General features: G+C 41.0%; 1 protein-coding gene across 2 annotated transcripts; it reads right to left on the bottom strand.

Annotated features, from left to right (window-relative positions):
• Window positions 1–16377: 16377 nt before the first annotated feature.
• On the bottom strand, window positions 16378–44681 carry NREP (neuronal regeneration related protein). 2 transcript variants are annotated; one of them, XM_028102787.2, is made up of 5 exons: window positions 44630–44681; window positions 44191–44232; window positions 42841–42905; window positions 22476–22553; window positions 16378–18119 (listed from the first exon to the last, which is right to left on the bottom strand). In XM_028102787.2, the coding sequence occupies exons 3-5, from the start codon at window positions 42841–42843 to the stop codon at window positions 17994–17996; spliced, it is 207 nt and encodes a 68-aa protein (XP_027958588.1). In that variant the 5' UTR covers window positions 42844–42905; window positions 44191–44232; window positions 44630–44681; the 3' UTR covers window positions 16378–17993. The 2 variants fall into 2 exon arrangements, with proteins under 2 accessions (XP_027958588.1, XP_087879551.1); XM_088023425.1 differs by lacking the exon at window positions 44630–44681 and adding an exon at window positions 44445–44608.
• Between the last annotated feature and the right edge of the window lie 27408 nt (window positions 44682–72089).

Consider the following 72089-nt stretch of genomic DNA (forward strand, 5'->3'; position numbering starts at 1 on the left):
AAAATGCTTTCCTTTCTAAACTGAGTTTCTTCATCTAGAAAATGGGGGTGGTATTACCAACCTGAGAGCAGGTTGTGATGAAGATCCTCAGGAGAAACAGCGCCTCTCACAGTTTGGGACCCAGATAGGCGCTGTCCCTACTCTTACTGTTGGTGTTTTTACAGGGCAGTGCTGTTGCCAGTCGGGCTCAGGAAATCCCTTCCGGTTGTCATCACCATAGTAGGGGTTGGGAAAGACGATAGTTCGGAAAGAAGAGTATGAGAAAAGCATGTACTCCTGAGGGACATCTCTCCTTATCCCTAAATGTTCTTTTGTGAGGAAAGGTTTTTTTCTTATTAGTTCACAGCTCTCAACCACCATGAAGAAAATCTTTGAGAAAGCAGTAACCAGAGGCACAATTCTTTTGCTGTCTACCAAATCAGGGAATGGAGTCTCGTGCATACCAAAGACATTTTGTGATTTTTTTAAATTAATTTTTAGTTAATTGATTTAGTGAACTATTTCCTGTGTAACTTGCTCTCTTCAGTTACACAACAGTGTGCTAGATTTTGAAAAATGAAACACAGGACTGTGGGACTGCCTTATTGCTGGTGAGCCCATACCCTGTCGGTGGATGCAGGGATATCCTCTGAAAGGTGGAGATTTCCCTCTGCCAACCATCCAGGGCAGATTATAAATCATGCCTTGATCCTATCTTCAAGGCAGTTCCCTTTCCTTAGGAATGAGATGATGTTGGAAGCCTCAGTTCTAGCTAAAGGAGAACAAGGTCAGTGCTCTTATGCATGGAGAAAAGATGGTTCTTTCCTGGCAGGCTATAGGCAGCTCAGGACCAAGATAGCCTATGGAAGAGCCTGGTGGGAGCCCCTAGGAGAATATTCTAGTAGACTCCTATCTAGAAACTAGTTTTTAATCTTGGTATTTTTTGCAAGATTATTGCCTAACAGCCTATACTTTGAAAACCTTTTGTTAAACGTTACTACATAGTCTCAGCTGGTACTCAGAGGAATTACCGTGTCCATGTGGGAGAATCCTATGTTCCTACTTAGGGAGGAAGCAAGTTATAGGGTGGTAAAAGATGGATGGCTAGTTAGCGAGGAATGTCATTCAGAGCAAGAAAGCTGGCTAAGGGGTACAGGGATCACCAGGTCGTTTAATGGAACATGAAAACATTCCTAAGTGAATTCTCAAACATTTAGTAAGGGTAGTAGAGTAGATAAGAATCTGGTACCACCAGACCTCCAACACTTGGAATGGGATTCCAGACTATTGGTGTGTGTGTTTGTTTATGGTCATTGTTTTCTGAATTGAAAGGAAGGATTACCCAAAAAACTGGAGAGTTTGCCAACACTGGGGGTATATTAGTTTGCTCGGGCTGCCATAACAAAACACTACAGACTGGTTGGCTTAAAGAACAGAAACTTATTTTCTCACAGTTCTGGGGGCTGGAATTCTGGGATCAAGGTGTGGGCAGGACTGGTTTCTCGTGAGGCCTCTCTCCTTGGCTTGCAAATGTCTGCCTTCCCCCTGTGTTCTCATGTGGACTTTTTCTCTGTGCATCGGCGTCTGGTGTCTCCTGCTCTTCTTGTAAGTACTCCGGTCCTGTTGAATGTGGGCCCGCCCTCATGGCCTCACGATTCCTCCTGAAGACCTCATCTCCAAACACAGTCATATTCTGCTGGAGTGCCAGGGCGCTAAGGCCTCCACGTGTGAATTTGGGAGGGACACAAGTCAGAGGTTATGTCAAACTTCAATATCATCCAGGCCCTTAAAAATGAAACAGGGAGATGCAGGTGACATTGGTGTCAGGGTGAGTCTTCCTTCTCTTCATTCTGATCTTCTCTCTTGTCTGCAAAGCGTGGCATCATTAACTGATTGTCTTTCTGGAAACCGTAGGCTGTGTCCTAAATGCTAACTTTCTAGAGTTTTCGGTAGTTCTCCATCCAGGGATGAGTGAAATGGTGTGATGGACAGGACTGCAGGGTTAAACTCAGGAAACAAACGGAGCCCCCCACCCCCCGCCCCATCCTGGGCCCAGCAGTGAGGCCTCGGCTAAGACACAAGCTGTGCTGCGCAAATTTGCTTTCTGTGCTCGACTTCCAGCTCCCCCTGGGCCATCCAGGACTTCATTCGCACACACTCGAGGCAGAGTGCTCCAGCGCTCCCCGAACATTTCTCTGGCAGGTTTCCCCTGCTTCATTCTTCTTGTTAATGGTAGCAGAGAAAATTATACAAGGTATCCAGGATGTTGATTTGCTACTTGCCTCACAGTTTACTTCAAAGTCCCCTCAGAGTTTTCTGAATTTTACTTTCTAGAACAAATATTACTGGTATAAACATCAAGTATGCCTGTGCAATTATTCCTAATGGTTGTGGTAAGCGAGCTCTGGATTTTCAGGTCAGAAGCAGTCTGCCTTTTAGCAATTAGCAATTCATGGCCATGTCGTAATAAGTTCAGTTGGCACAGGCTCATGTCTCCAGTTCACGGAGTCAGCAATGACAACAGCAGCTGCAGAGTGTAAAGATGAGCGCGTCCCCGTTGAGTTCTCTCTTTTAGCTCTTGTCCTCACACTGTCGAACTACGTGGCATTGCCCAGGTTCTCCTCTAGTTGCCTTGACTGAAGATGGCATCAAAGGAGACCTATTTGATTAATCAAACCATAAAGTTAGACAGGAGCACAAGAAATTGTTCAGTTAAATCTTCCAGGAAAGCCTCAATGCAACCAAACCGTCAAAGTTTTCCAGGGCAGAAAGGCAGTGTTTCCTCTGTATTTCGCTGTCAGAAAGGTTGCCTGGGTCAAAGTCACCCCCCTGCCAGTGTCTGAACTTGAATTAACTCTGCATCTTACCATATCTCCTGACTGATACCCAGTCTCAGGAAAAGGCCTGGTATTCCAACATTTTGCAAGAAAATACACAAACTGAACTCTGAGCAGTGACCCTGGGTTACCCTTGAAATCTTGATTCACAGTTATTAGTTGTGGCCAAGTCAGAAGGCACTCAGCCTATGGCTGATCTAAAAATTCTTGCTTAATCAATGACTCATGTGGTCAATCCCTTGAAACCTGGTCATAAATATGAATTTCCAGGGAAACCCTCCGTAATGCTGTTGAAACCCAGTTGTTTTTATGTTAGAAATTTGGCTCTTTGCTTATTTTACGCTATTTGCTTATCACTTTGCTATGCCTTTGCATTGATGATCAGAGCATCCTTTATTGGGTTCCCTTCTTTCTATGTTCTCCCATTCTGCTTTCTTTATGTCTTCGGCCAAGAGCAGTGTTTTTAAGAATACTACCCGCCCAAGTGGCAACTCAGCAATGGTTATCAGTCAGTTCTGGCTCTAGATCCCAGCTTGTGCTATTAGGCAAAATAGGAAGGGAGATTTGCTCAGTGATCTGCTGTCTGCAAAAAAGAAACCAAGACTTAGTGCATGTGGCCAAGGAAGGACTTGGGCTGTACAATATTGAATGTTAAAATCCTGGATTTCTGGGCATAGTATCAAAGTGGAAGTACTTGGGGGAGCCATTGGCAAGGTTGAACTGCATCCCTCACCACTGCCACGCCTAGCCCAGTGCAGACACTTACCACATGGGTGAGGAAATTGAGTCCCAGAGACATGTATGATCATCTGCCCCAGTTCATGTAGTTCACTGCTGGGAAGTTTTATCTATAACTTGGGTCCCCTGACTTCCAGCTCAGCATTTATGACATCATACCCTGTGGCTCTCAAAGTCTTCCTCACCATCCTACCCATCTCAAAGAACCACCCCAACCTCAGAACTATCCAAGTCCGTTCGCTGGAGGCCAAACAAAATAACAAGTCTGAGCACATGAGCTGTGCAGACAAAAATCTTGAGTGTAATCTCCTCTCCACACCCCAGGAATCATCCGCTTCCTCACCAGCCACCAGCCAGCAGTGGTGGTTTTGCACACTCGTTCTACAGAGAACAAAGGGATACAAAAACCATGTCATATCATGGTCTCCTCACATTCCTTCAGAATTTTAGTGTTTCCTAACAGAGGTTCAAACCCCTTGCCTCGGTATTAGAGGCACCCCTTAGCCTGCCCTGAGCCTCCCTGCTTCCTTTCTCCCCAGCTGCTCCTCCCCGTTTGTCCTTGTCACTGCTGTATGCTTGCCCCCTGCTGTCCCATTCCCCTTGGACAAAGTGCCCCTCCTACACTGTTCTTCACCTAATTCTAGCTGAACCTCTAGACCCAAATTCTTTATCCCAGGTTTTGTTCAAGAGGGATCCCTTCCACGTCCTCTCCAAAGTCATCTAAGCACCCCCTGAACCCTGAGGATATGAGGTCTGATATTGTCTTCTGTAGGCGTGTCAGCCAGGCTTCTCCTTCCCCGAGGCCCCCAGGCTTTCTCATGACTCCACAGCACACCTCGTACTCCCCACCCCACCTCCGTGCCTTTGCCCACCCTGTTGTCCTGCTTGGACCTGCTAGAATCCTACCTGTGTATCAAAGTTCAGCTGAAATATTCCCTCCCTTAAACTTTCTCTCATCTTCTGTATTCCAATGCTGCTGTAACAAATTACCACAAACTTAGTGGCAACACAAATTTATTTTTTTTATAATTCTGGAAGTCAGAAATCTGAAATGGCTTGCACAAAGTAACAGATTTGTATCTTTTCCAGAGGCCCTAGAGGAGAATCCATTCCTTTGCCTTTTCCAACTTCTAGAAGTCACTGGCATTCCTTGGCTTGTGGCCCCCTTTCCATTTTCAAAGCCAACAGGATAGCATCTTGAAATATCTCTCTGTTTCTGTCATCACATTGCATTCTCTGCCTGAACTTCCTGTTTCCCTATTATCAATACCCTTGTGAGTACATCAGGCCCACCTGGATATTCCAAGAACCCTCCCCACCCCCAGTATCCTTTACTTAATCACATCTGCAGAGTCCCTTTTACCATGTAAAGTGACATATTCACAGGTTCTGCGGATTCCCCTGATAGACATTTGATATTTTTTATTTCTTTTACCTCATAACATTGTGTTCGAGTATTTGTAATTCAGGGTTCCTCAGAGATTGTCTTGAGCCTACAACGGGATAAATTCTTTGAGAGTGAAGACTGTGTCTTGTCTTTATATTCTTAGTCAGAGCCCCAAGCTCAGCCAGTAAAGCTCTACTACTGAGAAGTGCCTTGCTGGCTTGAAAGGCAGGCCATAGAGAGATTTGCCTTCTTTGCAGCTGACTGACTTGTGTTCCAGAACAGTTGGGCTATACGTGAGGCCCTGGAAACTAGGTGGGGCGAGGCTTCCAGCTTCACATGGTGTGGTATGCCCATGTTACAGCATGTTAGCATATACAGTGGTTTAGTACAATGTGTCTACACATAGCAAACCTAATAAAATATGCCTGAGCCCCCATATTTTCTCTTGGTAGTTGTATAAATTGATGCAGTTTTTCTAGGGAATAGTTTGGCAACAGATTTGAAAATTTTAATTGTGCGTAGCCTTTTTCCTTATGATTTCATTTCTAGGAACAGTCCAACCTTTCTCTCCCACTGTGATGCCCACACATGGACACAAAGATAATTTACACATTATGTTCATTGTAAAAGTATCTATTGTAATGGATAATTGGAAACAATGTGAAAGTCTGTCAGTATGGTACTAGTTATTGAGTTATGGTATAGTAAAAAAACAGAATAGTAAGCAGATATTCAAAACAAGAGAGAGATGCATAAACTAGCATGAAAAATGTTCATGATGTTTTTTAAAAAAAGCAAGTTGTATACAGTACATCTAACACAATTTGGCTTTTGCAAACAAAATCATATGTATAATAATATATATACAACAGAAAGATCTGGAAGATAAAGATATTATCTCTTGGGTCTGTGATTTTGGAACATTTTCACCTTCTTTGAATATTTGAACTTGATTCTACAGTTATGGTTTGCTTTTATAGTTGGAGAGAGTGAAAGAAACCTATTTCTGAAAAACACAGCAGCAGATGCTATGTGAATTCTGGAAATGAGAGAGGTCAGTAATGGGCATTTGGTTAGAGACCAAAACACAAGGCATTTTTTCAGAGGGAACTAAAAGCCGAGAAGGCGGTGACACCTCCTTTAAACTTAACTGAAATCAACTGCTTTACATTGACTTTCTTTTCCACATTGTGACAGTACTCACGTCAAAATGTCTCTCAGTGGTATTAGGGTGTCAGTGGTATTAGGGTTTCAGGGTTCCACTGCTCTCTACACCTGACCCTCTTCAGTACTTCTGCAGCTTGACCAGAAGCTTAAGGAGATCTTCCAGAATTCCCAGGGTGAGGAGGGAGAAAAAATTCCTTTTTGTTACTGAATTGCTAACCGTCCTACACCAGTTTGATCATTCACCGAATCTGAGGTTTTTCTTAGTATCTTGTTTGCTTTGTGGATAATGGTAGATGTTTTTGGTAGGCGATATTTAGAAGTGGATGAGATTAGTTACCTCCCCACAAAGTCACCACCAATGGTTTGTAGAGTCTGAAGTGCCACCTCTCTGTCTAACTCTGTGCCCTTTTCCTCAAGACCCGTCAGGAGCTCTTCCGCTGCATCTCTAGCCCCCTTCTAAGCAGTGTAAATAATTCTCCCACATTTCTTCAGGTACGTACACATTCACCAGCCTGACCTTTCCCATTCCTTGATTACACCCACAGTTGTACACATCTTCAAACAACCCTAGCCCCATATTTGTTTTAAAAAGTCTCTACTGAAACAGTAGGACCTTGTTTCTGGGATTAAATCTGTGCCCTGGCTATCTCTCTAGCTTTCTGTCATTTGTACTTTTATGCCATTTGATTCTTACATAATTTTTGTATATTTACCAGCCTCCCTGCTCCTTTTTTCTCCAAGGAAAGGCTCTACGCAGCTCTTTACTCTTGATGCCCTCCCCCCACTAGTACTATTGCTATCTTTACAAATTATTTGCTGACTTCACCTGGACTTAAATCATATCTTGTCTGGGTCCTACTTCTGACCTCGCTCTGGCTATGTCTGCTCATCCTCCCCACTTCTTGGTTGCATTTCAGCTCAGGATTCCCCTAACACCTGTCTGTCGCTTTTGCTGTAACTTTTAAAAAATTACAATCAATTTTTAACCGGCTCATAATGTTTCCAGTGCCCATTGCTTCATGCATGAAGGGTCAGAGGAATCCCTTGGTCTTGATGATTAGACTAATCATAAAATGATATAAATGATTTATAAACATTAAAAATGTTCACCCTCACTAATACCAAAGAGAAAGTAGAGGCAATGAGGTACTATTTTTCACCTGCGAAATTAGCAGAGATTGGAAACCAGGTATGCACTGCAAAGCTGACGGGGGTCCTAGGGCAGACGTACTATCCTATTGATAAAAGTGTAATTTGGTGCAAACTCTTGGAAAAGCACTTTGGCAAAATATAAAAGGAAACACGACAGATACATAAAGAGCTTTTGGAGCATAAACGTCCACCACGGCATTATTTAGAGTGTGAAAAATAAGAAACAACACAAAGGTCCAGTGTAGGTAATAGGTGAGGTTTGCTATAATGGAATATTTCCAGACACGGGATGTTTTTCTCTTCCTCTTTTTAAAATTAAAATTCCCATTTTGAGAGAATTGTAGATTCACACGCCATCATAAGAAATAATACAGCGGGATCCCATTTATGCTTTCCCCAGTTTTCCCAGTGATACCTTGTAAGGCTGTATCACAATATCACAGTCAAGATATTGGCATAGATACGGTCAAGATGCAGAACATCTCCGTCACTCCAAGGATCCTTTATGTTGAACTTTTATACCCTCCCTCCCACCCAAACCCCCTCTGTAGCCCCCAGCGACCACTAATCTGTTCTCTATTTGTATATGTTTGTCATTTCAAAAAAGTTCTATAAATGAAATCATATGTAAGCTTTTGGAATTGGCGTGTTTTCACTGAGCATAATTCTCTGGAAATTCTTCCAGTTTGTTGCACACATCAATTCGTGTCTTTTTATTGCTGAGTAGTATTCCATGATATGGTGTACACAGTCTGTTTAGACAACCCATTGAAAGACATCTGGGTTGTTTGTAGTTTGGTGCTGTCATGAATCAAGCTGCTATAAACATTCACACATAGGCTTTTCCATGAACATAACTTTTTGCTTCTCTGGGATCAATACCTGGGAATGTAATTGTTGGGTCATATGTCAGTTGCATGTTTAGTTTTTTAAGAAACTCCAAACTGTTTTCTGGAGGGGCCGTATGTATCTTTTCACATTCTCACCAACAAAGTATGAGTGATCCAGCTTTTCCTCATCTTCATCAGCAGTTATCTCTCTGTGTTTTATTTTACTTAATCTGATAGATATCTAGTGATACCTCACTGTGGTTTTCATGTACATTTCCCCAGTGGCTAATGATGTTGGGTATCTGTGTACTCAGCTGCCATCTGTATATTTTCTACGTTGAAATGTCCCTTTATGCCTTGTGCCATTTTCTAATTGGATTGTTTATTGTTGAATTTTTAAAAACTAAGATATAATTAACATATGAAACTCATCCTTTTAAGGTATAAAATTCAGCAGAAGATTGTGTAACCCTCATAGTTTTTATAATTCTGGAACATGTTAATCATCCCAAAAAGAAAGCCCATATCTGTTAGCAGTCAGTCTCCATCCTCTCCTTCCCCAGCCCCTGACAGCTTCTAATCTACTTTCTATTTCTATAGACTTACCTATTCTGGACATTTAATACAAATGAAATCCTACAAGATGTGGCCTTTTGTGACTGGCTTCTCTTTACTCAGTGTTTTCAAGGTGCAGCCTCAGTGTGGCCCGTTATCAGTGCTTCATTCCTTTTTATGGCTGCGTAATATGGCATTGTGTAGATAAACCACATTTTGTTTAGCTCTTTATCAGCTGACAAACATTTAAGTTGTCCTCACTTTTGGCTAATATGAATAATGCCGCTGTGTATGTTCGTATACGAGTTTTTATGTACACCTGTTTTCAATTCTTTGGTTGTATACCTAGGAGTGGAATTGCTGAGTCATATGCTAAATCTCTGTTTAATTTTTTTAAGAAACTGCCAAACTGTTTGCCAAAGCTGCTGCCCCACTTTACATTCCCACCAGCAATGTATGAGTGTGTAGGAAACGTAAAGATTTAAGGCAAAGACTCTGCCATCTTAGACAAGGTAGTTTCTTCTGGGCAGTGAATTACCCTTCCGCTGATCTGCTGATTCTGCCCTCACACTTGGAGACACAAGTGACTGCCCCTTGAGTTCCCTACGCAGGCAGTGAGTAAGGGCTGTCTTTCACAGCCTTCCCAGGGGCTGCGACCACACTTTTTCGGTGTCCCCTCCGAGCTAATCCCCCTCAAGAACTCACATCAAATACTCCCCCGTTATCACATCTGACAACGGAGATCCTAGCTGTTAGTGACAAATCAGAAAGTTCCAGTTACCCCTTTCCCCTAGAAAGCAGTGTCCCTCAGCTCTGCAGGGAACATCTGCTTTTCAGAAACTAGGTTTGAGATTTGAAGGCGTGAGCCAGCAGGGCGCTCATCCCTGCAGAGGCCTGAGGAGCACTGCTGCTCGCTCCCTTCTCCCAGATAGCCAGCCCCTTTGGCACAGGCTGCTCAGGGAAAGAACGGGAGGTGGTCTAGGACCTTTGAAAAAGAAGCAACTGTCTGTCTCCTTCTCGGGGCCATGAGGGCAGCACCTCAGGGAGGAGCATAATGGACACTTGGCTCAGGACTGGGGCTGCCCCACATGTCAGGGGGAGCAGAGCTGCTATTAGACAGTAACCGGGACTCCACGGTCTCAGCTTAGCTGTATCACAGGGCACCCTGATGGCCAGGGCCTCACTTGGTGTGTGTTTTTTGTGGAAACCTCTGCCATCAAGCCTGTCATTTCTAAAAAGAAGCTGGGTCAGCTGCGAACAAGGGTCCTTGCAAGAGGGCTGTAGGGGTGGCGAGAGTTCCAGAAAAGGGGTCACAGGGACACTGGCTAAAGGAACTGAGGCAGTGTGGCCTGGAGGAGAAAAAGGCAAGGGGAGCCGGATGCAAAATCCTGCTGTGTGGAAGAAGGAGCCCGCTCAGTCTGTGCAGCTCTGGGAACTCAGCTAGGACCAAGGGCTGGGTGGAAAGTAAGAGAAGGCGTTGGGCTCAGAAAGGTTCCAACTAATAATTAAAGCTGCCCAACTTGGAAGAATCAGCAAATTAATGCATTCTTACAATTCTCTATTCTATGAGGCTTTCACTTAGCCACATGGGTCTCTCAGTGAAATAGCTAAGCTGTGCATTAATGGCACTGTGTATTGTGTGAGGGAAGAGATTAATTCTGTATTGCTTCCAGTAGCTATGCTCGGGGGTAAGCCTAATGGACACATGAAATAAAAGAAAAGGTGACCCCCTTTTCCTGCCCTCATTCCTGAGCCGCCTGCGGCTCTATGGGCTTCTCCCCAGGGTGCTGGGGTCTCAAGGGCTGTGGAGTGGGGAGCCTGCTGTACAATCCCACTTCTCTCAGTGCCTAGCCCCCTTCTCCTGTGACCATTAACCCAGGCTTTTTGGAGATGTTGGGTAGGGACATAATGACATGTTTTTGAAGAATCTGGAGGAAAAGGATTTTAACGCTAAGAGATTTGACCTTGTAAGGGAATGAAGTAAAGGCTCTAAGAAGAATTGCCAGTCTTCTACAGACTCATCAAATTTGCAGCTCAGGAGGGTTGATGTCTAAGATCTCCCCCCCCCCCGCCGCCCGCCGCCCCGCCTTGTGATTAGTTGGTGCCTTAGTAGACCATCTACTGACAGGCAGTCCGAATCTTTCCTTCATTTCCCCATCCAGATTTATTGGTGCTATGTTTTCTCAGGGTCTTATGCCCTGCAGTGCCATAAGTTCATGGCCAGCAACTTTAAAGGCTTCCATCAGAAGAATGGGAAAACTTCAGCACTGTGGCTGGTTGGCAAGTATTTCTGGCCAAGAGTGAGTTCCTGAAAACAAAGTGTATATAGGTGGTTGTCTAGCTCAGAGGTTTCCAGACTTTTTGGTTCTTATACTCTCTAAAAGAATCTTAAAGTATGTATCATCATGCAATTTTTAAGTTAATAAAGTTTTTCATCATAAGTTTAAATACTTTCAAAGAATGTAATTTGGAACATATAAATGTTAACATTTTAAAATGAAAGTTGAATTTCTTTTGTAAATTAAATCTAAACACTATGGCAGTTGATAATCCATCATTCCATTTTCTTTTAAAAAGAGATTTGAGAGAGAGAGCATGAGTCGGGGGCAGGGGGCAGAGGGAGAGGGAGAAGCAGACTCCCTGCTGAGCAGGGAGCCCAATGTGGGGCTCAATCCCAGGACCCTGGGATCATGACCTGAGCTGAAGGCAGTCGCTTAACTGACTGAGCCACCCAGGTCCTCTATCCATTACCCACTTTTTTAAAAAAACACTTATTTAACTTGCAGAAATATGAAATTTTTTTCCTCCTTCAACTCAAATTTTCATTCCATTCCCCTCCCCCAAATCTTACCCTGATATAGTTTTTGTTTAAAAAGACTTTATTAATTACCCTATTACATTTATCTTTAATAAAAATGTAAATTAAAATTTTTAACTTTTATTTTCTGTGACCATAAAACTAAGCATTAAAAAAATCTGTGTGACTGAATTATCATTAGCAGTACACTGATTAAAACAACACAATATTATACTAATTATTAAATGCAAAAAATGAAATTATATCCTAAGTGCATCTCTTAGTGAGATGAACTTTTTTCAGTTCATGTATCTGTAGAGGAGTATTACTTATTGCTAGAATGAGATGGTCAGCTTCAATTCTGTTTCTATTTTTTGGTTTTTATAGATGTAAGCTGCAGGAATTGAGAGTGTTTTATTATAGCAATGTAATTCAATTATTTGAACTTCTTCTATGTATATGCCAGAATTCATATAATGAGCTAGTATCGAAAAATATTTTTAATCTTTTGTCACCTGACAACTTGATTAGGTTCTTCTTCATTTTTCTTACAAGCGGTGAATCAGAAAGCACGTGACTTGTAAAGAGCTTTGTTCTTGTCATTAGCATAATTCCCTTTCTCAATTTATGGGAAGTATACCAAAAGAGCTCTGCTAAGATTTATCATTGTTTTTATGCTGTGACACTTTCACATAGACTCACTTTTTAAAATTCTGTTCTTCAGAAATCATAGGAGAAACAGATACATTAATTTCATTACAGTTTTGCCAAAACAGTGCCTTGTGATAAAATACTTTGACCTTATTTTTGCTTTAAATGCGTTACTATTACTTTGGAGCTGCAGATTCAGCTCCTTTGTAGAAAATGTCTATCACAAACCTCATTGGCAGAGCCAGTCTTCATTGCCAAACCAAGTAGCCAAATCAGGATACACTTTGTCAGAAAAAACTTTGGCTTCATTTTTCAGTTCACTTAGGTGTTTTGAAGATTATAAAAATCAATGAAGATTAAAAGCATATCTTGTGAAACTGATCACTAAAACAATAAAAAATTAAAATGATATGGATGTAATATAATTAATTCCATGTTTAAGTTATAAAAACAAGATAATCAGTAGACTCTTTTTCATATAAAATAAGAATGACAAACGGCATGGTATATCTCTGGTAAAAATGGTTTATTAAATACTACTGACTGGCTTTGGAGAATAAGAACTAGTGTAAAAATCAGAAATACTACTAATAATATGGAAAGGTCCTAGGCTGCTAATCAGTCTGGCAGCACATAATTTTTTTAGTATTATGAAAAAGATATTAAGCATTAAATAAGAATAAAGAGAATTGACTATAACTGAAACAATTATTTCATGCTCTGGTTTGATACAACAGGTTTTGACAACTGTATTAGCTAATGCACACTAAATCTGAAAATGCACAGGGAAGTTTATCCTTGGGTTTTCTCCATCTTATTTTGTAAAAATTGGTATTCCTTGAAGGCATTCTAATTTCATTTACAATAATCACCATTGCAAACCTGTGTTGCTGTAGCTGCTCTAGGTTGCATTTCTTCCCAGTTAAGCTATATTCTAGGGATGAGTATGGAGAATTGTGTAAAATAATTGTGTACAAGTGCACGAAGAGGCCACTTTTGGTAGTCATTGTCTCTGATTCTCTCTGGGCTTCATTCTCTCAGGACCCTCCCCCTCAAGAGCAAGGCGTTCTTTGACAAGAGTAAGGAGGTAGAAGAGGAAAAGGTATTCAATAAAAATTGTCATTTCTATCATTCTACTTTACCATGTGTATCTGAATTCTAAAAAGCCATATATGAGTCCAAACACTTTATTTCTGTGTTTTCTAACATAGCACTTTGAACATGTGTTTAAGAAGGGAAAGCCAAAAGTTCTGTGGATTTCTGATTAAAGGAACCTTCAAAGGGCCATAAAGCTTCCATTAAAGGAAATTTTCCTTTTGTTTGCCACATCTGGGAGTTTGGGATCATATTAAGGGCATATATCTTTGTTGTTATAATGTGGGGCAGGGACTAATATGAATACAGATTCATTCTCAGTAGATCCATTTGGGGAAAGAGTAGGATATGTATAGGGAATCTGGAAATTAGTTCACTTAAAACTACCCATGAGCATGTACTCCTTGGAAAGACCTCACGTGTCCTGAGGCACACATACCCTAGTTTGGAAATCAGGAGTTTATCAGACCCCTACCTAGCCTAGCCTGACCCCGTGCAAGATTTTTTACCATAGGGGTCTCAGTCCCTGAGGGAGGGCCACTGAAGAGTTTAAAAGAGGGTCTGGGGATGCAGATGGGACTGCAGCAGCCCCTGTTTGGGGAGCAGTGATGAGAAGTCTGTTCCCAGTCTGGTGTTCACAGACCTGCATGCACTCCAGATGCTGAACAAAAGATCTCAGAAGGTCCCCTGGCCCTTTGTGAGTGAATAAGCACGTTACCATTGCCTGAACCCGGAGGATGAGTTCTGCAAACCCACAAGCCAACGGAGGCAGGCAGGGTACAAGACAATCAGAGGTTATGAGTACTGGATCGTGGAGAGGTAGGGGTGGTTCCTCACCAAAGGTGCAGGCCCCACTCAGCTCCAAACCCTCTATTGCCGTGTCGTCCAGTTTTCCAGGGAAGACAAAAACCCACATTTTCACATGAAATCTACCCATTTGTAAATGTTGGCAATTAAATCAAGATTTTTATAAAACACCTAGCAGGCAAAACAAGTCTACAAGGCCTATCTGAGCCATGGTTGCTGGTCAGCAATCTCTGCCCAAAGGCCACAGGGTGTTATTTTTTGCCTCCAAAGAGAACAAAGCGGCTCCTAATCAGAGTTTGTGTCTCCCACCTGGACTCCAGCGAGCACTCCCAAGTTCTTACCTCTGCCTCAGCAGTTATTAACCCCGTAAGTCCATGGCTTAGCAAGTCATAGCTGGGTCCCGCAAGTTTAAAATGCAGTGACTATTTCAAGCTTCATGGAAGCTGAGGGAGTTGTCATCAGCGAACCGAAGTCCACTGAGTTGAATAGAACTTTACACAATATTTATTCTAGCTTTCCTGTTTTTACAGTTCCTGATACATTCTCTTAAATTTTCCTTCCGGGGCTGACAGCACTTGTCTTAATAAATGGAGGGTGTGCAACCCCAATATTACAGTTCCTGGATGCTCTCCGTACACACCTTCAATCTGGAAAGCCGGACCTTCACTCTGGAACTCTAAAGACTGTAAAAACCTCTTCAGTGAAAGAAGTAAGCTATGATTCTATTTCAGCCCTTCTCACTTTCAGCCCCTGGCTTACAATTACCCTGAGTGCTTTAACTTCAGATGGTGTGCTGGTTTTAAAATGTGGCCATAAATTCTTCAATATTCTTCCCTTTAGGAGGTAGAGCTTATTAATTCCCTCCCCGTGAGTGTGGGCTATATTTAGTGACTTGCTTCTAATGAATAGAATATGATGGATGATAGTGACTTCTGAGAATAGGTCACAGGCATTGTGGCTCGCTCCCAGCTCTCAAATTACTTGCTCTGAGGGAAGCCAGAGGTCATGAGGCACTTAAGTAGCCTTGTGGTGAGGCCCATGAGTGGAGGAACGGAGTTCTCCCGCCAATAGCAGATTCTTCAGCCCTGGTCAGGCCTTCAGATGATTGCAGCTTGCTGACTTCTTGACAGCAAGCTCATGAGATCTGAGCCGGAAGCACCAGCTAACTTGCTCCTGAATAGAATAGAATAGAATAGAATCTGTGAGATAAGAAGTGTATTGTTTCAGGATGCATGGTGTGGCTGTAATGTGTTCTGTGGCAACAGATAACTAACACAGATGGGCATAAAGCAACCTAGACCATACCACCTCCATGGCCTGGCCTCATCACTTCTTGGTTTCCCATTTAGCAATGGCAGGAAGACAAGATGCATCCCCTCCCAGCTGTGAAAACATACAGGGGGTGGGAGGCTGTTGGGTGAGGAAAATGGCAATCGTTTGTGAGGTAAAAGGTAATCAAGTTTAAGGAGCACTTCTCTTAACATTCGGAGATATTAACCTCTGGATGGGATTACCAAAAAAGGTAGTGGTAACTCCATTTTAAGAATTTTCTTTCAGATTGAACAAATTCTGAGTATGTGGTAGGCAGTTGGGATTTAGCTCTGCTCTAAGGCTCCTTTCTCTTAATAAAAAAGTTGAGGGTAAATAGGAAACTTAGCCAAAATCTGAGATGTGCATGAATTTCAAAAGTAACTCCCCAGCATAAATGTCTCTCCTGACACACGTGTGTCAAGACTCAAGCTTTCTCAGAGAGCATCTGACCCCGACTTTCCAGAAGCTGAGTGCCCAGTTTGGAGCCGTGCCCTCTTTTGCTCCTGTCCCTCCTCTCTGGCCTTTATCTCAGAGGCCTGTGCCTTACCCTCTGTTCACGTGAAACTGAAGTATCTGGACCCAGCCAGCCACTTCAGCAACTTGTGCTAAGCCGGGTGAAGTTTCACATCATCGTGGAGGAGGAGGGAGCAGCTGCATTTCTCACGCACAGGGAGAGGATGAACCCCCCCTGAATCTCTGGGTTGCGGGGTCACAGGAGACCTCCAGAAGGTTCTGGTGATGCCATCTCATCATGTGCTAGATCCCAGGTAGCTGGGTACATATGAATTAATGACTTAAAATCCTGTCTCAAATGTTTATCTTCCTCCAAGTGGAAGACTTTTGTCTGTGTATAAGCGCAAATATTCCGTGAGGAAGTGAGTCTGGTATCCTCTGGCGAAAGAATGCCACAGCCTAGCCCCTAATCACGCAGAACCTTCAGAAGGGAACACACGTGAAAGGCAGAGCTGATAGATGCCCTTCAGTCTACGCTGGGGGCTCTGAGAACACACAAATTACCATGAATCAGTGAAAGCATTCAAAAGTAGCCTCTCCAATGACGAGCCAAGCCAGTTACCTTACAGCTTGCATATTTATTGAACAAATACTACTAAAATAGCTAAAATACACTGGGTACTTGTTGTGAGTGCATCAGTAAAGATCACATTGTTACAAAAGCCTGCATTTTCAGCAGTGCACAACTGCAACTCTACATAAATGCCACAGATGCAGAATACTGTTTTCTTGCTCTATTTACACAGCTGATACACCTACTCTAACAAAGGAGGGAGCAGGAGAATGCACAAGAAACTCAGGCCGATGGGGCAGCAAGAAGAGAACGAAGAAGTGCAGTGCATGCATCATCGGTGTTAACAGTCAGAAGCGGAACAGAGCAGAACACAGCCTGCCCCGTCAAAGGAAGAGCTAAAAGACAGTTATATAAAAATTAAGGTGGGCTTTCAGACTGGCTAACACAACAACAATCCGTGAGTAGATGGTATTGTCTGGTTTTATTTTTGTTTATCCATTTCATTGGGAGCAAGGACAAAAATGTAAAATCTACCCCTTGCTTATCAAAACTGCCAAAAAAGAGTGCTCTGCCTTTTATTTTTTTAATTTTATAAAGACATTTTTTCCTACTTAATTTTTGGGAAAGGTGTAAGTTTCAGATTCCAACTCAGATGCCAGTGTTTCTGGATTTTGTTTTTTCCATAGGGCCTTTATTTGAAACGTTTGCCCTTTTTTCCCCCAAATATCCTTTCAAACAAAAAGAACCAAAAGAGACACCTAAAAACGCCTGTCAAATTATTGCTTTTCTTTCTCTAAGCTAGGCAGGCGAGGCTACCGGAAAGAAGAGATTTGGTAAGTAAATTACAGTTTTGTGATTGCTCCCGCTCCAGGGACTGCACGTCCGTGAGCGCCAGCCGGCGAGACGTGAGTCTCTCACTCTGGTAGCATTCACTCAGCCTACAACGCTGAAGAAGAAAGCCACACTGAAGACACGAGGAAAACAAGTCAATCCAGTCTAGAGAACAACATTCAGGGAAACAGAGTACCAACACCTTCTTAGAACATGGAAATAAAATAGAACTCCATCAGAGCTACCTCGCCAAGGAGCATGTTGAAAGTCCAAAATAGCACCATTCATCAGTGTCTCAGGTCCTGTGGCAGCATCTCGGTCACTTACCACAAGGAAACAATGAGTTTCAAACTACTTCTATACATCAAAAGAGTACATGGATAAAATATAGATATACAGACAATCGATGAACATAAACTACTAGGCTTGTTACATCTAAATGAAAAAAAAAATGGGGACTCTCAGCCTCTGCGAGAAGCAGTCGGGAGCTGTGTGAGTGAAAAGGCAGGAGTGAACCGGTTGTGTGAGAGCAGAGGGAGTTTGAGTTGTGGAAGACATCGTTGTCGAGAACCAGGCCTGAAGGCCCACCTGTAAGGGTTGTAAACGTGGATTCACAGTGTGAAATTCTGAGCGGTTTCACTTGAGTCAGAATGATTAAAAACTGGTTTGATGATACCTATTTGTCCACTGTAAATTCTCTAAAGCAAGGCTCAGAGTCCCATAGTTTCTTCTTATACTTGATGATTTACACAGAAAAAAATCCCATATATGATACCATGACCTCATCAATACCCATACACCATATGTAATACAAATGGAGGTGTGATGATTAAAAAGGGTGGAGGTAACCGATGCCTGGGGAGTGGAGTTCACTGCTGCCAGGTGGAGTCAGGGAGGCGGCCTCAATCTGCTCTTCCTTCTTGCGGTTCACTTCCTTTGGGACAGGAAGTCTTCCCTGAAAAGCAGGTGGACGGAGACACACACACACACACACACACACACACACACACACACACAGGACACTTAGTCATGCTTCTGAAACCATTTGAAATCTTTTGCTTCTCCCTCCCACCTTTTATCCTTGAACTCCAGATGTTTTGCAAACAGAGTTTACATATTAAACACAGTTCACCCGAATGTAAATATTAGGTCTGTGGGGGCATGAAGTAATTAAACACTCGCTGCCTTGACTTCAGGAGAATCAAGTGCTTCTCTAATGGCTGTGCCCAGCCATGTGGGAGGCAGCATTCCCCAGAGTCAGGTTTCTGAGGACAGTTTCTAGTAGGAGACAGGGCCCAACATGAGGCTGGGTAAGAGGTGCTTGTAAGAGTGTTAATACATTTTCTTTAAAGCATTCAGGGGCTGTGGTGGAGGTGGGTAATTGCCAGTTTTCCAATATATAGTAAAAATATTAAAAAAAAAAAAAAGGAGGTCACAGCTTGTACAAAAAGGTCACTTATGTATGGTTTATTCTCTGAACAACCGGCCCAGTCCACGTGGGCCTGATAAGCAGAACCACGAGTGGGCACCAAAGGTGGGAGTGCGTGCGAGGAAGAGGAGGGCAGTGGGACACTCAGGCCAGGGGACAGTGAGGCCCACCTCGTTTGGCCTGGGGCTAGTCTAAGTCTGTCCTCACACGCCTGAGGTGCGTGAGGTGCTTGTGTTTCCGTCTAGAATAATACAACCGCAGTGCGACTGGTGCTCCATCCGGCACCCATGGGGAGAAGCTCTCCATCACAACCAGAGAGCGAGAGGAAGGGACGAGTAGCCCATCTGCTCAAGGGATGATAAGTCTTAACTTTTAACTTTACCACAAACACCCTGTATATCCCAACCAGACATGAAAACAGGGATTTGACAATAGTCTGTCTTTCAGCCAAACCATTAATTGCTGGAGTTTTCTCAGACACATTATCCAATACGGTTTTAAAAGATTTTTTTTTTCCTTTTTGCTCAGATCACATGTTTCAAGAGGACATTTACAATAAGCTGTTTTGACTGGTTGAATACTTGGGTTAAAATAATAATCTTGCTTTGAGATCTGTAAATTACTGCATTGGAATTTCTTTTTAAGAATTCAACTTTCAAACAACTTGAAACAATGTTTGCAGCAGCCCCAGGATGAACTAAATGTAACAGATAATTCAGCTTTAATAAGTCTTACTTGCTGTACATATTTTAAAAAAAATACCTGGTATGCCTAAATTTTGTGTTTAAAAATCTCAGACTTTGAGAGCATACATTTTCAGGATGTACAGAAAGTCCACTCTGTGTGTACTTTCATGTTCCAGTCTTAGACTGTGATTTAGAAGTTGTTTTGGTATCACTAAATAGGAATAGAACCAAATCAGAAAACTGAATTAAAATGTACTCACACATACTTAAAGATCTAAATAAATTTCTAGCATCTGCCCATCATATTGGGCAGTGTTTTTCAGTTGTGCAAATAGTTTTAATCTTGAAATTTTGGCATATAATCCCAAGATTTAAAAAAAGAAATGCACTGTAATCCTGGTGCTTTTAAACTGTCTGTCCTCCCTCTCCTCTCAGCCAGTCACCCCGGTTCAAGATATGACAAACTGCGGTTTGGGACAAAGGAAGAACTCAGTGGCTGCTAATTATCACAGGCCAGGAAGGAAAATCAAAGCTTCCTAAGTATGATTTCATTCAACTAGAACTATACTCTGCCCTTAAAGCTGCTCACTTCAGTTCATACTTACTCTGTTCAGAAGTGAATATATAGTCAGTCTCTGTATAAGTCTCCATGGAAAATACACAACAAAAACAAATGAAGATTGGGTGGGATTCTGGGTAATTTGGGGAGCGGTATTTCCAGGAAAAAAAATGTGAAGGAGATTATTTCAGACTTGAATTTACCATTTTTACTACTTTTTCTGTTTTGAGACCACCCCCCTCCCAGAACGTTCATGTCTTCATTTATTATTCATGTTCTGAGTGCCTACTGTGGCTTGAATACTCAGATTTTAAAGCTACAGAGATGAAAACAGAGACAAAAATAGTCCCTGTCCATCCTGCCCTTTATTTTCTGTATGCGAGATTCCCGAGTAACTGGACAATGGCAAAGCAATGGTGGTAAGCCATGCGGACTGGCGTGCTACTAAAGCGCCCCGAGGGGCCACAACCCGACACGCCAAAAAAAGTTCTGCACATCCTCCCTTTGGAGGCTGGAATTTACTAGATTTCAGTCTTTACTTCCTATCCCTCATTTTTTGAAAAAAGAATAAAGTCTGCCCCTCACTGAAAGAATTGTAGGCTTCTATAGCAATGGGAGGAGGTTTCTGAAGAGAGGACACAATGTAGTCTTATTTCTCCAGAAGTTGGGCCTTGTAAGAATTCAGGTAAAAATAATCCTATCTTCCTCCATCATCCCGCACCTAATGGCTCCCAGAGGACTGAGGATCTTGAGCATTCTAGAAGTCTGGAGGAGCAGGAACAGATGTGTCCAGTGGTTCCCACAGACTGGTTCTCCTGGATGCTTCTATAATTAATCTACCTCAGGTTGGATGGCCCTCTCTGCTGAGAACTGTTCGTGTATGAATCCCCCAGCTTCTCAATAATGTGCCCCGGACAACGTAAGTCAAGATTATTTTTCTTGACTATGCAAAGATACGCTTTTCCATAAGGAAACTGCTGGGAAGGACAAATATATTATGCTTAGAGGATAATTCACATATGCAGAGAGGAAAGAAATTAACAGAAGACCTGAATCTCAGGATCCATTGTGCCATCCCTGTGGAGCATGCCTCAGTGGAGGCAAGGCCTTGGTCCTAGGTTGGGCTTCTAAGAAAAAGGGAGGCACTGTTGACCTCACTGAAGAACTTGCCTAGTCTTGCCACTCTGGTTGATGTCACCAGTATCAAAGAGAGGACTTCTGGATGGCTGAATGGGGCAGAAATAATGAAAACACTATACTCTCCCTTACCTCTTCCATTATCATGTCTTACCCTCAGCTGCTCAGATGAATTATGCCCTGAGCTTCCCAGTAAAGGATGTCTAGAGTTATGCTATTGCTGCTGGTGGGGGTGCTGCTGGAGTGATGGTGTGAAGGTGTGGTGGTGAGGTGAGGTGGTGGGGGGGGTGGGTAGTGATGGGGCAGGGTGTGTGTCCTAGGGCGGCGGTTGGGTGCCGGTATGGTAGGGTAGTGGTGGGGTGGAGGAGGATTGGGGTGGGGTGGGGTGGTGGGGTGGTTAGAGGTGAAGGAGGGTGGTGGGGCGTGGTGGGGTGGTGGGGATTGGTAGTGGGGTGATGGGGGTGTGCATGTGTTTTAAGTAAAGCTCCAGTACACTAGCTCACTTCCACCCCACCTCTACAAGACAGTGCATGGCAGGGCCAGAATCCTTTTGTTCACCTACTTTCCTAACACTGGTTTCAACCTGGACCTTCAGAAATTCTCTGGAAGATTAAAAGTGATTTAGAATTGTTTTCTCTTAGTGCAAACTGCCAGTTGATAAATGCTGTCAGTAAAAGATAGGGAACTGCTGAAACCATTTAGTGTAAGTAAGAGTTTCTCAAACATTAAAATGTCAATAAGAGCTGGGAAAGCCTCACCATGTGTCAATTACACTTATGAAACTTCTGAATGGATATTTTATTTTCAGTGCACTTTATTTTTCTTTCTTAATTGCAAAATCAACAGGTCACTGGTAAAAAGTACAGTCCTCTCTCCTGAAGGTCAAATTGGTATTTACCTTAACAGGCAAGTCCAAAGGTATCTACCTTAAAAACTGGTAAGTGTTGGTGTTGTTGGAAATGGTGATAAAATCCAAAATGTAAATTTGACAAATTTTTTTAATGCAGAGAATTATCACACCTAAGATGTCAGAACAAAGAAAGCATGTTTGTAGAAAATACTTTTAGGCCTAAAAATTAGAAGAAATAAAAATAATAGCTTATGTTCTGTTTCTTGGGTAGTTTGATCAGACATTCAGGCACTATTACCAGACAAAAGTGTCATCATTTACTTTAATCATCATTCTTGAGTTTATCTACCCAAGAATGGAACAAAGTAGAAACCTGTAAAATGTACATTTGATAGATTCTCAATGAAAATCTGCTTTTGGACTTGTCAAGAAAGGAAGATAACGTGAACTTTAAGAGTCATAGCACTTTAGGATATATATATATATATATTTCTAGTGTATCTTATTTCCAAAGTCATAACAGTATCATGTTAATAGGTTCTTGCTGTAGACTAAATGGATATTAAAATAAAAAAGAAATAACTGATTCTTTTTTTAGTTGCCTCTAAATTGAAAAACATTTTTAACAAAATGGTAGCTAAGGATCTTACCTTAGGAAGCCTTCCCTCCATTTCCTTATTTGGAAATGGTTCTTGACTGACCCAGACAGAGAGCTCTGGGTAATAAACCTACAGAGACATAAAAGAACACACTTTCAGATTAAAAACAGCATCCACTCTGAAACCACATGGGATCAACTTCATGAGTTCCATCCTCAATGTCACTTCTTTCCTGATTACAATTTAGAGCACTGGAAAAGCCCTAAACCTCTTTCAGACTGTTAGAGTGCATCCAAATGTACACTGCACCCAGGAGAGTTCTGGCTACCAGTGTCTTCTAAGACTAAGTCCAGTAGAGCAAAGATGTCAATCAGTGTTCTCGTCAGCACGCTAAGTGGCAGCCTCCTGACATGACTGGCTGAGCAAACTAAGGCACTGGGGAGGCCTGACTTTCAAAGCAACCTATAGTAAGTATACTTAAAACTCCATGTTTATGAGATAAATGTGCCACACGCCCATAAAACTGTTAGGGGGTTATCCCAATAATGGATTAAATGGCTCAACGTTATGCAGAAAGCATAAGGAGGACAGGAACAAGCAGCCTGCATTCTCCCCAGGTCCATGGGGCCACTGGCAACACTCTGCCCAGTGCCTGAAAGTAGCAAAGTGTCAGAGAGAGGCAGGGAGACAGGCAGCATTGCCATGAATGATTCAGAGAATACCAGCTGATGAATCTGGGGATGGGGGCATGTGGAACAAGGTAGAGAGCCTGAGTGGAATTGAATAATTCTTCTTTAAATATACAAAGGGTTATTAGCATAAGAAGTTTGCTGACCAGCTGTTCTCCATCTCCAGGAAAGACAGGAGTAGGGGGTTAGGAATTAAATTACAGCATGGATTTAGGTCAGCTATAAGGAAGGACTTGGCATAAGAATTGTTAAATTACTGAAGGAATTTAGAGAGGAAAACTGTGAAATCTCCTTTAAGAAATTTAGAAACAGAATCTAACAACCATCTGCCAGAGTTAATTCACATCTGATACAGCCCTGCTTGAAGGGAGGGGAGGAAATTAGATAAGATTCCCTCCAGATCTGATTCACTAAATGCTCTAAATAAGCCTCACATTCAACAAATAATATGAAGAATCACCATCTCATTAATAGGTTAACAAACAGGCTTAATGTTGTTTTTGTTTTTGGAAGCCATAGATGTGGTAGCCTAGTCCCTGGGCTAACTGCAATGTCTTCACTGTCCTGGTCAATCCACTTGGGCAGCGGGCCTGAGCTAGGAAATGTGGATGGCTGTGTGGATTCTTTGGGATAGTCTAACAGTAACTATCTTGGCTTTACTCCAGTAACATTATGACACATCCCAGGTTACAAAGCAGTTTTGCATACATAACCCTAATATATCCTGACAATAAACTTAGGTCTTATCATTTCAGAGATAAGAAAACAGAAACTCAGAAAGGTCACCCACTTGTCCAAAGCCACACAGTGAGTATAGGATAGGACTTGAACTCAAACCAGATTTCCAGATTCCCAACTTCCCACTATACTGATGCCCTCAAATCACCCCAGAATGCAAATTGCCTACCACCTCTCTCAAAATTACACTAGTCCACAGACACCACACACATTTCTATCTTACATATTTGAGAGCTCATCCTGCAAGAATGGAAGTCTGACTTCAGACTGGGTCTGCTTTCTGGGCCAAGTGGTTCCCCCAACCTGAACCTCCTTCAGCTTTCCCCTTCTCTGCCCAGATCCTTCTGGGAGAATTCCATCATCTGCCTTGTTTGGGACAAACAAGTCACCCCTGACATTCCCTTTAACTGGGAATGGGTGAAGAAAACAAAATTGCCATCTAAAATATACAAGCTTTATTTAAGGCTTAAAACGAAGTCACAGCATACCAAATCCTACTTTGTGGTTAATTTTAAGGAGATCCCATTTGGGATCAACTATAGATTCACTTAATATAAATAGATATAAAATTCACCTAATATAAATACATTTCTACATTACTACCTTTAAGAGTAGGCTTTAAGTGCAAATTTTAAATATTATACCTATTAGCAAGAAATAAAGTTCTATTGTAAACAGAAATGATAAAAATACATGTAAAAACTTAAGCACATGGATGCAATGAAAAGTAACATCAAGTAAACGTATGTCTGTGTTCTTGAGCTTTTCTGCGAGAGTCTATTTTAACAAAATGACACTGCTTTAGCATTTAACTTCCAGGTTCAAAGCATCACTACAAAACCCTCCCAAGTCCAATGTGCAGGGGAAAATAGCTAGCCTCAGAAATCATTATACTTATCACTCTTACAATTTGTTTTTCCAAGAACTTTTTTTTTTTAAGAAAAAGTCAATGATTTTTTTTTTTTTTTTGCCGAAGAACTCAGGAACATGGGTATCTGATAGCAAAACCCACAACTAAAGAAACCTCTTCCCCTAACCCAAATTTTTCTTTTGAAACAATAATTTATCTACAAATTGACCAAGGGCACTTCTAATTAGGCATTTTTTAGTGTTTGAATCATCAAGTAATCATTGTCTACTTTAGGAAAAATAAATGTCATTTTGGCCTTGTGGTAAATTCTTCCAGTCTCCTTCAGAATCAGAACTTGAAGCCAAAAATGGCAGGGATAGAGGCATCTCAGTTACACTCTTAAAACTTGGCTTGGTTGGTCTCTAAGAACTCAAAATATCCCTGGATATAGCATCTAAAGGGGATGTTTAAACTTTTGGTTTTTTTGGATTTGGGAAAAGTTGGCAGATTATTGGACATATATACTACCTCCATTACAGCTTTGTTCTTTCTTTTACCTGTGGTGTTTTGAAACTCTAAAATGAAGGACTTGAGAGAAAAGATCTATGACAACCATTACCCTTGCTCTCAAATACCTCAGAATACCTTTGTCCGTGCATGCATTCGCCACAAGTTTGGGAGGCACCTGCAGTGTGCCGGACACTGCTAGGTTCTAGGGATTATGAGAAATGCTGTCCCTGCCTTCTAGGAGCACAAAAGATCATTTTATAAAAGTGTGTTTTGTGGGCTAAATTGTACATTCCCCACATACAAAATTCATGTGTCAGAATCTTAATCCCCAGTTACAATGTGTATATATTTGGAGATAGGGTCTTTAAAGAGGTAATTAAGTTAAAATGAGGTATTTAGGGGAGGCCCTAACCCAGTATGACTGGTGTCTTTATAAGGAGGAAAGGAAGACCCAGACACACAGAGAGGAAGCCCACGTGAGGACACGGGGAGAAGCGGACCATCGACAAGCCAAGGAGAGAGCCTCAGAGGAAACCAGCCTGCTGACACCTTGACTTCAGAGTTCCAGACTCCTGAATTGTGGGAAAACAAAGTTCTGTTGTTTAAGCCACCTAATCAGTGGTACTTTGTGGTGACAGCCCTAGCAAGTTAATAGTGTGCTTTAAGTGCAATTAAAGAAAAAAGAAATATATGGGTTATGTCAAAGAGAGTAGCTCTTGGAACGTGTATCAACAGACTAAAAAAACCCAAAGCCAACATTCAGCAAACCAACCAGCAGCGCTGTCAAGAGAGGAAATGGGGGTGGCGGTGAGCAAACCTGACCTGGGAGGGCATGTGATGGCTACCAGCTGCAAGCCAAGGAAGACAGTGGCCTGAGGGATGGAATGTAATGAGCTCCATGTGGGAAAGCATCCCACGGCCAAGAGGTCTCACTGCAACTCTCAGCGGCCATCTGAGCTGCAGCACAAATGCAGGCCCATAGGCTGCCTTACCCTGTATTTTACCTGAGTTCGGAATATCAGGAGCTGCCAATGGCCCTAGGATTGGGGTTTTTGAGTACTGATCATATATGGGTCAGAAAACAGGGAGAAGTTGATTTATCTCCCTAAAGTCCATCTGTTCTTGCTCAGACCCTAAACTTGTTCATTCATTTTGGTACTAGTCAACTGATGCTCCAAAGGTGGACACATGGCTTAAACTTACTCCAATTCATTCCGTTTTCTGGATTCAAGTTTGTGTTTTCCATGAAGACCAACTAAATTAACTGTTTCTTCTTTAAACTTCATTGAGTTCTCTCTTGGTGGTGGTGATGTGCATCTCAGAAATGTAAGCGTTTCAGATAATACACATGGCACTACCTCAAAACTACTGTTCTATTACACAAGCAAACCAAAGTTTGCCTTAATCTTCACAATAGAAGATTGTATTATTTTAGCAAGAAGATACATATTATTTTAAAAACTGTCTTCCATATATAAAATAATTGTTTTGCTCTTGCTCAAGTAAAATCCTCAGAACCCCCTGGAATCCTGTTCTTCCAGAAGTTAGAAATCACAGAAACAAGCTATATCCCCAACAATGAAGAAAACATGAGTGTTTGAGAAAATACAGAGGGAAGGAAACTGTTCGTGTTTTAAATTGGAGAAGATGCAAAGGTTTTGCTTGAATTCTGGGAAAGGCTAAGGGTTGATGCTTGTCACTGAATATATTAGTTAATGCATTTTTTTCCAGTGCTGCATTATCTCACTGACAGCTAAGCTTAAAAACAACAGAACTGACAAAACGAACCACACTAGCTTAAGCACACCAATCATGATAGGTATGTATTTAGATATCCATGAGCAGCTCTTAGGTAAAACCAATTTTCTGCTTTTACTAAATATATTTAAACCTACTACATATTTGAATAAAGGTTTATGGTAAAAATATGCTATTTCTTTCTGATTCTTTTCCATGTATGTGATGGTTGGGTATTCAAGTTTCAATGGCCTGTCATCCAAGTTGAGAATGAAATGCTCATGCTTTCCCCTTTTTAAAATCTCTTTCTTCGTTTCTTTCTTGGCTTGTTTTATTCTCTGGATAATGCACTATGAAAAATAACTTCATTTTTCTTAAGTCCATAAGATGATTAGCTTGCCAGTAATTATTACTTGGTATCCAAATTAGAAAAATAAAATGTGGGGGAAGTCAGAGGCCACTCCTGGAAGGTCCTAAAACCATGCAAACTAGATTATCACTTAAATTCTTTTTGTAACCCTCTCCTAAGCTCTTCATTTAAAAACTTGCAGAATGTTTTCCAATAGTATGGTCCACGCACAGAATCAAACGAATTGACATTTCCAGTCACTTTTATGCTGCATGTAAAATTTGAATTGTACCTGTTTATTACCCGTTTCTACCTGTATTTTTCTCTGGAAAGCAGAGTGTCAGTTGGTGCCTAAGTTGGCAAACACTCTGGTTTGGGAACTGAATGAAATGAATTTGTATGTTTCTCTGTTCATTTACTGTCTTTATCAAGAGCTCTTTGAAGGGACTGTTAAAGGAGAATGATCCCCAAAGGCAGGGCCATGGCTGTCTTCAGAGCCCAAACTCATCACATATGTATACACTGCTTACTTAATTGGCTAACATACCTTCTTAGAAACCTGCCATGAAGAGGCTGCATGGCTTGGTTGTTAACGACCATAATTATAAGATTATTTTCTATCCTTGGTGGAGTTGTGTGTGCTTAAGGAATACACACACATGGCCCTTTTATGACTTAACAAGGACAGGTACCCACCCCCTGCAATTAGGAAAACAGAGCAGGGCAGCAGGTGTCCAACCTGCGTAATTAATTCTTCGAACAGCAAAGGAACATATTTTCATAATCTCTCTGCCAATTAAACAGTGTGTGTGTGTGTCTGTGTGTGTCGGCATGTGTACATGTTCTATTCTGCCTAATTGGCTGGGAGGTCATGAAAGCTGGTACTGTATTACAAGGAGAATTTATATGCATATACATGGACTTCATTTCTGCAAATACCCTTTGAAGTGGTGCTATTAAGAATCTCCCTCTAAAGCTACTCTGCTCCCAGGTGTTGCTGGCCATGTGAGAGGGCAGAATGTAAACTGAAACCATAAATGAGTTACAAGGATCATTTTCTCTGAACAGCATTACATCAAAGATTAGATGGTGCCAAAAGATGATGCACTGGGCTCTCTCTCTAGAGACCCAGTCTTAGCAATCTGCCTGACCCTGCGAGTGCTGTTTAGAGTCGGAGCACACCGCTGAGGAAATGCACTGCAACCAGAAGACAAAAAATAAAATAAAATAAAAATACAGAACACTGGGCCATTCAGATAATGGAAGTAAGCTCTGCCCATTCTGGAAAGCAGAGTAAGTGTCAGTTGGTGCCTAAGTTGGCAAACATTCTGGTTTGGGAACTAAATGAAACATGCAGCCACCTAAATACATATGCACGCACGCACGCACGCACACAGGAACCGGCTGCGGTAACAATGGGTAATTACAGAGAACCGATTACCAACCCCTGACCATCGCACTCAGCTGTAAATGCCCTTTCAGGGCGCTGCTCTATTACAACACCTGCTGACACTCTCAGTTTTTCCATGGCCTGACAAGTTCTTAACCTGCAGAAATGGGGGTAAGGAGACAACCGTGGTTCAAGGGGGAAGATGATGGTTGATCTCACAAACTGCTTAAGCCCACTGGCATTCGCTTTGCTTTGGGTGCACAGGTCCACTGTGGGCACAGAAAACGTCCACCTTTTATTAACACGCAGCACAATAGGTTACTGCCAACATTACCTGTCAGGCGGGCAAAAGATGTGTAATTCTTTGTGAGTTGAGGTGTCTGAAACAAGCTGTGTCGACTTTAATAGAATCCTTTAAATTCACTCTGCTCATGGTGAAGCCATCTTGAGAGGCCGCTGATGAATATGTGGGAACCTGACAGCTGTGGAATTTTATTTCTAGATTTCAAGGAGGCAGAGAAAGGAAAAGGAAATCTCGCTGGCAACAAAACGAAAGTGTTTACATGTGAAATCAATCGTCAGCACAAAGAGCTTTCCCAGTCATTCTGTTCCACAATATAATATGCTGCTTGTTTGGCTGCTGAGTCTTTAAAAATTTGATTTCTAAGAATAATAGCAAAGTCTTTCAAGAGCAGCAACGAATCAAGTCAGGAGCAAGCCACAAAAGGTTAACATCATTATCCAGCCTTGCTTTTTCACCACTGAGACTGTTGGGTGATGTGTCAGGGCTTTGGTGGTGTCTGGTTCAAGGCAGGGTGCAGCGGCAGCTGGTGAACACGGTTGGCTGCGAACACGTGCGTGGCACAAACTCCTCCCCCCACCCCAGCCTTGTTTCTTTCCAACAGGAACAGGCTCAGCACAAAGCAATCCACCTAAAGACTCCATAAATCCAAAAAAGGGAGTTACTGATCGAGGAATTCTCAGATTTCTGCCAAGGCACCCTCCCCTGGGCTGGAGGTCAGCCTGGTACAGTAATCAGAGCCAAATTGCGGACTGGACTCAAGGAATGAAGTTGAACACTTCAAATCTTGACTTCTAATGGATTTTTCTTTTCGGCGATGAAGACAAAACAAAGTACAAACAGCTGATAACAGACCAAAGTAAACCAGAAGGAAAAGTACAAGCACAAAGCTTGGAAACAAATCTCAGAAGGGATATCTAAGAAGAGATTTTCCAAGCAAAGGGAAAAACAGCTTTTTAAAGCTCTGGTTTGAGATTAAGCAGTTTGTGAATGAACAATAAGAAAGTAAAGGCCACAAAACAAGATATTTGCTCTTTTCAGCAGGAAAAAAGAAATGCTGGCCTTTGTTAACTAGCTACACACACACACACACACACACACACACACACACAGCCCCTCAGGCATTTAAGCACAGCATAAAAGAAATGCTGGCCTTTGTTAACTAGCTACACACACACACACACAGACACACACACACACACACAGCCCCTCAGGCATTTAAGCACAGCATAAGCTTTTCCTTGCCCCCATGACCTCAACAAATATGTTAATAAAATCTTTTACCTCCCTGGAGTGGAACCAGAGTAAATATTTACTTAACACATTGAGTTTCTAAGTCTGGACCACCTTATTCCCTTATAGAAATTGGTTTTCACTTGTAATTAAGAAATTAGAAACACTACATCTAGCAATGTTTCTTCTACTTTTAAGGTGAAAGAAAAGCAGGGAAGTAGGAAGGGGGGGGAGAAGGAGACAGAGAAAGAAGAAAACTCTATTGTGCCCTGTACCACAGACTGCACTTGTGAATTTCTGAGCAAAAGTCTGTGCCACAAACGAGGGTAATGCTGCCATCTTGCTTTCCAATACCAGACATCGGGAGTTAGCCCTGCTTCTTCCAAGCACATTCCAAGGTTATTAGGAAACATCTAGACTTGCTTTTATTAGCTGGTTTAAATAATTTTGGGTATGCTAGGCTTCACCTTCAAATAACTGTAAGATGTAAGTCTGATTTCTACTCACCAAGAATGCCTTTTTTTCTTTCCTCTTGTCCTAAAGAATGTGCTACTCATTAAAATCTTAGGAAAATTTTCACCAACAACATAGAAGAAAAAGTCCTCAAATATCCATTTCTTTTGTTAAAGCCATCAATCAAAGGGCAGTAAAGTATTTTGGGTTTTTTTGTTTGTTTGTTTTTTAATCTAGACATAAGGATTTTGGATTTTTCTTGGTCTGGGTGGAGGACGAGATAGCCAGTTGCTTTTGAGGAGTTTGTGGACATATCAAAGCATTCCTCTGACCGACATGTTCAAGACTGAGCTTTCCAGAAAATGTGCATTTTGTCGCAAAGTGCTCATTCCCAAAGAAATTGGTCACTCTCTCCATCCATGTGCCCTCTCCTGCTGGCAGCTGCAAACCCCCCAGCACTGAGTAAAAGTCATTTCACGGCTGCACCGTGTCCCACGCTGCCTTGGTCGTTTAAAGACTGCTATCTCTTCAACAACAAACAGCATCATAACAGATCACCAGATTTGGAGGGAAAGCCATTTCTATTGTGAGAGGATGTAATTAAAATTGGTTTAAATCAGATGCTAGCTGATTATCCTACAAGAAGTTTGGCTTAAAAAAAAAAAAAGACAAATATAGCCAGATCTGTACCCACAAGCTGTAAGCGCTCAGGTCACACAGAGGCCGCTGAGAGGCTTACGTATGAAAACTGGCAAAAAACTAAAAGGAACAGAGTAAGATTAGGATGGATGTGCCAGTTAGCTCTGTTTGAGGGCAGAGAGGGTTTGCTCTCAGTAGCCATGTGTCGCTGCAGTCCCTGTGGAAAGCCTGCTGTTAGAGCAGCAACTCTGGCTTGGTTATGTTAAGATTTTGGATCTGATTAAACCCAAGCTACACTGGTCATCACAGCTTTGTCTTTTTTTGCATTTTCCCTGGAAGGAAATATTTAGAACAAAACAAGTATCTAGCAATCACTGCAGCTAATTACAAAGGGCATTTGCTGAGAAACCAAATTGTTTGAATATGACCCCCAAATGAACTCTTAAAACAACTTCTCAGATGGCCTAGCAATGCACAAAATCAGAATAGCTTTCCTTCATCAAATGTATTTGGAATCATGTTCACTGTAACTTTTCAACATTCCCATTTAAAAACAAACTGCTTAAAGGAAATTAAAAGTTTATCTTTGTCAATGATCTTCAAATATACAAACTGTATATAGTTGACCCTTTAACAACATCGAGGTTAGGAGCCCTGAGGCCCTGCGCAGGCAAAAATCTGTGTATTATGACTCCCCCTAAACCTACCTATTAATAGCCTAGTGTTGACCGGAAGACTTACCAGTAACAGAGTCAGTTAACACATATTCCATATGTCATATATATTATATACTGTATTCTCATATAAAGTAAGCTAGAGAAAAGGAAATATTACTAAGAAAATCATAAAAAAATACACTGACAGTACTGTATTTAAAAAAAAAAAATCTGCATATAAGTGTACCAGTGCAGTTCAAATCTGTGTTGTTCAAGGGTCAGTTCTACTACATAAAAATATAAAGTGATCCTAATTGAGGAAGAAAATAAACACATATTAGCCCAGAGAGACAGTGTATAAACTACCAAGAATGGTAATTCAGGAAGAAAAACAAATTTAACCTGACTCCATTTGGAAACTTTTAATTAATGTAGAAATGCAGATAGTTCTAAGACAGAAAAATGGAAAAACAGAGATGGGCTAACAAGCCAATTATTAGTTATTACCATCATGAAGGTACTAAACAATAAATAACAAGGTATGTAGCATTTGATCCTCAGATTACATGTGGAGTACTGTATTCAATCACAGTGAAAGGGCGTTCCTCTGGCTTTCTCTAAGCAATGTAAGAGTAGCTGATCAATTTAGTAAAAATCCACATTAATAATCAGATGAATTGTTTCTATGATGCCAAAGAACAAGTTTAATTGAATTTCTGATTGAATTGATTGTGACAGTGTAGACAGTTAAGCTTCATATAATAAAATTAAACTTTAAAAAGCAGTCCTCATAAAAAAGAAAAAATATGCTTAATAAAGATGAAAAGATGTGGAGACTTGGCTCCCAGACCTTGATAACAAGATCAGAACAATTTAAGATTCTATTATCAAGAAGTGAGCCAAACATCCAAGGGCCAGGGGCATTTCATGATGTATAATTAGACCCAAGTCTCTACAGGGCAGCATGAAACGGAGACTCAGTTATAGTCCACAGCATCTAGGCTTCAGAAACAGGCAAACCCAGGTAATTAAGGATCACAGTTATACACAGGAGAAGAACTCAGAGAAGATGTGGGCAGAATTTCCGATGCTGGAGTAACTGAACTGGTTGGGCATATAATCTCAATTATCCAGCCAATTAATCAAACAGTATGTACTACATACCTACTTTCTGTGAGGTCTTGAATATTTGGTAGGTAGCTTTCAATCCTATAGAATGAACATCTTATCAAGAGTACATCCCATTAATTTGGGCTGAAAGTGCCAAAGTAACAAACACATTTTTTTCAAAAAAGTTTTTTTTAGAACGAAGTCACCAAATCCTGGGATGTCTATCCAGGAAAGAAGTGGGCTTATAATTAGGTCATCTTTTCAAACTTGAATTCTTTGAACCATGTAACAACTGGAAGTCCCTGACAGCACATGTTTCAAAGCGTGGGTCCATTCCCTGCACACTCTTCATCCTTTCAGCCGGTACTCACTGAGTCCCCACAGTGCAGGAGGCACTAGGCTAAGTATTCAACCATGTGCTGCCAAACCCACACAACACACTGATACACTAAGATTCAGCAACCGCCTGGCAAAACAAGAACAGACTTCCAGATTGTGGTCCCAAGAAGCCTTCTGGGTAACTTTCACTACGATCACTTAATGAAGGGCATGAAACAATACTTCTTGGAAAAGTACTTAATAACAATCCCTTACTTGGGTCATGTTTATTACTATCTTAGTAAGTTTGATCCATCTAACTACTCACTCTAGCTTTTCCTTGACAGTTCTGAATATTGGCTGCCAAAGATGCACTCTTCTCCTAATCTCTCCTCTTTCCTGTCCAAGGACAGGCTCTATATCTGACACTGACTTTGTCCAACAAAAGCGTCCTCAAAATGCCTAGACCCACTTTAAACACAACTTTTGTAGATTTCTCCCTGTTCAGCCACCGGACTGCAGTACTTTTCCCTGCTGGAATTGTATCAAACACAATTCAGACAGGAAGGCTGTTACCTGCTCCAGTAATCAAAGGACAGTGGTGTGTGATGGTGATCTGAGTACCGGTTGGAGTGGAGAAGGGAGAGGAGCTAGAGCCGGACAACTACACCAAACTTCTGTGCACATTATGAATCTCCCTCTTGTTCTAATCACTTATTGGCTCATATTATTACTGGCAACCACTACTCAGCTATTCTCCCTTTCTTTCCGATTAGTGGCTCTGGTTCCCAATTTCAGCTTCAACGGGGCAAATAGACCTGCCTTTCACTGGCCACATTCTCTTCTGGATCTTCTCTTTCCTTTTTCAGACACAAGCCACATTTTATTTTAGTCTATGAAAGTATGGATGAATGTTGAACGAGCACGGTCTAAAATTGAGGGTTTAAGAACATCTCCAGCTAGATAATCCTAACACTTTTTAGGGCACTATGCTTAGAATGGAAACCACTCTCAGGTAGTAACAGGCAATGATTTTATTTATGAAGATTTCATCACCTTGGGACACCAGAGCTGGTGATGCTCTGCCATCATGACTGCCTTAGGCTGCTGACGCACCAAGCATGGAACTGCTGGGAAAACAGCATCCCTGACCCCACACGGAACGGCGCCACATGGCCTGTTTTGGAGGACATGTGTGACTCTACCCCAGAATGAGATTTCTCCTTTAGCAGACCATTCCAAGTGAACTTTTTGGACTCTCTTAGGACCTCTTCTGTTGAAAGATGTGTACGAGAAGGGAGCTGTTTCTATAGTGGGCTTACGTTTCATTTCACTATCCCCCTACCTCCCCGGACACTGAGTCTTCCTTAATGATCAGGGAAGGGGGGCTTTTCAGCAGTCAATTCAGAATCTGTCCATGCTCATCTCATTTCCTGGGCCATAAGTTTTATAACCTGAGCTGTCACAGTTCTGCAAAGTATTGGGCTGTTACTAGCTATAAATCTCAAGGTGAGTCACCTGCTTCTGCCCAGAAATAACCGATCTCCATGTATCCACGACTACTGACTCATTCATTTATTCCATAGACATTTACTGATCACTAAGGATGTGCCAGTTCCTGGATAGGTACTGAAGCAGCGATCAGACTGGTTCAGAGATGTCGTGGGATCTGTTCTAAGGTCCCATTAGAACATGTCAATGAAGGTTAGGGCTTCCTTCCACTTTGTGGAAAGAGAATGCCAATCAACTTCACTAGCTGTTCTAGAGTTCCCTCTCAGTGATGAAACTTTTCCGTATCTGAATTCACCATCCTGACTGTAGAGGAAAAGAAAAAAAACAAAACCAAGGCATCACAGCCTCAGCTGCTACCAAAAAGAGGGATGATGCTCTTTTACTAGGGGTCAGTGTTCTTGTTTCGAGTTTACAGTCTTGGAGGGTAGAAAAACAGATTGGCAAAAATAAGCCAGCCAACGAGTAGAATGTTGTAAGTGTGATGCTTGTATAGAGGAGCATGAGATTATTCCTGCTGGATGTGCAGGGCTGAGTTTTGTAGAGGAGCTGTCATCTAAACTCAGACTCGAAAAATGGCTTGATTTTTGTCAGAAGGAGCATTCTTTCTAGGACTGAGTAAGCAAAGACACAAGAGGGACTCCTGAGGTATGTTTAGAGTAACAAGTAGCTGGTCCCTCTAGGAAAATATATTCCAGCATTGTTAGAAATAAAAGATGCATTTACATAGTTCTTGGCATGGCTGCCCAGCCACAGAAATTAAACTTATGAAGGTCTAAACACAGAAATTATAGAATAAATTACTTAAAAGTATGAGGTGAGGGTAGGCATAAAAAATTCAAGGAACCATGCTTACCTATGTTACTTTTACCAAGAGAATCGGGTAAGTCCAGCCTCATCTGATGGGACTAAAAGAGCTAGTGAAATCATTTCACATTGAAAATCTCGAAGCTGGGGCCCCTGGGTGGCTCAGTCAGTTGGGCATCTGCCTTCGGCTCAGATCATGATCCCAGGGTCCTGGGATTAAGTCCCACATTGGGTTCCCTGCTCAGCAGGGGAGCCTGCTTCTCCCTCTCCCTCTGCCTGCTGCTTCCCCTGCTTGTGCTGTCAAGAAAGTTTTAAAATCTTAAAAAAAAAAAAAAAGACAAAAAGAAAAGCTCGAAGCTGATGTATTCTAAGCTAGGAGTCTGTGCTATATCCAGAAAAAATTCCAGAAAAATCCGTCTCAGTCTTGGCTTTCCCCAACTTTTGTGTATCATGTGATGAGATTCCCTTCAAATGGTCACTAAACTATTGACTAACTTAGTAACAGCCTGCAGACCTCAAATTATAAACAATTTTATGATGATGATGTCAGTGTTGGCTTGAATTTTGATTAAGTGTGTCTGGCAAATTGGGAAGAAGTGGAAAGAGAGAACCAACTGGGTCCCTGTGGTTGCAGCTGATGAGCACATGGCTACACCCAGTTCGCCCCACAGAAGGAAGTGTGGTGCCTCCTTCCAGCCAACTGGCACGGCAGCAACGCCCTCTCTGGCCATGCAGGCAATGACGCAGCTTCTGGAATTTGCTAGGGGACAGGCTGCCACCTTCTCGAGAGAAAGTGGCCCCTGCTCCCTTCTTCCTTCCCAATTCTGTGTAGCTAAGGCCCTTCCTCCTCTCCACCACTCCACCCCAGCCCAAGGACAACAAGGGGCAGCAACACAATAAGCTCACACCTAACCAGAAATACATGTAAGTCTGTGATGTTTTCTGTTGGGCAGTCAGAAGACGAAGAACCTGACAGGTTGGAACCTGAGTGCTAGCCTTGGGTCATCTCTAAGATGCCAACTTGGTGGCTTCCTCTGGCTTAGCACATCACGTCCTGACTTCTAGGTCTAGTTTGTGAGGTCTGTTCTTGACAGCACAGGGGCCCTAAATAGGAAGGACAGTCCCTACTGTATAAAAATGCATTATGCTGGGCGCTTGGGTGGCTCAGTTGGTTGAGCAACTGCCTTCGGCTCGGGTCATGGTCCTGGAGTCCCGGGATCGAGTCCCGCATCGGGCTCCCTGCTCAGCGGGGAGTCTGCTTCTCCCTCTGACCCTCTTCCCTCTCGTGCTCTCTATCTCTCATTCTCTCTCTCTAATAAATAAATAAAATCTTTTAAAAAAATGCATTATGCTTACTCTTGCAAGCATACCTTTCTAATGTATTCCCTTTATCTAGAATTCACTTTTCTCTCACCTAAATCTATCCAAATATTTTTAATTCTTCATTCACTTAATAATTATTAAGGACTAGTGTTAAGCCCTAGGGATAAAAAGTTTAAGAAGGCATGGTACCTGCTCTTAAGGAGCAAACAGTCCACTTCTAGGTTTCAAATTTAATGCCAACTCCAATCACTTACTATTAAACTCTATACTGAGGATTTTGAAATCATATTCAGGCTGAATAATAATGAGTATCAAGCTTGATTAGCAATGTCTGCCACAGGTGCAGCAGGAGGTGGTGGTGGCATGCATATTTGCCATCTCGGGGTCTAGCTTAATTTCTGCCTCCTTAAAAAAAATTTTACCCTATCATCCCCATTCCCAAGTGTTCAATAATAGCATTCTTCTGCATCTTACAATTTAGAACTAGATTATACTGCATGACATTAAATTTGTCACACACGTTAGTCTTCCTTCCACAACTAAAATATAAGTTGACTGAGGGCAGAGGCCAAGTGTGCATCTTCTGTAATGCAAAAGAACTAAGCACAAATAAAATGCTCAAAAAATACTTGTTCAGTTGGCATGGGAATAGAGGCACAATCCTACCATTAACTCTTCTCATTCTCTTCAGTACATTCAGGCATGGTACCTTTGTGTTCTCAGGGTCATCTTCATAGTATCAGAGAATCAGATTATACAAGAAGTTAAGTGAGGGCTTTAAAGATCCAGTACTGGGGTCAGAGCTCCTCCTGGATCCCAGAGGGGATTCTTATGGCTACAGGAAACGTTGCTGTGAGCTTTGAGCACGACAGCTGGATCAAACCTAGCGTATCACCAGGTTGATTAGAGTGTGGTTCTAAAAGCCAGTCAATGTGAGCAATTGCAGGCCACACTCTTTTGGCAAGTGGCTTTATGGCCTAACCACAACTTCTGTCTCTTGTTAATAAATAATGGAAAATAATTTACTATGAAAACTAAAATTACATTCACTTCAACTTCCTAGCTCCTAGAAGAAGGTAAGGATACAAATTACTTCCAGATCACCAAAACTAAACATGATCCCGTCATTAAGGATGAATTTTTTAAAAGTCCAAGCCAATATTTATTGAGCTTTTAACATGTATTTAAAACTCTATTAAGCACTGCATATGAAGTTAACCCTCTGGGAGCCTATAATTTTTTGGTCAACGGAAGAAATGAATCTGATCCAACCAACAAATAATTCAGGAGAATATAATCTATGTTACACCCAGGTTAATACCATCTCATTGCTACTAATAACTGAATTGATATTTAGAATTTAGTTGAGAGCCATGTTAATGCTTAAATCCCAAACCATTAGAGCTGCTAACACTTGTCATGCACTAGCAGATCAATTTCAGCGTCACTGCTATTTTTTAAACCACTGAGACAGAAATCCTTGAAGCTGTCCCTACCTGCAAAATATGTCTAGAAATATCCATTTCGGATAAATTTAGACCCAATAAATGGTATTTTTAGCAACCATAATTTCTACAGATGTGGGCTAAGATTTCCAATTCAAAGCAAAGGAGTTTAAAATTGGAATGTTTTAATATGTCTTGATCAACCAAGATGACATAGCCAAGTACATTCAGTACATTTTCCTCTGATATATTCAAATTGGATTTGCTGATAAGATTTCCTTATCCCTAGTCTTTTCCTGTATAACAAAGGAACTACACAGATCATTCAGGCAAATCCTTCCCACTCCTCTGTCACTCCAGCCACATTTTGAATAACCAAGATGAATCAGGAAATCAAGTTTTTTGTTTTAAGCACAATTATTCCAATAACTATGTCAATGCTCCATTTCACTTTGGCTGTGAGAATAAGACCTTAAAAGACTTTTCAGCCAGGAATACCACTACGAAAAAATATGTGCCAGACCAAGGAAGCCAGTATCTCTCCCCAAGGCTCCCCAGTCAGTCCAAAGTGGATGAATGCTTAATGTATAACACTCATCACCTAGAGGTTCCTCATCTAATTTTGTGAAGTATTCATATTTTATTTTTTTTGAAGTATTCACACTTCAGAAGTGTATCTTTCTACTTTAGAAGTATTCATTTTAAGATTTAAAATAAAGTGGATTCTTTAATATACTTATGATGATCTCCTTTACATACGAGTTTTTAAGAATTCTATCAGGTTAAAATAGAGTGACATTCTGAGTAACTGTTTATTCCAAGATTTCTGCTCAAATGCCTTCTCCTGTCTGAATTATCTATATAACTCAAGAGGAAGATGGACTGGGGTTAAAGCTGGATAGACAATCCCTACTGTCCTAATTCCCCAAACACTCCCCAATTTCCCCCTCATAGTGTGCTGGAAGGTCCTGTGTAAGATAGCACCATATAAAATTACCCTCCTAGCTACTCTTCAGCATCTCCCTAATCAACTGAGCAACCTGTAATGTAAATTTACATTCCAAAGCCCAATGGCACAGCTACCCATAGGACCTCATCCCTCCGATCTTTGTCTTTCTCTTTAAACAAGAAAACCTTATGTTAATGGAGAGATTATTCAAAGAGTCTCCTTGTAAGCCCATGAATGCCACTTCACAGACTGTACAAAAAGCAGAACCCTATGAACGGTACAATAGAGTCAACTCATCTTTTTGAAAAGCTCAGCATCAGCCTTTGAGAGAACTTGAATTGTTCCAATTCCTAGATCTGTGTTAAAACATAATGAGTCCATGTGTATGCCACTGGGAGTCCATGCACACACATACGCAAAGGCAGGTTTACTGCACAGAGGGTAGTCATGTTGAATATCAGGACTTAACCCTGACATTGGATTAAATAGTTCATTTTTTCAAACTATTCAATAAGATCATCTGCTCATTCTGAAGTATTTTCTTCTCATTGACGTATCTGAAGTGTCTTTAAAATAAAACACCTAAACACCGAAAACTCACATAAAATGTATCTTAGAAATTCAAATTTAGCAAAAAGCCAAATCTAAATTAAAGACCTATAGACAATCTCTACAGACTCAAAATATCTTGTTAATTGCAAAAATAAATAAAAAATGGGCAACTGGAAAAATGCACATTTACTACATAACCTAAAAAGTTTGGGAATGAATGATTGAAAAGAACACTCTGGTCAACTAAGACACAGCAAACTATACTCAAAATTACACCTTTTTAACAGTACTGAGTTGTACAACACAATACATTGTAATCTATAAATACTGTGCCATCCCCCGCCCCCTGGAATTGTGCTCAGAGAGTCCCCTACACAGAATACAATGTGATTAGTGCCTGGGAGAGTTAACAAAGTGGTTGTATTTTTTTTGATAATGCAAAGGCACTCTAGGATTCTTGAGTTTCTTCAAATTACTGTTGTGAAACAATCATTTGGGGGTATGTAAAATGTCTAGATACTGAATCGCTCTGTTTTGAATTCTGAGGTCTACCAGTAATTTCTTACCGTGGAGTGAGCTGATTATAAATCTGTATTTGGCATAAGCCCTTAACTAAACCAGCTAAATACACTGAAATTAGATCCTCTTTAGTATTTAAAATTATGTAAATGGAAATACACATTTAACAGAAAAGGTATGTTCATATATTTTCCAGAGGTGGCCAGGTGTTGGATCTACTGCTTCCCTAGCCAAAGTTTCTATTGTATGTTGGCTGAGTCTTTAAGTAAGCCAGTTACAGAGATCAGCAAAGTAATTCCAGTTTTAATCAAAGGAAGGAAAATAACTTCATTTTGCCAAAAAGGAGAAAAGGAGGTGCCACTAATAACAGTTTTTTAAAGAATAAAATGGAAACTTCTTTTTAACATTAATATACGCAAAGACTTCTAAGAGCTCAGGCCTCCCGGAATAAGCAAATTGCTAGAAAGTTACTTGGAATCACCCACAGACAATAACTGTCGGTGGTTTCATTTCAGGCAATGGGCTTGTGCCAAAAGGGACTGACATCTTGATGAAAGGATCACCAAAAAGTTGTGAGAATTTTTCCATGAGTAAAAATCCTTCCAAGAGCAACAAACTGTGATTTCTCATTCTGCCACCAAACATAAAGGACAACTGTAAGAAATTAACAACATGTAATAATAATTCAGGTTTGCTCTTCTGCATTCAAATCGTTCCAACTTTCATTCTTGGCTTTGGCACATACGCTGGCCTTTCACGAAGCTCATTCCACTCACTAATACAGAAAGATGATATTTACTCTTGAAGCCTGACCTATAGGGCTAGTTCTGGCAGGGCTAGCGGTCAAATTTATGTTTAACCAAACTGGTCACCTGACATATTACAACATACATGAACTTTCATGGTCTACCTATGGTGACACAGAGGGTAAGATTCTAGATAAAGAGCTACAAGACAAGCTGATGGGGCGAGTCTCAGTGAAAAGAAAAATAAACAAAAATACTTTGTGGCAGTTCATTTTATTACCATCCTAGCACTCTATGACAATGACTGATTAGGAATTTAATATGAAGTTAGGAACCGTGTGCACAAAACCCACTGACCAGTTTAATTTTCTGTTCATCCCTTCTGCCCTTCCACCTTAAGTTCCTTAATTTGGCCACTATGCTCTAAGTCCGAGCAAGAGCTATTTTACTTGAGGCTTTGACACCCACCTGTTGAACTGACAGGTGAGGCATACACAAAAAATAAAGAGCTTACTTGCTAATAGGATTCAAACTGAACTCATTTAATTGCTCTGATTCATTCTTCTCTTTGGGAAGCTTATACTTGGGTTGTTCTCAAAGAAAACATCAAGTATATCAGATTCAATTTTGATTCATTAAATTCCACCCTCGTTTTAAAAAAAAAACGCCTAAAACTAAATTTGGAAATCACACATTCTAAGTGGCAAAGAGGTGTTTTAGAGAGTATAAACATCTGCAGTGAGACATGCTGTACTTAACTGAAAAGTTGCAGGACATTTCTATTATTTTTTGCAGTCCAACCTTATTTCCAAGGAGGACATTTTTTCACAGGAGGTCAGTATACTTAATCAGCTGCTTCTAATGCGGACTTCATCTCTTTTGCTCTTTAATCAGTCATCAAACACGAAACTGCCCTCTCTGTGGATCATAATACTTGTCTGAAATAGTCACACTTTCCTTTAGAGGTAGCATGCTTGACTTCTAAAACTGAGCAGATGCCTCTCAGAAGTGAAGTCATATATCTGCAAAAAGTATCAATGCTAATACCATTTGAGATACAAGAAACAGAGTATATTAATATCAAAGTCCGTGCTCTCCATATGGATTGCTCTGAAGGAGAGCAGAGACTACGGCTGTTTGGTTAGCGGGATACAGACTCCTACTCCGTGGGTAAGTTCTGGCTACCTCTAAACTAGGACCCACTGCGTTGTCTAACACCTACTGCTGCCCCCTCTTCCGTGCATGTCACGACACATCACTCTTCTTAAGGAACAGAACGGTTTCCGTTGTTCAAGTTAAATAAGTCTTCGCTTCTGAAAGAGGAATTTCAGTTTTCTATTCAAAAGGATTGCAAATCAAAAGCTCTAATTCACCACATCCACTTCATATAAATTGCTGCACGGCAAAGCTCCCACATGGCAAAGCTCCCACATGGCAAAGCTCCCACATGCCGGAAAGAGAGACCCTTTTAAAGGTCAAATGGGGTAGGAACAATAAGGGGTGGAGGAAGGAGGAAGGCGGGTGTTTGATATTTACATGAAATAAAGACTGACAAGAACCTACTGAGAAACTCCTCTGATGACCCATTCTTACCATTTTGAGAATCGTTAACAGTCTTGGCCTTGCACCCTCCCTCTCTTCAGTCCAGGGAGACCAACCTGCAAAATATGTTTAAATACAGTAGACAAATCGCCTCACCACAGGTCAGCAAATGAAAAATGCCTGTTTAGAGGTTACAGACAACCATTTTCTGTGGTTAAGATAAGTCACATGCAAATTATTGTAACCACTGGGGCCTCAGAGAGAGCTTTCCAAGGGTCTGTAGGCTTAAACTGGGGACAAAGGAATCCCTGGTTCCCAGCTTTGCAGGGTCCTGGGCTATTCTTAGTGTTTGGTTCATCTTTTAAATTGAAGGAGTTCAAAAGGTTTAGCAACTTAAAAGTAGAACCAAGCGATAAAAATAGATTGTTTTCTGGCTGCTCTTTGTTCCCAGACATACTACTGGCAGTATATTTGCAATCAAGACAGCAGAATAGGAATCAGCCTTCCACCGTGTAGTGTAATGCCTCAGAGTGGATATTTTTGGAAATGGCACTGCATTACATAACCTTCCGTGTTAAAAAAAAAAAAAACTACACTGGGGGTAAAAAAGTCAGGAATATACACCATTATGCCCTTCTCTCTATACCAAACACACACTAATGTATATGCTGCGGTGATTTTCCTCTCAGCCTTTATGTCAGAACACGGTTCTTTTGTTAACATAAGTTATGACAAAAATTAAGATGAATGGAGAAACTAAAAGTTCTCCAAGAGGGTATCATAAGCTCTTAGAGTTTTCCTATAATGTTATTATAGATACACACAAATGCAAATCAGATTATTATCATCACGGAGCAGAAAGAAGTCATTTATTTTTAAGCCCTCCCTCCCCCAAAGTTCAACTGCTTTATAAGAAAATGCAGAAAAAGTGTTGCAGGATCGAATGCCTGAGAAGACCCTTGGCGGCGGCGGCAGCGCGGAGAGAGTAATGAAGTGTGCGGATGGAGGGACACAAATTCATTTAATAAAGGGGGTGGGGGTGCATGCACCAAAGTGCATCTAATGCAAAGAAACAAAACAGTTCCTAACAATGCTTTATGAGCAAGAAGAACAAAAATTAACCACACCAACAAGCAAAAAACCCCACCCCTTCCCAAAAGAATTCTCCCTCTTAACTTGTGCATTAAAAAAAAAAAAAAGCCCAAGTTAAATTCCAGCCTTAATGCAGCAGGACCAAAATACCAGAATTTCTTCAAGATACACGCTTCAGCTCTTTCAAATTTAGAGGGAAGAAGCATGAACTCTGCAGGGTTGAAGGGTCCAGCTAAGAGCAATGGCAAGAAATCGACACAAAAGAGAAAGCAGCGCTCCCGGCCGGGGATGGGAATAGCATATACTTACAGACAAAAGCCCCGCTCCCTGTTCACTCTCTCCTCTCTACACCTGAAACACAAATGTGGATGAAAAAGGGCATCATGCTAGAAAGACAGCTGGGGGGGGGGGAGGGGAGGGGAGGGGAGGGGAGGGGAGGGGAGGGGGGAGGGGAAAGGGGTGGAGGGAGAGGAGAGAGGAGGGGGAAGGGAAACAAAACCCAAACCGGCTTCACTTCCAAGAAGTGCCGCCGTGGAAAAAGAAGGAGGGGAAGGTCTCCCTGCCTCGCGCTCTCTCCAAGAGTGTGTGTCTCTTTCTCTAAGAGTCTCAGTCTCTCCCTCTCCTCTCTCTCCTTCTCTCCGCTGCCAGTGTGCTAGTGAACAATGAGCTAATTCTGATGGGGCTGGCGCAGCGCCAGCGCCCCAGCCTTGCTGCCACTGTGCGGCCGCGGCGGAGCCAGACTGCTTACTCGGCAGGAATCGGCGGCTCGGGGGCCCCCACCGGCGAGCGGCCAGCGCGCGCGCCCCGGCACCCCGCACCCCGGTTGCCCCGCGCCGCCCCCACTGCGCCCGCCGGGCCCCTGGGAGACAAAGGGGCCCCCGCAGACCGGCGCGCCGCCCTGGCCCCGCCCCGGAGCACGGCGCGCACACACACACACACCCCGGCCCGGCCTCTCCCGCCCCCGGCGGGCTTCTCCGCCTCGACGTGCGGTTGCTTTTCAGACAAATAAGGAGGCGGAGGAGGCGGTTTGGGGGCGCGCCAGGCGTGAAGGCGGCCAGGGCGCTGCACAGCCCGGCAGGCCGCCAGGCCGCGGGGAGAGGCGGCGCGGCCCGTACTGTAATAATAAACCTGCAGCAGAGGGCATCTGAGGGAAAGAGGACGGTGACGGGCGGCAGCCGCCTTCCCTTTTATGTGCCTGTCCCGAGCGAAGCAGAAAATGGTGTCTGCCGGCGGCGCGGAGCCGCACACCGCCACACAAAGAGCCGCGCTGCACGCGTTTGCGCACGGCCCGCGTCGGCCCACAGCCCCGCGGGGTCCGCGAGCCCGCCCAAGGCCGCAGGAAGCCCGGGGTCGTGAGCGCCCCGAAGGCCCAGCCCGGAGGCCCCATGGCTGCGCGCGCACACTCGAGCACACGCTTGTGCACAAACCAGCACGCACGCGTGCACACAGCTACACGCGCACGGACAGGGGAGAGCTGCGACCCGGTGTGATCAGCCCGAGACACTCCCCTCTTGCTCCCTGTTCCTTGAAGGATTTAGCCTGTTACCCCTGCTCTTTGCCCTACTTTTTAAAATCAGAGATTGCTTTTTTTTTTTTAAAGTGCTCTTCTGATTTTTTTAAATTGTTCTTATTTAAAATCTGACTATCTTCATAGTAGTGTTACAGCCCAAAATTTTGCTACAACTTGGTTTTGTTGCCAACAAAACAGAATATCATTTTATGGTAAATGTCAGATGTTAGAAGGGAAGATTCTTTCCTAATTAAATTGCTTTGCCAAGAAGAAAGATATAAAAGATCATAACCTCTTCTAACTGTATATGCACCTTTTACTTCTAATCACTGAAAGCGGTGTTTTCACATCACAACAGTCAGAAAAGATGAGGGGGTGTGGAGGAGGGAGAATTTACAAAAACATGTTTAAGGATGGTCTTATTTTTTAGACTTAAGGTTTTTCGGGTACAGAAATAGCACACCTTAAAAAGCATTATTTTACACTCTTAATTCTGAAGAATAAATTATCTATACATTTGTTGCCAGGACCATAGATCTTTCACACTACAAAAGCCACCGCATTAGCAAATCCTTACTAAACTGCCAGTGGGTGTGACGTTTAAGAGGGCAGCTAAGGGTTTCCCTGAATTAATCTAAAACATCACATCTCCCCCCACCCCAAAAAAACTTTAACCTAGAGTTATTACTAGGAACAAAGGGAAGACACAAAACTCATCAAACCTCCTAAATGCCTTCAGGGCCAGTGTTCACCTGCCAGGGAGATGGTCTGGGGAGTTGGGTGGTGGGAGAGGGAGAAACCTGGTGGCTGCTTCTGTAGGTGTGAAGCCCCAGCCGGCTGGTCAAGGGCACCTTAACATTGAGATCTTTGACCTCAGAGTCAAGCTCAAAAAGTAATCCAAGAAGGCACTACACTGCCACATCAACCAAAAATCTGTCCCAGGAAGGTATGTTCAAAAGTTACTTCTATAAGAAAACATACACACATACACACATACACACACACACACACACACACACACACACACACACACACACACTGACTTTAGTATTTATGCAAAACTTACCCTAAGATGTCCTTTAAAAACACAGGGAAATTTGGGATTTATTATATGTTAATTTTTCTCTACTGAAGCCACAAACATACGGGTGACATAGGTTTTTTGTTTTGTTTTTTTTTTTAGTAAATAAGAACACTGGGTCAGAATCATAGTCTATTTACTGTGTTCCAGAAAACGGTTACAATCTATCGAAGAAACATTCTTGAGTCCTTCTGGGTAGAGGCGACTATGCTAATCACTAGGGACATAAAGGAACTCACACCACACGGCCTCACTCAGGAAATGTAGCAGGAGCTGTCTCACGGTGCTCCTGGCTCTCCCACCCTGACCCCTCCCATCTGTCCTGCAGGCTGTATGGTTGACCCACTCTCCTGAAATACCTTTCTAATCACGGTACCCCCAGCTCCATTATAGGATAAAGACCATACTTTAGCCTTCCATTCAGATCTCACCACATTGCAACCACAATCCAACTTTCTAGCTTTATCATCCAATTCTTTCCCAGTCATAGAATAGTAGTCCTTTGATTCAGTCTGATTGATTACTTAGGGCATATATTTATCTCTAGACCATTCAGGAAGCAAAGTCACACAAACACTGACTTAAAACAGGGTGTCTCGACCTCAGTGCTATTGACTTCTGGTGTTGAATAATTTTTTGATGGGGCCAAGGTGTGAGGTGGAGGAATGGAGATGTCCTGTTCCTTGTAGGATGTTTAGTGTGGCATCTCTGGCGTCTACCAACTGGGTGGCAATAGCAAACCCTGGTTGTGACAACCAAATATGTGTCCAGACATTGTCACATGTTCTTTGAAGGGGAAGCCTTGCCTCTAGTTGAGAACCATTGTCTTAAACTATCAGGTCCATTTGTTGAGATGGGAGAGGGGGCCTCACCTGAGTCATGTGGACTGTGTGCAGGAGGGACAAAGACCTGAACAAAAGCAAGGTTTTCTTAGGAGAGATGAAAAAGAAGTGGGCAATGTCCATATCTTCATGGAACCTACAGTCTGGGGTGAGGGGGTAGAGAAACCCCCAAAGCCAAAGCTATGGTGAGGTGATAAGTACAATTATGGACAGAGCTCTGCACAGGGTGCACTGTTGAGCACACAGGCTCCTTCCTAAATCAGCCTGGGGTTCAAAGAAAGTTTCCTAAAGGAGGTAATGCTTAAGCTGAATTTGTCAAGAATGAAGAAAAGCCAGCAAACTGAAGAAGGGAAAAAGGGACATTTGTGGTAGAGGCAGGGATAAATCATGAGCTAAGGAATTAGCTCGGTGACTGGTGACAGGCAGGGGATACCAGAACACAAGAATCCTGGGTCAGAAACTAACCCTTGTGTTCTGCCCCTTACGGGGATGCCGAAGAACAGTCCATTCCAGGATGTGGTCACAATGAGGCTAGACTTTAGATACAGGATTTCCCTTCAACCTCCCTTAGGTATTTCATTCTCAAATGTATCTTCATATATTCAAATGCATCTCAAATATGTATTCTTGCAATTGTGTTTATTTTCAGTCTGTGTCATTCATGGCTTGGGGTAACAAGTTCCATGAGTTGAGTTCTGGGCAAAAGGCTGTATGTAAAAGTGGTCAGAGCCAGCTCTATGTGACCCTGGAGAACTTATTTAACCTTCTACACTGTTCAACTGGGGTTTACACCAGAGGACCAGAGTGCTGTGTTATGCGAAGCTGCAGACTACCTTTGGTCTTTAGTTGCGGTTACACATGTGCAAACAATAGGTATTATAGGTAGCTTTATACAATGAAACTTATACAATGTGTCTTCTCTGAGCCTCATCTCCTGTCCCTTTCTGCTCAGTCTCAGTGCTGCACAGTTCCCCCAGTGAGTGACTCTGTGGCATGAGTCTTAGACCTTTTCACTTGCTGTTCCTGCTGCCAGAATGCCCCTTACCCTTTCTTCAATGTGTTTCTTGCTCCTTCTTCATAAGTTTAGGTTATGTATCACTTCTTTTAGGAAACTTGCTTTGAAACTCTGGCCCAATTTAGAAAGGAGTCTTTGTGCTCAGAGGTTCTACTGTCCTTATCACACCTTGGCTTTATTTTTCTGTCTTTACCATCAGACTGTAAATTCCATGAAGTAACAGATTGTAGTAGACATTTTTGGTTACTTGCCTAATACCCACTGTCTCTTTCCTCCTCCTCTTTCTTAATGAAACCCTGATTTACCCTAGTGTTCATCCTTCCCTCCATACAGTCCCTAAGTTCCAGGGAAGGTGATCTCAGAGAATAGATCCTGATGGTTTTAGCCCATCAGTGTATTAAATTGTTTGGAGCTGATAATGGGCTAAAGATAAGCATGTGACCTAAGTTCAACCAATCATACTGAGAGGAAAGAATTACATCGCATGCTTGAGCGAAGAAATTTAAATTCTATGCTTAAAGCAATATACAACTACTGAAGATATTTAATCTGAAAGTGACATGAGCAGATTTTTTTTCCCTAGAAAGATTATTCTTCAAGCAATTCAGAGGATGTTTTGGGTAGGGAGAAGGGGAAGAATTGAGGAAGTGAAATCAATTAGGAGACTATTATAGTAATCCAGATGAGTAATCATGAATGGCCCATGGGAAAGGAGAAGAGGGAAGGAGGTACAATTGCAGGGTTCCTTAGGGGCTTCATAGAGTACTAGAGATTAGCTGGAGAATAGAGTCTAGGATGATCCCAGATTTCTGGTTTTGTGACTACTTAGATAATCATGCTCCTTCCTAGAACAGAAAATATGAGAAGAGTGGATTTGGGAGGAGAAGGGAGTGACAATGAGTTCAGTTTTATACCTGTTGAGTGTAGAACCCACATAGTCAATGTTCCAACAGCAGCCTTGAGTAAGTTTCTTATCACCATCTCCCTGTTCCTCGTGCTTCCTTCCCAAGATGGGCTGACTCCTGTTCCCTCCAAAATTCATATGTTGTAGTGCTAACCCCCAGTACCTCAGAATGTGACTGTATGTGGAGATAGGTTCTTTAAATAGATAATTAAGGTATAATGAAGTCATGAGGGTGGGTCTTAATCCAGTGACCTGTGTCCCTGTAAGAAGGGGAGATTTGGACACAGTCACACACAGGGAAGCCCCCATGAAGACAGCCATCCATCAGTTTCTTTCTCTCAAAAGAAACCAACCCTGCTGGCACCTTGGTCTGTAGGACTGTGACCAAATAAATTCCTGTTGCTTAAGCCACACAGTCTGTAGTACTTTGTTATGGCAGCCCAAGCAAGCTAATGTACCTTCCTTGCACCAAACATCCAGAAGGGCAGAAGATTTATAATATATGTTTGTTATGTGTTTTGGGATACTGTGAAATGGAAAGTCCAAGAAAGATCTTGAAGCTAAAGAAGTAATATGTTCTCCAAGGACAAGGCTTTGTCCAAATCTAGAAAGTCCCATTAAATATGTATATGAAAGTTTGCAGTTGTGGAGGCTCATCTGAAATTCAGGGTGTGGGGTTCTCAGAACAGCATTCCAAAACACATATGGAAACCTATTTAGAATTTTGACCCTGTCTACTTACCAGTTTCCAGCTGTATTTACACAGCTGGTGAAGGCAGCACAGATGGGGATTCTCCACTTCACCACTTAGAAGCCCACACTGAGAATAAGTTCAGAAAATGCCTTCATATTAGAAAATTCAGTAAGTCTCAGGAAGGAACACAAAACATCAAGAACTAAGCCACTGACATGGGGGATACTGGCTATGAAAGGAGGAAAAATAGGTGTAAATTTAGCAAAATGTGAAATATGAATGTAAAAGTGAATTCAGGATGACTTATAACCTATGTCACTCTATAAAACATAATGAACATAGCATTTAAAAGATAAAGGACAAATGTAAGAGGTGAGGAACTTTTGAAAATCATGGTGCCCTCAATCTTGTGTTTTGTCCAACATCTGGAAATAATTGGAAATCCCTGAAAAAGTCAAGTTAGCCCTCCTAGAGGCAAAGAACAAGCTAGCTGTTGCAGAGACAAAGAGATAAATGGAAGGAATGCCTCAAAGGAAGATTTATCCAGATTATCCTACGCAAAAGAGACCATATGAAACACATTTAAAAATTAGCCTTCTGCTTGCCTTAGAAGTTATCTGAATGGTGATGCAAAACTTTAAAAATAATACTAGTGGTTAATGCTGTTCCAAAACAAAGTAAAAGGAAATTATTTTAAAACCCCAGTGTGTGTGCACCCATGTATGTGTGTATGTGTGTGTTAGCTAATTACCCTTAACAAAGAATGTTTTTTTCATGGGAAATTCTGAATTTTAAAATTGGTTAATCAACAAGTATTCTCCATAACACTAGAGAAATGCAGAATTAATGCTCTAAGAAACTCACAAACTATATACAATTACATGATGTGGAGTTAGTGCTTGTCTTATCATTCAAGAGGTGGTGTAACAAAAAATGTCCCTAGATTTAAATATCCCCCGATACTGTGCTGTGTTTACAACACTCTATACATACTAACTCTAATTTTGAAATTAACTCAAGCACCTTGAGAGCTGAGCAAAGTTCCATCCCATTACAGTAGGATCTGCCATCCTCGGACTCTAGGATTCAAGAGAGCCTGAGATACCCAGGGATCTAGTTTGGGGCACCTTCCCCACCTGACCACTCAGTAGTGATGAAAGGAGGGGCTGACCAAAGAAAGAAACAGCGGATTGGAAGACAAAGACTTTTTGCCTTCAGAATGAGTTTCTTCTTTTCAAAAGTTGGGGTAATGTACCTCTTCTTGTGGAGATACTCAAGAAGGTAAGCCCTGGCCAGAAGCTTCAGATATCAGATTCCCCTGGAATTCATATAAATACAGATGTAAAGAATAATGAATGTGTTTGAGCTCAACTAATAATAACAGCACACATGTCTGTTGTACTTTTTACATACACACACATTTATTCATTTATGATTGGGGAAACAAGTAGAAAAAACAAAGGGAGCCACTTAGGATCACAGCTCAGTTAGTAACACCAATTAGACTGTCTAAATCATGGCTACACTGCACTACTTTTTGCCGAAAGACCTCTGCTGCCCCGAAACTAGCATTTGAAATAAGCATTGCCCAAGTGCAGGCAGTTAGCTCATAGAGTCCTTGCATCAATTCTGTGACATCTTCACCTCACAGATGAAAAACTGAGGCAGAGAGAGGTTACGCCCTCCAGGCACCAAGCACAATGTCAATAGTAGAGCTGGGCCTTGAACCCAGAAATATGACTCCAGAATCCACTCTTCACCATCATGTTCTCGTAGCCCCCTGCTGTGCACTGAGCCTAGAAATATATCCAGATCCAGTGGACACTGGTTAGTCCTTCCCTCGTTGACTCCACCTAATTCTTGGCTGTACTCTCTAGCTTCTTTGACTTTCTCACAGACTCATCTTCCTTCTACACCATCAATTCTGATAGTTTACGGAAATGAGATGGTTCTTCAGGTAGAACAGTTGTTTAAAACGGCACCCAAACTGTCCCTAAAACAGCCTGTGATCCTCTGAGGTGATCAATTTCTTTTACAAATGGGTTTGAACGACACCATGTACCAGTTACTCTACCAAATACTGGTAATGATGACATACCGTCAGATAACACCAGCAAAAACCCCAGATTCTCTTCCCCCGCTCCACACATGCTCGTTTACACACATACCTATCACCACCATTCCTTTTGAAAGCACACAAATTTCATAACTTCAGATTCACCTTGGCTTTGGCCTTGTATGTGACCCTTTCGTTCTAAATTAAACACCTTGCTGGAGTTGGAAAAGGTGTCCTAATAGTTTCTTCAAAATAGTGTAAAGTTTTATTTTTGTTGATCCTTAAAGGCATCGTGATAAAATAGTGAGAATTTGACTTTCTGATTAGGAAGGTCCATGAGACTTCCCTGAGAATTCTGAGAATGTGCACTTTAAGAAGCTGAAGTCGGGACAGTTCTAAGAAAAATGGCCAGGTTTTCATTTGCGTGGACTTGCTTCATTTTGCACCAAAATGTCAGTGCCTTAAAGCATCCAGCTACAATCCCTCCACTATGCTCTGACGAGTGAAAGGGTAAAAGGCCCCATCTACTCACTAGAGAGAGAAATCTTCCCTTGTAATTCCCACATACTGAATCCACCCAGGAGAGACATCTGGGAACCTCTCTTCTTGGGCCTTTCTCCCCCATCGTCTACTAGGGCCTTCTTAGCCTCTGCCTCTCCCTCTCTTCCTCCTTTCATCCCCCTGGAGTTCTGTCGTTTCCTCCTCACAACCTCAAATTCAAATTACCAGTCCACTGATTTCTCCCCCATGGAGTTGTGTGCCCTTCCAGTTCAGATGATAGACAGGGACCAAAGGCCCAGGAAAGGGGTGGGTAAGTGCTTTTTCCTGGAAGAGTATGACAAGGGGAGAACATTTCTTTCTGTCATAAATCCTCTGGGTGGCAATTCTTCACTGGTTGCTAAGTTCAGAAACTTTTTCATTCCTTCTGCCAACAAATCTACAGTTTTGCAGTCTTACATGTCCTGAATTCGTTTTGTCCACTTTTCATAAATTGCAATTTACTTTAACATCTCCCCTACCCTAGGGATTTAAGGATACACATGAACAAAGCCTCAACTGGCGATATATAAACACATCCTTAGGCATCCAAGCAGTCAAGAATTTTGATGCTTCAACTTGAGTTAGGCTAACCTGAGATGAGATGGAACTGTATTTTTGCAACATATATGAAAAGGAAGATTTTATGAGACAAACAAATGAGATAAACAAGATTTAAGCTTTTAAAAGCCTAGCTTTATGTTTTAGAGTCTAGCTTCTGCACATTTTCAGTAATTTTCACAAAATGTGCTGTAAATTACAAAAAAAAAAAAAAAAAGAACTTATTTATTTACATAGTCCCTGAAGGACCCAAGCTTAGGAGTAGTTCACTGGCAACTCTCCTGGTGACTTTGCAATGTAAAAAGTAGCAGAAATCTCTGTCTTCAACCCAGATGTATCTCCTTTGACTAAGTGTCCCGGGCACATACCTGCCTGTGTGTCCCACAGGCATGATAAACTCATGTTACCCCAAAGTGAAGCTATCATTTTCTTGGAAGTCTGGGAATATCTCCTGTTCTCTGTTTATACAAATGGTCACACTTCCATGTGCTCACTCACATCAGGTGGAAACCCTCCTCAACTCACTCTTCTGATCATCTCTGGTTGGTGTTAATCCTATATCTTAAACAACATCCTTAAAGCCTCAAGTCAAACGTTACCTCTTTTGTGAAGCTTCCCTGATGACCTGTTACTCCTTGTGGCACCATTCATTTTACTAAGTATTTGTTGAGCATCTGCTTATTATGCACAGAAGAAAAAGCTAAGCACTGAAAATAGAACAGTGAACAAGACAGACACTGGCACTGTCCTGATGGAACTTAATTCTACAATCACAATTCGCAATACAAATAAATTAGCAAGGCATTTTAAGATAAAGAAAAAAAAATGTTTTAAATGATGTGGCAAAGAATGGCTTGGGGGTAGGGGAAAGGGTATTCAGGGAAAGCCTCTTTGAGCTGACACTTGAGATAAGACCTGCAAAATGAGATGGAGCCAGCAGTTGAAAAATATGGGGGGTAAGTGTTCTATCAGAGGGGAGGAAAGCAAGTGCTAAGATACTGTGGCATGAATCTATGGGGTGTTGAAGGCATAAGAAGACACATCTCTGGATGCAAGAGAAACAAAAGCAAAGGTGAACTATTGGGACTTCATCAAGATAAAAAGCTTCTGTACAGCAAAGGAAACAATCAACAAAATTAAAGGCACAGGAGAAGTAAAGGAATAGAAGATATTTACAAATGACATGTCTGATAAAGGGTTACTACCCAAAATCTATAAAGAGCTTGTCAAACTCAGCACCCAAAAACCAAATAATCCAGTTAAGAAATGGGCGTAAGACATGAATAGACATTTTTCCAAAGAAGACATAGAGACGGCTAACAGACACATGAAAAGATGCTCAACATCACATCAGGGAAATGCAAATCAAACTACAATGAGATATCACCTCACACCTGTCAGAATGGCTAAAATTAACAATACAGGAAATGACAAATGTTAGTGAGAATGTGGAGAAAGGAGAACCCTCCTACACTGTTGGTGGGAATGTAAACTTGTGCAGCCACTCTGGAAAACAGTACAGAGGTTCCTCAAAAAGTTAAAAATAGAACTACCCTATGATCCAACAATTGCATTATGAGGCATTTACCCGAAGGATACAAAAATACTGATTTGAAGGGACACATTCACCCCGATGTTTATAGCAGCATTATCTACAAAAGCCAAATTATGGAAAGAGCCAAGATGTCCATCGACTGATGAACGGATAAAGAAGATGTGGTGTGTACACACACACACACACACACACACACACACACACACACACACACACACAGGAATATTATTCAGGCATCAAAAAGAATGAAAGCTTGCCATTTGCAACAATGTGGCTGGAGCTAGAGTGTATTATGTTAAATGTAATGTCAGTTAGAGAAAGACAAATACCATATGATTTCACTCATATGTGGCAATTAAGAAACAAAACAGATGAACATAGGGGAAGGGATAAAAAAAAAAGGAGAGGCAAACCATAAGAGACTCTTAACTATAAAGAACAAACTGAGGGGAGTTTGTTGGAGGGGAGGTGGGCAAGGGGATAGGCTAAATGGGTGGTGGGTATTAAGGAGGGTGCTTGTTGTGATGAGCACTGGGTGTTACATGAAGTGATGAATCACTAAATTCTACTCCTGAAACCAATATCACACTACGTTAACTAACTAGAACTTAAATAAAAACTTAAACAAAAAAAAGAAAAAGAAAAAGATAAAAAAAAGAAGGCATAAAAAGAGTGAGTGAGATAATATGGCTGGAGAGTAATGAGCAACAGAAGAGAGTAATGAGGATGAGATCAGAAACACAGGAATTCTAGTTTCGCACATGTCCCATTGTATTTTAAGCCTTTCATTGTGTTTGTCATATCACCAGACTTTGGGGACCATTACTTTTGATTTTCAGACCCCTGATGTTTGACACAGCACCTGGCACTAAATGGGTAAAACATCTCTTTAATGTATAAATATGAAAGAATACATGTTTTTCTTCAAAATAGTGTTTAAAGTGGCTAGTCTGTTCAAGATAGTGAAGTTTTACTAAATGTTTAATAAATCATCAATAATCAATTGAAGTTTTACTAAATGTTTAATAAATCATCAATAATCAATTTCTAAGATGCACAGAATCTGTGGAGAGTTTTATAAGGAAACTGTGGTTTCTCTCTTTAGTTTATAAAGGCAGCTCTTAACTTTAGAATTTATATGAGGCTTTAAAATGATTTTTTTAATCCTTAACCGCACCAAAACTCAAGTTTGATTTGGTGTCTGAGTTGAAACAGAGTTGATGCTAAAGATAATGAATTATTCCCAATCCCCCTCCCTGAGCAAGCAAGAGAAACAAGTGCTACAGCTTGACTTGAATGAGTTCTTTCAAAGTATTTTCCAGAGTTCATGCACAGAACCATTTTTGTCCTAGGAAAGGAATTTCAACAGAGAAAATTTTGGTTTCACCTGAAGAACAAAAAGTCTTCAAACTTGAATCTCTCATCCATGTTAATGGGTGAAAAAAATGGAAGAAATGGAAGAAAAAAAAAGAATTTTTTTCTTTTCCTATAGCTGTTAGGAGAATAGCACCAATACTTCATTTAGAAACAGGGAAATGATGCAGACTGCATTTAAGCGGTAGGTAAAGATACATGAGGGGTGGCTGCAAGTCATGAGGAGCAGCTACAAAGCTGTGTTCTTAGGGGCACTCTGTTAAGCACATGCACCTGCATAATCTCACTTAAACTTGACAAAATTCTTTGAGTTAGACATTCTTTAGCTCATTTGAACAGATTTTAATACATTTTAACAGATATGGGATTACTGAGTAAATAATTTGCCTGAGCTCACACATGCTTACACACATTTACTAAATGACAGAGACGGGATTTGAAAGCAGGACTGACTGACCAGAAGCTTCATACTCTTACACATATATGTTTTATACACACACACACACACACACACACAATTGAATACATACGTTCTTTATATATGTCTATCTGTCAATGGAAAATTTAAAGGCAGGGTTTTATTGTGCCATCAAAATTTATTTCCCTATCCTGCTAACGTAAACCAAAAATTACACCAAAGTCCCTAAGAACATGATGCATGACTTCAGTTTTAGTTAAATAACTGAAGCAAAAGAACTGTGATTACAGAATGATTTAAAAATGTCTACCTGCAGGGCGCCTGGGTGGCTCAGTCCTTAAGTGTCTGCCTTTGGCTCAGGTCATGATCTCTGGGTCCTGGGATCGAACCCCACATCAGGCTCCCTGCTCAGCGGGAAGCCTGCTTCTCCCTCTCCCACTCCCCCTGCTTGTGTTTCCTCTCTCGCTGTGTCTCTCTCTGTCAAATAAAATCTTTAAAAAAATAAAAAATAAATAAAAAAATAAAAATGTCTATCTGCTGTTATGATAGCTTAGTTATGAATGGCACCGTAAAATGCCATCATCAGGAAAAGTTTCAGAGGAAGTAGAATTATAAGATATTCCAAGATCTATAAGACAAGGAGGTTGGACTAGAACATTCTCCAAATCCTTTCTGGTTCTAATGTTGTAAAAATCCTATGACTTTAAAGCTTGGAATGGAATTATTGTGTGAAAATTGACAAATTGACTCTCCTGCTTAAATGCATTTCTTTAGTTGCCCTCAAACTATGATGACTTGGAAAATTATCATCTTGAGCACACTTTGTTTGGTCACAGGTCTCTCTTTTGCACTCCTGACAAACAATCAGAGGTGATGGATAGAGGGAGAGCCTACTTAGTCTGGTCCCACATCAAGGAAAGGTGAAAAGCCTCAGTATTATGCAATCAAGTCATCTCTTCCAGCTTCTCACCAAACATGGGAACACAGATGCCTCTGGTTCTCTATGGGAACTGTAATCGCAGCCTTTGACCAGGGGGCAGTACGTTTCCCCTAAAGAACATAACTGGAATCCCCTTAGATTCAGCACCTGAAAGATGTTATTTTCCTGAAAGGTTCGTTTCATGAATTTTCCTTGCTACATATTATTAATCTAGAAATTTAACATAAATGATGCTGAATTTCATAGCATGACAGTCTAGATTAGGTAATGTTACCTTGTTACTAATGGTAACTGCTGCTTAGTTTCTCTTAAATAGCAGAATGATGATATTCAAATGATCTATTTTAGGTTCCATGTTCATCTGTATTCAACTAAAGTCAACAGAGTATTGATAACTCCAGAATTTTATTATATATAATCACACTTTAACTATTATATTCATACATCATCTATATGTCCTCAGTTGCAGGTTACAACAGACAGTAAGGTAGGCAAATTACAGTGCACATAACTTTCACTTGATTCTCTGAGCCTTTATTTATTTTAAAAACAATTTAGAGAGCTACCATATGCCCAGCACTGTACTACGTTCTTGGATTAAAGATTAATCCTTTGTTCAAGGAAGGTGCAGCCTAGTAGGGGAGACAGAATTATAAACATACATACAGACTCTAGTAAATATCTAATTCTCTAAAACAAATGTAATAAATGGTATTTGGAGGTTATTCATTAGTCCTTGAGTGATGCAAAAAACAAGTAACGATACATTATTTTTATTTCATTCAAATCAAGAAGTGGGAACTGATATATCAGTCAAAAGCTCTTTGCTCAAGAAATTAGGAAATGACTAGTTATTCCAATAAGAATATTTGTTGGGGAAGTGAGATTTGTTGGGGAAGGGTGAGAATCTGTTTTTTTTTTCAGTTGTCCAACTAAGATCAGTAAGAATTTGCCTCTGGGTAGATTGTGATCAAAGTTCTCATGCCAAGATGTCTCTTTCCTTCTGTACCAAGAAGACCCAGAACCAAAGATAAGGGTTCAAATGATCTAACATTCTTCCTCTACCATAATGGGATATTTCTTTGTTCAAAAATATGTTGCTTTCTACAGAGTGCTTAATATTCTTTTCTGTTTTTCTAAAAACGCTGGTGAGTCCAAATTTGGCTTCTGTCATCACAGAGCCTTGCATGGCACAACTTCCAAGTGCTTAGGGCAATCCTGAAGATGAGCTTAGACCAAAAGACACAGAATCACACTCCTGGACCAGGCAGGTCCTTCACCCCAGGTTGTAAGGAAAAGGTGATGGAAAGCCCCTTGTGTTTTTTTTCTACCCTATTCTTCCGGGAGTTTATAAGCACCTGAAAAATTCTTGATTCAATATATATTCCCAGAATTTAGACTGAAGCCTCAAGATGAAGAGCTCTAAAAACATCACTCAACTAACCACTATTCAGTTAGTTTTCCTTATGTTCCATGTCCAGTATTGTGCTAGAGCTGTGGATGAGAGAGAGAGAGAGAGAGAGAGAGAGAGAGAGAGAGAGAGAGGAAAAGAATAAACCGACAGACAGATTGTCTTCCAAAAATGTCTCTGTCCTATCCCCACCATCTCTGAATATATGACCTTACATGGTAAAAGGGACTTGGCAAATGTAATTAAAGTTATAGACCCTAAAAGAGGAAGATTATCCTGGATTTCTCAGTTGTGCCCACCCAATCACATGGGCCTGTAAAAGCAGAGAATCTCTTCCAGCTGCAGCAAAAAGAGCAGCCACAGAAGGGGACATTCTGAGAGATTCAAAATGTGACAAGTCAATGCACTGTGGTGGGCTTGAAGCTGGAGGGGCAATAAGACAGGAGTGCAGGGGGCCTCAAGGAACTGAGAGAAGCTCCTGGCTAACAACCAGCAAGGAAACAAGGACCTCAACTCTATGATCTCAAAGAAGTGAATCTGTCAACCACCTGAACAGCTGGAAGATGGATTCACCCCCAGAGCTTCCAGAAAGGAAGCCCCACTGCTGACACCTTGATTTCTGTCATGCAAGACTCTAAACAGAGGATTCAGCTGAGCTGTGATACCTGGACTTCTGACCTGCAGAACTCTGAGATAAAAAAAAAAATGGGTGTCATTTTGACTGCTAAATTTATGATAATTTGTTATGGCACCAATGGAAAACTGATACAAATGATAAATGGTCCGCGGCTGCAAAGAATCTGATAAAGGAGAAAGTGAGTAAATGTCACGCTATAACATTATGATTTTTTTTAATTTTTCTCCAAAGTTTTATTTAAATTCTACTTAGTTAACATACAGTGCAAAATTGGTTTCAGGAGAATTCAGGGGTTCATCAGTTACATACAACACCCAGTGCTCATCATAAGTGCCCTCCTTAATGTCCATCACCCATCTAGCCCATTCCCCACCCACCTCCTTCCATCAACCCTCAGTTTGTTCTCTATTGTTAAGATGGTTTTTATAAGAGGTCAGTAGATGAGGAGAAATCTTCCTGAAGAATGAGATCAATAGCTTTAAGCATCTCAGTGATAACACCTTAGGTCCCTCTCTATACCAATCCTCATTTTGAGGGCATTTTATGGGATACTCTAAGTTAGGAGCAGTGTGAAGTGCCTGCCCATCTCTCTGTGACTTGTCGGCTGCCCTAGGGTAGTGTGAGCCATCTGATTAGCACATACAAAACTTTTCAAAGCTGAACAAACGACTCTAACCCAGAATATTACTAAGAATGCAACTTGCCTTTTGCTTTCTTGAAAAAACTAAGATGGCAACCATACTTACATTCTGTGTATCTGTCACTTTTTTATATGGAGGGTTCCTTTTAATTCTCTGGAGCGTGCCTTAGGGCAAGATTATTTTTAATAATCCGGAGAGTAAATTTACAGTATAAATTATTTTTATTGATTAATAATGATCAAGACACATCATGTGGGTTGTGAAAGAAAGAGAAGACCAGGGCTTTGTAAAATATGCTTTGGAAACCTGGTATCAAGGAAATAGCCCAAATTATTCTCTCAGTTATTAACAGAGATAGAAAACAAGCAACAATCTGAGGGAAAATATTCTCATACCACAGACAAAGGTCTAACTTTTTTATTATCAAAAGAGCTCCCCTAAATCAATAAAGGACCAACAATGCAAAAGAATAATGGATTAGGTAATGTTAAAAGAGAAATTTCAGAAAAGGAAATATGAATGCTTTTAAATTTTTGGGAAGATACTCAGTATCGCTTGTAATAAGAGACTTTCAAATTAAAACTCCAAGGAAACATGATTTATACCTATTGGACAGACAAGTTCAAAACATATGCTGATTTACTGTGGCCGCAAGTATGAAGTGAAACAGTGTTAAATATTGCCAGGAGGTGCACATGCTAGTTGAAACGCTTTGGAGACCATTTATTCATATCTACTAAAGTTAAAAATGCACATATCTCTCGGTCCAGCAATTTTACTTCTTATACTTTTTCCTAAAGATAAACTTGTATATGTACAAAGTGATCTCTGTAAAAGATAATATTTGGGACATATTTTGTGATAGCAAATGTTTGGAAACAACCTACATGTCTATTATTAGTGGGCTAGTTAAACAAATCATGGAAAAATCCACTTAATACTATGCAGCTGTTAAAAAGAATGAGCAAAATTGGAATAACCATTTGGGAAAACTGTTTGGCAGTGTTTCCCAAAGCTAAACAAAAGATGACCTCATGACCCAGTCCGCACACAAATAGATACCCAAGAGAAAAGAATACCTATATCCACTAAAAGATATGCCTAAGTCTGTCCATGGCAGCTTTAATCAAAATAACCCCAAATTAAAAACAATCCAGATGTCCATCAACAGGAGAACGAGTAAATAAACAGTGATATATTAATGTAATACTCAGCAATAAAAATAAACAGAAATACAACAACATGGAAAATCTTTCCGACTTGTTGAAGGAAAGAAGGGAGATACAGATATGGTTTCATGTATATGAAGTTTCAAAACAGGCAAAACTAAGTGTAATGATAGAAGTTAGACTAGGGTTGTCTCTGGTGACATGGGGGGGCGTTCTAAAGTGATGGAAATGCTCTATACATTGATCTGCATAGTGGTTACAACTGTATACATATATAAAATTCTTCCCACTGTACACTTAAGACTGATGCACTCTACACACTTTGATTTATGTTTAACCTTGATAAAAAAGTAACAGAGGAAGAACAAGGAAAAAGATGAGGATGACTAGGAGGAGAGGGGACTATACTATGCCTGTGTGTAACGTCCAGGCTGGAGTAGTAAGTGAAGGCATTTCTCAACTAGAGTTCCTCATCTGAACCACAGCACAGAGAGAATTACTTATAATTATTTCCTAAATTTTCCCGAGTACATAATACTGTTCCTGATGCCTAGGAGAAACATTACTTTATTACATGCCATGGATACCTGCAGGTACAAGAGCTTAACTTTCTTAAGGAATCCTAGACGAGAATGTTTATGTATGCTACATTTTGTGTTGTTTTTTAAAATATATATTTATCACAAAAAAAATGATTGGAGAGGGAACTGGGTAGCTCACTTCTAACTGTATGACCAATTGTACAACTTGAATTGTGGACTAGGTGCATGGAAACACATAAATTTCTCGATGGAACAGTGAGAATGTGAGAGAGCTGGGACACTTAGGAATAAAGGCAGTGATGCTTCAATATGGTTATATGTTAACTAAGAAATGGGGTGTTTGGGTGGCTCAGTTGGTTAAGTGTCTGCCTTCGGCTCAGGTCATGATCTCAGGGTCCCGGGATCCTTGCTCCCCAGGGAGCCTGCTTCTCCCTTTCCCTCTGCCTGCCACTCTCCCTGCTTATGCTTGCGTTCGCTCTCTCTCGCTTGCTGTCAAATAAATAAATAAATAAATCTTTATATCACTTTGAGTTTCTCTAAGAAAGAAAAAATAAAAACTTTGATGGCAAAGTATATGATTTAAAACTGCCAAAGCTCCAGAGTTGTAGGTGTGGAGAAAAAAAAAAAAAGAGAAATTTGTCTGGAGCATAATTAAAGTATGGCAAGGTTCCGATGATATTCTTTCAGCAGGTTGGGTCACTTTTTCCCATCTAGCCCAATTGTCATCTGATTGCCTGTGTGATGGCTCATGTGAAGTAGCTGATGATTGAGATAAATAGGATAGGTAGGGGAGGTCCAGGAATCTGATTGGTAATTTTACAGGTTAAACAGCAAAATATCAAAATAGCTTCTTTGTTTTGCTGGCGAGTCAAAGTAAGTAAAGCCAAAGAAAGCCAAAGAAACTGAAGCCTGATGGCAGAAACCAGAGGATTTAGTAGAGACCCATTTCTCTCTCTCTCACACACACACACACACACACACACACACTCACTCACACACACTCACACACACACACACACACACACACACACACACATGAAATTAGAGCGGTCTTGGTGAGCAGAAGCAAGTTGTGTTCTAGTCTCCAGCCAGCACATCAGGCTCTTCATATACCAGGAAAATTGCACCAGCATTTCCAGATACGTTTGTAATAATGAAGAAAACAATAAGTACTATGGAACGAGTCGGAGGAGATTTACTGAGCACGTCAATACACGGGCCAAGTGCTGCAGGTACACTATACCGTTAAAGCCTCACAACATCCTATTGCAGTAAATGGTGCTGTTATCCTCATACTACAAATGAGGAAACAGGCTCAACGAGTTTAAGTAGCTTGCTTAATAGTTGAGTGTGGAGCATATTTCCTTTCCTCTGAACCATATCCTGTTTGTGTATTACATGGCTCATCATCAGTCAGTGCTATGAATGCCTTATGTAAAGAATTACGCATGCAGAGTCCAACTCCTTACTTATTTCATCATGATTTAGGTTTTTTCCACAATCCATTACATTTCCTAATTTGTTAGTGCATTTGACCCCTTTTCTCGAAATGGGCACACATTTCTTAGAAATGCCTTACAAGTATGTTTTTATTTGTTTGCTTGTTTGTTTTGCTGTGACACTCATCCTAAGGAGCAGATAGAGATCTCTTGAAAAAAACCTGATAAGTAGCATATTCTTTAGCATTTTGCAAAGCCCTGTGATGAAGCCCCCTCAAATAAAGCTCACCATTCAAGTGTTAATAAATGCAAAATACCTTCACAGATACTTCAATGGCATATTATTTCTTGAGAAAATTCTTTGATTATCTAGGATAAGTTCACAATGGCAATATCTCATTCAGTATTAAGGTGTTTTATCCTTTTAATGGTCCTAGAATATCAGGGAGGAACATCAATTACACTGTAGAGAAACTCCTTGATTTAAAATTCTTCACTGCTTACAGCATATATGCTCAGAAAATAGTAGGTCGGTAAATTAATGAAAAAAGAAATATCTTTCCATTTTCTTTCTCCCATTCAGTGTAGAATCATCTCTGTTAGCTTGGTTGCAAAGTGGTTGAAGAAACAGAGTCCACTTGTTTCATCACTAGGAATCTGTCAGCCAGCCTGGGGGCAAGAGGGCCTCTCAAGGGCCTGGAAGCAGGAACCAGTTGGCTTTGGGGAACTAGATTCCTTTCTCCAGTTCTGGAAGCCAAATAGATTGCGTCCATGTCGAATCTCTCAGCATCTACTTTGTGCTTCTGCCTCAGCTGAGAGGCTTGTTCGGCTTTGCTCAGATTACTCTAGCTACTGTCTTTTAGCCCTGTCCCATTGTCCTACAGAAACCATCAGATTGGCTGGCGGCCACCATAATCCATCCAGCTGCGGTCAGGTGTGTGGGATCCCGGGGCGCCCCCCCTCGGTAGGGCCACGGGAGTGGAGAGCAGTGAGCCGGCGCAGACTTGCTGAGAGGACTGGGGAAGCAGTGAGGACAGGACCGTGGTGAAAATAGTTACAATTTGTATTATAGCTGCCGTCTGGGAAGCAATAGTCTCCCTGAATCTGCCTATTCAGGGACTATACAGAGAGCATCTCCATCATACTTAGATGTTTCCATAAAGGCCCCTCCTGAGTCAATCTAGTTCTGAAAACTCATAGATGATTTAAGGATGGGCTTTGGAATTGGGCTACAGGAGAGAGGACAAAAGCGGGGTTTACCTACTTGGTTTATTTAGATTTTAATGGAGACTTGGAGGCTCTCTCGATTGGATGGTGATTTTTGCCCTGGAAGCTCTGTTCTTAGGCATATTTATTACGTCTGAGACTGAAACTTTCCCTGAATGTTTTGGAAACCAGAGATGGAAAACTTCAGTGGATGGTGCCAGCTGCAGTTCCGTGCACGCTAGTGCAATGGGGAGGGGGGTGTATGGTATTTAAAACCACAACTGAATGTAGCCACTTCCGCCTTTTCCACGGAGAAGACAGTGGTGGAAAGAGGGGATAATTCATACGGCCCGAAGACTGCATCTCTTCACTGCTCCTTCCCCTTGCAGCAAGAAGTGGAGGAGGGAGACAGGGTGAGGCTGAGATTTAGGCGGCCTGTGTGGTTGAGCAGAATACATTAGTGGGGCTTCCGTTGGGACAAACAGAGTCCATCTGCTGAGTGCGGGGTATGGAGATTCAGTGCAGCCCAGGTGAATCACTTCTTTAAGAAAATGGAAGGTATTTGAAGTTTTTACTCCCAACAGAGAGAAGAGGCAGACAAGAACACCGGGAAACAGGGAGAGAGGAAAGCCCGGGAACACAGGAAAGGGTCGCTTGAGCTTTTCAAATTAGGGGTTTCCAATATTCTATTTTTAAGTGATTTGTTTGGCCACCGTGTAAATCCTATCCATTGCTGCAAACCTCAGTCAAGTCAGCTACACAGAAAAGACTTTAATGAGTATTTTTCTTTGTGAGTGTGTGTTTGGTGGGGAGTGTACTTCTTTGTGTGTGTAAATCATGGAAGGAGGCTGGATTTCAAGTCTTCTGAGTGGTAGAGACTAGGGAGACAGCATATAAAACAGGTCATTCATGGAACTCACTCGGGAAAAGCAGGAGCTAAGGGACATCAGTGATGGAAAGCTTTTCACTTCCTCACTATCGCTTCCTGTAGGAACCTTTTCTTTGCCAAGAAGGCCACACCAGTGTATCCCCCAACCCTTGTGTTTTTGTTTTTTGTTTTTTGTTTTTTTACAATGTGACACTGACGCATCTCCATCAAGGACAGAGTCTATGACCCTTCTCCCTGAACCTCGGGGTGCCTCATAAGTGCCTCAACCAATAAATGGGTGGAAGGCATGCTGCAGGACTTCAGAAGCTAGGTCAAAGAAGGCAATGTGGCTTCAACTTGGCTCTTGCTTTCTCTCAGGATGGCTGCCCTTGAAACCACACCTCTGTATGTGACGAAGCCCATGCAGTATGGAAAGGCCGTGTGTATATATTCTAACCAACAGCCTCAGCTTCAACTCCTAAAAATGTGGACAAACAAGCCTTTGATGATTCCCATTCTTGTGCCTCAAGTTTTCCAGCTTAAAGCCCATACATTGTGTGGCAGAGGCAAGCCATCTCCGCTCTATCCTGACTCAAAGAAGCTATAAGAAATAATAATTGTTATTGTTTTAAGCCATGAAGTTTTAGGGAAATTCGTTATGCTATATTAGGCAAATAATAAATCCTCACTTCCAGAATCCCCAGAAAAAAACTGAGAACTTTGTGATGAAATTTGGACTAATTCTACTAGAAACTTAAAGAATTGGGTCATATCTGTTTTCATGGCCCTTGCTAGATTTCAAGTACTAGTCTTTGCACTTTCAGAGTTTTGTAGCCTGGGGTGCCTGGGTGGCTCAGTTAAGCAACTCATCTCAGGGTCCTGGGATTAAGTGCCACACTGGGTGCCCTGCTCAGTGGGGAGTCTGCTTCTCCGTCTCCCTCGGCCCCTCCCCACTGCTACCCCTCTTCGTGCCTGTGCACATATGGGTCCTCCCTCTCTCTCAAATAAAGAAAATCTTAAAAAAAAAAAAAGAGTTTTGTAGCCTGAAAGATAAAGGTGATCAGGGCATAAAAGGGATGGTATGAATGTCTGACTCTCCTCAAAATTCATGTGTTGAAATCCTAACCCCAAAGCTGATGTTATGAGGAGGCGGGGCCTTTGGGAAGAGCTTCAGTCCTGGGGGTGGAGCCATCACAGATGACCGGGGGCCTCACAGAACAGGCTCCAGAGGGACGCCTGGCAGCTTCCACCCCATGGCAACAAGAAGTCTGACAGCCACAAGAGCGCCCTCACCCAACCATGCTGGCATCCTGATTTCAGACTTCCAGCCCCCAGGACCATGAGAAAGAAATTCTTGTTGTATATAAGTGCCTGTGGTATTTTGTTCCAGCGGCCGGAACACACTAAGACCGGAAGGGAGCTGTTTCATCTTTCAGGAATAAAAAGCACACTCCAGAGATGGTCAAGGAGAAAACAAGTGGCTTGACACACTAAAGAATTAATTCCTCCAGTTTCAGCTATTTACTAACCACGTTACTGGAAAATTACCTTGTTTTTTGGTCTCAGTTTCTTCACCTGTAAATCCAGCTAATCCATGTTTATAACTGTAAGGCTTAATAGAGAAAATGCCTGTAAAGTGTTTGGCATAGCGTCTGGTCCAGAATAAGCAGTCTATAAATACTAGGTAGTTATTAATAATCTGCTTAGCATAGCACCTAACACTAGGTAATGGCTAAATAAATGGGAGCTGCAATTATTGTAGTGCTCCAAATATTTATTCTAACCTGCTAATCCGTATCATTAAATTCTGCCTTCCCAGCTCCATGGCTATGTCCCTGGAGTTTCCATACAAAGAGGACAGAAAGTTCTGTAGTATTATCGAATGTACCATCCCAGTGTGACGAGTAAGCTCACGATAAAACCGAACTCATTCAAAATGTCCTAACCTAAAGCAATTTGTTAGCAACCGGCCCAAAAAGGCATTGAGTCATCTCTACATGTGTTGGAGTATAAATGGCAATCCTTAGAGATGAGATCATATACTGTGCCAACCTTGGAACATATTCATAACTTGGAGGATCTGTGTTTCAGATTAGACTCTTACATTTTGAGTAGTTAATTCCATTTACACTTAACTATATGAAACTTCTGACTCTTCTGTAAAATAGAGCTGAAAATAGCTTCTCTGGGCATCTGATAGTTCTAAATTAACTCCATAAATAACATTTTGATGAGTAAAGCAGAGAAAAATGAGAAATTTTCCATAATATACACAATAATTGGGAAATTCAATTAAGTGGGTGTAGGAAAACAAAGAACCACATGGAATTTTTTAAATAGAGACCTTTTTCAGGCTTTGGGTGAACTCACAGTAGGAAGGCCTCATTGTTCTACAATATCAGCAGGAAACAACCCCCAAACTATAGGTGACACTTCAATAGGCTCACCAACTACATCATTGGTCATAATTTCTCCACCTGAAATCTTCATCCCCATTGTTCCCCTAAGAGATGGAGCAGAAAAAATGCGCTGACTCCCTGAAGCAACTCAGGTGTACTGTGTAAATTTCTATTTTATTGTTTCGTAATTTGAAATTTCAATTTCCTGAAAAGGTTAAAAATCTTCCCAAGATTACCTCACATATTCTTCAAGTTGGGGAAAATATACAATAGGAGATTACTTGGCTCAAATATTCAAACTAGTTTGTCATTGTTCACCTTAACTTTACCAGCCATGTCGATACAACAAAATAAAAGAATTAGTTAAGATGTCTGTTGGAGGTGAAATCAATTTTGCCCAAAAGTTGTCTCAGTGTGTACAAATTCCAACAGATTTTTCACAAAGGCTAACAAATCAATTTTGAAACGCACGATGTTGAGTAAGGTGGAAAACTTTCAAGCCAATCTTTTTCATTTTTAAAATGTTTTCAACTCACCCTGGGATAATTTAAGTACTTAGTGTGCATATTTAAAGTCTACAATTCGAACAACTTTGACATATGGATATACCCACGAAATCATCACCAGAATCGGGATAACAATCATTTACATCATCCCTGCAAGTTAACTTGTGACCTTTTCTAAGGCTTCCCTCCCTCTATCCTTTTCCACGGACAACCACAGATCTCTTTTCTGTAACTATGGATTATTTTGCAATTTTTAGAATTATATTTAAATAGAATCCTCGAGTAGGTGCTCTTTTCCACCTGCCTTCTTTCACTCAGCATGATTTTGAGATTCATTGTATTGTTAGATACATCAATATTTCTTTCCTTTTTATTACTGAGTAATAAATATTCCATTATGTAAATAAAACACAATTAGAGCATTCATTTACCTGTTGATAGACACTAGGGTTGCTTCCAGTTTGGGGCAATTACAAATAGAGTGGCTATGAATATCTGTATACAAGTCTTTGTGTGGACACAAGTTTTGGTTTTCTTCGGTAGATACCAGGGATTGGACGAGCTGGGTCATATGGTAGATGTAAGTTTAACTCTTTAAAAAACTGCCACAGAGTGTTGGAAAGCTCCAGTTGCTCCATATCCTTGTCAACACTTGGTATTATCAGATATTTATTTATTATTATCAGATTTTTAAAAATTTTACCCATTCTAATGGGTGTGTAGTGGTATCCCATTGTATTTGCATTTCACTGATGACTAATAATGTTCAGCATCTTTTTGTATGCTAATTGGCTATTCCTATATCTTCTTTTGTGAAGTGTCTATTCAAATCTTTTGATCCATTTTCTTACTAGGTGGTTTTCTTATTTTGGATTTGTTAATATTCTTTATATGTGTAGAGCAAGTCCTTTGTCTAATGTATCTGTTGCATTTTCTCCCAGTATTTCCTTTTCAACTTATGAAGATCAAAAATGTTTTTATTTTGAAGCCCAATTAATTTTTATTTATGGTTTATAATTTTTGGATGCAATCTAAGAAAACTTTACCTACTCCAAGGTCACAAAGATGTTCTCCTACATTTTCTTCTAGAAGTTTTATAGTTTGAGGTTTTACATTTAGGTCTACAATAGATTTTGATTTAATTTTTGTGTATAGAATAAGGTAAAGATCAATGTTCATTTTCTTCCCCCATAACGTTAACAAGCACAATTTGTTGAATGGACATTTGTTTCTCCATCAAATTTCCTTGGTTTCTTTGTCAAATATCAGTGACAATATATGCGTAGGTCTATTTTATTGAAGTCTGTGTCAATACTTCCACTGATACAAAAATGTCTTTAATGCTATAGCTTTATAATAAGTCCTTAAATCTGGTAGGGTAAGTCTTCTATCTCTATATTTAAAAAATTGCTTTCGTTGTTCTAGTCCTTTGCATTTCCATATGAATTTTAGAATCAGTTTGCCTATTTCTACAAAATTAAGCTGCTGGAATTTTGACTTGACTACATTAAATCTGTACATCAATTTGGTTAGAATTGCAAATTGAGTCTTCCGATGGTATACCTTTCCACACATTTAGGTCGTCTTTAATTTCTTTCAGTGATGTTTTCTAGTTTTCAGTATTTAAATATAAGACTTTTTTGTTCAATTCCTAAAAATAAATTTCTGTTGAAAAGTTTTTCTTAATTGTTTGCAGATAGTACATAAGAATACAATTGATTTTTTGTATATACAGCCTTGTATCCTGGGATCTTGATGAATTAGTTAGTTCTAATTCCAGCCAGTTTTCAGGTCCCCTAGGATTTTCTTTAACTATCATATCTACAAATTGGGATAGTTTTAAATCTTCCCTCTTTTATGCATTTTATGTATTTTTCTTGCCTTCATTCACTGGATAAGTCATCCAGAATTATGCTTTATAGAAATGATGAAAGTGGGCACCCTTGCATTTTTTCTGATCTTAAAGGGGAAACAATCAGTCTTTCAACATTCAAGTATGACATTAGCTGTAATCTGTTTGTTTTTTTCAGAGATGTTCTTTATCCATTTGAGGAAATTCCTTACTATTCCTAGTCTGCTGAAAATTTTTTATATTGACTGGGTATTGAATTTTGTCAAGTATACAAACATCTATTAAATTGATATATGGTTTTTCTCCTTTATTCTATGAATATAACCACTTCAGGAATTTCCAATTTTTATGACTTCATTTTGTGACTGTCACATTCCAAATTTTGTGACATAAATATCTGAATGTTTAGATGGAGACTCTAATGTATTCATCTTTATATTCTTAGATGTAGCACCTTATGCGTGACTAATAAATGATTGTTGAATAATTGAATAAATGAATTCATGACACCAGACATATCAAGTATGTGTTGGCTTATATTTCTGTTTAGTAATGATAAAATCTTCCTGTACAAATACTGGTGAGCTCAGTAATCTCCATGGCAAATATAAATTTGGGATAAGGCACTATTTTTATTTCTCCTATAAAATCCAATTGATATGTATGTGCAGTGGGGGATGGATGACAGAAGAGAGGGCTCTGCTCCACATATAATTCAGGAACTCAAGCTAACAGAGGCTTTGCCATCTTTAACACGTGGCTCTCAGTGCTATCCTAAGCAATGTAGCTAGCCAATGGACTGGGGGGAAATAGTAGAGGATGTCATATTGTGTTTCTTCACAGGCTAGGCCTAAAAGTGCTATGTTTAATTTTTATTCATATTTCACTAGCCAGAACTTGGTACATGAACCCACATAGATGCAAGGGAGGTTGGGAAGGTAGTCTGTTTCCCTGTAGCTCTTTCCCTGCAAAATTACAGTAAGGAGGAGCATGAGTTTTTGGTGAACTGTTAGTTATATCTGCCTTGAGAAGCCAAAAATAAAGGCGAACTTATGAAGCATTCACTGGAGGTCAGGTACTAGGCTACATACTGTATGCTATAGTACCTTTGGTTTGTTATAATATAAAATGTCTCAGGCTATGTCCAGCAGAGCAATGAAGTCCTGCACTGTGGATGGTCTCTGAAGAAAAGGTTTTACGTGGTCGAATGAGGAAATGTTAAATCTAAACATATTTAAACAAGTGTCTTTCCTGCAAGACTTCTCAGGACCTTTAATATATTGATACACATTTTGATTCTTCAAGAATGCATAGAATGTAAAGCATTTCCATATCTTATTTGGCTGTAAATTACTTATGAAGACAATAGGACAATAGGACTTGGCTTGAGAATTGTTAAGGCAATGGACAGTCAGTGACAGCAATAAAAATAAAAAAGTTATATTTTTCAGTGCTCCTAACCATCACTCATTCCACTTATTTTTATAAGGGAAATACAATGGTATCTGGAACAAAATTAGCTTTCCACAAAGTCAGGCTGGGTGTGTCTGGGAAAGGGAGAAACTGTTCCAGCCAAGAGAAGGCTTGTGTTCCCAGGGCTTGTCTGGTGCCATCACCGGGTTTGGAGTTACAGAGTCATGGAGTGTCTTGCCTAGAGAGAACATCAGGTATGTGTATGAACTACAACCAGAATTGATATCCCATCCTCCTGGAAAGAAAGAGGAGGAAGGGTTCTCAGCAGTAATCCATCACTGGCATCTTGTTCCATTTCTTCCTTTAATATAGATTATTTGGACTACAAAATATCCATCATGATTTTCTTCATTAACAGGAAGCATGGCTTTGTTAAACATAGAGATGCTGATCTCAGACACAACTCATTTCTTTCTCAAAGTGACTAATCATTACTCCAAGTTTTGGAAGCTACTGTTGGTAAAAATAGGCGCATGCTGTGGTAACTTCAGATTTTATATATAAGAAGTGGCTTGGGGTGGTGAGTTGGTGGAAGAGAGAAGAAAGGGGTCTTGAAGCTGTGTCTGCCTCACACATTT

This window comes from Eumetopias jubatus, unplaced genomic scaffold (genome assembly GCF_037043125.1).
Source record: "Eumetopias jubatus isolate StellerSeaLion01/CBP00866 unplaced genomic scaffold, mEumJub1_p1.0 scaffold_5, whole genome shotgun sequence".
NCBI classification, from domain to species: Eukaryota; Metazoa; Chordata; class Mammalia; order Carnivora; family Otariidae; genus Eumetopias; species Eumetopias jubatus.

What these genes read in the sequence shown, in the direction of transcription:
- NREP (XM_028102787.2), bottom strand. An exon ending in TGGAGGGAAGGCTTCCTAAG is followed by an intron (nt 18,120 to 22,475) that starts GTAAGATCCTTA and finishes CCTGCTTTTCAG; the next exon opens with GGAAGACTTCCTGTCCCAAA.